Here is a 70,875-nt window from a genome sequence, read left to right on the forward strand (position 1 = left end):
TTAGAAGTTATATCTCCAACAAACGTGGTATATGTATTGAGCTATAGAGCAAATATTTTGAGTTCAGATCATGCACATGGATGTTTTTATCACAATTCACCTGTATCTTTTAGCTCAAACCTCCTGATCGAGTTACCAAATATATTTTTTAGGTAAAAATTTCCATACTCTATACTTCTTTGGCACAACTTCTGCATATCAAAGTCAACCCCATCTTCTGCTTTCTCATAGGCTGTTGTTGAATCCTACCGATTGGTATCACTTTCGTTTTTTCCCCTCATATACACGCTAAAGCGAACATTTTGCCAAAAGGACCTAGTCCTGATTAAATCTTGCATGAGTGGAGAACCAGTCAGGGCTTAGATGATTAATTAAGTAGGTTGTACTCTCACCTACCATGGATCAAACTCTACCTCTGTTCATTACGTGTCTTATGAAAGTGATATTTTTTTTATTAGTAGTTAATATATTCATCAATTACGAGACATCTAAGTGACTATGTTAATCTTTAAACTTTGTATATCTAATTTTTTAATATATATTATGTGAGTGTGTATATGTATACGTCTACAAATTGTATTGGTGTTTAAAAAAATCTTTCATGAATGAGAGAGCGTCCTTGGCACGATCCTACCCACAAAGAAACGGGGCCAGGCTGCGGATTTGATTGGACAAAGCCGATCGAAATGGGAGAGGCCAAGAAAAAACCAATTGCTTGAAAGGAACACACAAAAAGGACACGATTATGCTCTGATCGCCGTCCATGCGGCCTGAACGCCGTGGACACGACTATGCTCCTTTGCGTGTACGGAACAACGTTAGCAGGAGATAGCAGCGTGGCACTTAAGCACTAAGCCGCCTAGTTTAGTGCTGATCTAATTCAGCACGTACCAGATCTGTGTGGCCTTCAACCGTTCGTTCTTTCTTTCTTTCTTCATTTTGTAATTTTCGTTCGATCAAGTAAAAGGTTGAACATCCTGAGCAAAAAAAAAAAATTTAAAAAAAAGTGTAAAACTTGAATAATCTGTATAGAACCTAGCTAGTTTGTTATTGCTTCTATTTTAAGGCTGCTTCTCGTTTGATAAGATCTCAATCTATTTCACGCCAAACATGACCAAAATCCCATTTGATACTTAGATTTTGTTTTTCTATTTCTCACAAGAAAAATGGAACCATGAGTTAATAAGCTTTTCACCGGACACTTAACTAGACCCCAAACAGGTCACTGGTACTAAAAGACTTCTTAGAAAAATCTAAGTACATCCAGAAGTTTATGCCCCTCGTAGTTTCATTGAGGACAGAATTACAGAACTCTCAAGTGGAGCTATGCTAGCTGTCCTAAATAGGGACTTGGACTTGGCATGCCCCACAATGCATCCATATGTAGAAGTTGTCCAAACAAGCCACATTCGGTCGCCTAACAATCCAGCTGTGCAAGAAATGAATACCTGACAACATTTCTATATGCAGTTTTTGCACTGATGCACTCTGTTGATAGCATAGAGAGAGGGAGTTGATAGCACAGAGAGATCCATACAGAAATTGAACTCTGGTGGACCAATGCAAAAACACAAGAAAAAAGCTCCCAAATTTCAAATCCACATAAAATATTCCCCTCCAAATGACCAATGCAACCACTCTAGTCTTTGGGAGGAGCCACCATCTCCTCCTCTACCATTAACTCCTGAGCTCTAATTCTTGGAGTTGGTGACCAGCTTTAGAAATTTCTATTGTTAGTGGTGAATAGATTAAAGGTCTTTAGTTCAAACATCTTATTCTTATTTTAAACTAAAAACATATATTTGAACACTTTATTTTATCATACAAACTTTAAATTATATATGGATCTTGGAGTTTAAATTCTGCTAAACAGGATCAGAGTTCTTAACCCTGATTAGTTTTCTCCACTCCTAATTAAGTCCACTTCCTCCTAATCTCCCAGCTTAAGGCCTCGTTCGGTAACTAAGAAAAGAGGAGTGAGATGGGGAAAGAGAGAGAATTAAGATAGAAAGGTAAAAATGAGTAGATGACTAAAATTAAATTGGAAGTATTATTTTCTTTTCTCATCTCTCGTATCCTAAAATCCAAACGAAGGCTAAGAGTTTAGGGGCACACCCTTCTTCTCCCTCCTGCCCTGCCTCTCGGTTGCTTGCTACTGCTGCAGCACCGCCTCACGCCGTCAAGGCAGGTTCTTGGAGCCAAGAAGGGCTCAACGTGGGAGGGGCGGCATGTCTAACGCTGGCGGCGGGACCGGGCGCGGGCCGCGGCTGCCGCGGTGGACGCGGCAGGAGATACTGGTGCTCATCGAGGGGAAGCGGGTGGTGGAGAGGAGCGGGCGCGGGCGGGGCAGGGGAGGAGGAAGCGAAGGCGGCGCGGCGGCGGAGCCGACCAAGTGGGCGGCGGTGGCGGAGTACTGCCGGAGGCACGGCGTGGACCGCGGGCCCGTGCAGTGCCGGAAGCGGTGGAGCAACCTCGCCGGAGACTACAAGAAGATCAAGGAGTGGGAGCGCAGCTGCGGCTCAGTGCCAGGGAAAGAGATGTCGTTCTGGGCCATGCGCAACAACGCGCGCCGGGAGAGGCGGCTCCCGGGGTTCTTCGACCGGGAGGTGTACGACATACTCGAGGGGCGCGGCGCCGGCTGCCGTGGCACCAGCGGTAATGGGGCGGCGGCGCGCCTGGACTTGGAGCACGTGGAGGGAAAGGAGAAGGAGAAGACGGTGATCGACAGTGGCCGCGGGGCCGCGGCCGGCGAGTGCGGGCTGTTCTCGTCGTCTGAGGAGGGGGATGACGACGAAGACGAAGCGGCCACGCCAGGTCCGACGCCGACGCTGCCGCCGGCTCCGGCTCCGGCTCCGGCTCCTGCTGTGGTGGCTGTGCCCATCTCCGGTTAGCAAACTGTTGGATTCTTCCGTGGAACTATTTTCTTCTTTGATGCATGCCACAGTTGAGAGCTGTTTGTTTCACTGCTGTTTTTTTTTTTTTTTTTTACTCTTCACTACTGAATACAGCTGTAGTATTGTTTCACTGCTGTTTCTTGGCGATGGAAGAGATGAGCTTGTGTTTTGAGTTTTCTGTGTCATGAAGATGAGTTGAGCAGCTGCTTCTTTGTGGTTTCATGATAGAACTGTTCACACAAGAATTGCCGCCGTCTTCTTTTCGTTGTTCTTATCAACCCTGCTTTCCTGTTGCTATGTTACTGCTTTCATTGTTCAGATTTAGATGGAAATTCTTGAGTTTTTTTTCCTGCTAATGACACAAACCTCCGGTTATGCATAAATTTCCTCTTTTTTGTGGTTTCCCTTTTGCCACTTGGATTTACTTCGGACTTTGGGTTGCTACTTGGCTGATGTATATGGCTTTGCTTCTTGCTGTTTTTGTTGCAGAGAAGAAGACTGAAGTGCCCAGGCAGGAGAGCTCTGAGCAAGGTAGTGATTATCTGAATTTAACCTATTTTTTATGCGAAAGAAGAACTCTCTTTTTTTTCTGTAGTTCTCTGTTCACGTTTTCTCTATGGTCCCTTTTTCAGAATTTCTTCATACTCTGCAGAAATGTTTCACTGTCCCATTTATCTGATCAGCCAAAACGTATTACGGACAGAAAATATATATAAACGATGTGTCACTTCATACTGTTTTAAACCAGAGGGGCTGTAACTAACTTGTCATGAAAACGCTGCAGTCCAAGAAGAACGAAAGTTTGAGACTGCTCGTGTCGATTTATCATGCGTCCTAAGATTATGAAACACTAGTTTACCTTTCCTTTTTATGGATCAACAATCTAGTACTGTTTGAGAAGTTTTGAAAGTAATCCGAGACTGAGTTCAATTTTGTTTTACAAAAAGAAAAGCAATTACTTCTGAAACTGTAAAATCCTGCATGGCCTCAAAATTTACTAAGTTTGAGATGTTAAAGGTAATGTTTCAGTTTCAGGCAGTGCTGACTTAGGATCAATACCTAGAATTGTAAATAAGTTGACTGGGTTCCTTTTCTAGCTAATACCCAAGAACTGATGGTATCAGTTGCTACTTACAGAGTGATCTTTTTCTTGTATTACCTGTTACGAAGATAGGGAATCCTCGGTTGTTAAATCAGATGTGTAGACACGTGGAGGTTTGGCTGAGAAACATCTTTTCAAATCTTTGAAAGATTCTGAAAGGGTGGAGAGCAGTAAGCACTGTTCTTTTGCATACTTGAAAGTTTCAGGCACACTCAACGGCAGTAGAATGTACAGGCTAAAGCTTCAGGGGTTAAGGTTCACTTCATGAGAAGAAACAAAAAGTAATACCCTTTATTTCAGAAGAAAAGGGAAATGATGCTTGTTTGAGTTGAAGTTTGAAACCCCTTATTTTTATTACCCAATCATATGCTTAAACCAACATCAGTTAAACAAAGTTCAGGCCTAACCAGCCATGTTTCTGGACAGCAGGCACATCGAAAGGCAAGCAGCCAAAGCAAACTACGGAGGACTCACCAGTGCAGGGTGGACAGAAGAGACAACGCAGCAGTGACGACACTTCTGGAGGAACCACTGCTGACCTGCAGGGCCAGTTAATCGAGATCCTAGACAGGAGCAGCCATATGGTGGCGGCACAGCTGGAGGCGCAGAACATCAACAGCCAACTGGACAGGGAGCAGAGGAAGGACCAAGTGAGCAGCTTGCTTGGTGTGCTTGGCAAGGTGGCTGATGCCCTCTACAGAATAGCTGATAAGCTGTAGTCACCAAGCCCACAACTGTATGTCTCGAGCACAGTAAATAATTGCTGCAAAAACAGAAAAAAAAACAAGAGAATGGAAAAGCATTCCATTTATGAGAATGTACAGATTGTTTTTTCCCGTGGGATCTGTATGTGTACCCCATGGCTCCAAAATTATGTATTCTGCTGACTCTGGGATCTGCAGAAGAAAGGAAGTGTATATCTGGTGTACTGTAGGATCAATTGGTTTTCTCTAAATTGATTTCTGCATGCAACATGAACTGACAAAAGGATTCATATTATCTGACAATACAACTTTTGACACAAAAGGGAACAAAAAGATGGTTTCAGCATAGCCAACATTAAATTTTCTAACATCGACATACTTTGTGCCTCCCAGTATAAGCAACTATAGAACAATAGAGAAAATGGATAACACCATACTTAAAAATAGCACAGGTACATACATATCTCCTGATTTATATAAGGAAATATGAAAATTGTAAGTTCCTTAAAACAAACATCAACAAGAGACTCCTCTGGGATCATCAGTTTCACTCATTGTCATCAGTTCTACTCGACCTGTAACGACGGGAGCTCGCCTTTGAGTTTGTATGAATCGGCAGTGGTGACAATGCTTTATTCTCATCTTCATCCATCTCGCATTGATCAGTTTCATCAGAGCCTCCTGCCACCATACCAATTAAAGATGAGTTTGAATCACTGGTTTTTGGATCATCATCCACCGCCATGGCATCAACAGACTTCTTGCGAGGAATGAACATGACTGAACTTGGAATCTCAACAGGCACCTCAGGATGCATCTTGTTGGGATCTGATCTCCCTAACAGACCATGCAGGTCTGCAAGAGCTCTCCTGTTAGATTCATCATTGCCCTCTGGTGCATCCAGGGTGTACCGTGTGTACTTTGAAGGGTTCCTAACGTAGTCAGGAATCACAGGAGATTCAGAAGGAGTGGATGTGCTCTCCTTTTTTGCAACTACATCCATTGATTGGGGAACCATATGAGAATCTTCATTGTGTTCAAAAATCTCTGACTCTGGACAAACACTAGCATCGAACCTGACGCGTTTCCTTGGTTTTGAATCGCCTTGCTCCTCCTTCCTCTTCAATATAGGCTTTACATTGATGTCCTCCTCAGCTTTCCTTGCCTGCATTCCAACAGCAGGATACTCCTTGGCTTGAGAGGGATAGTGAGAGTCACCATCTTTAGCAGAATCATTGTCTTCTACGAGTCTTGCGGATGCTGCTCTGATATCCACCCGAGGATCCTTCGAGATGCGGTACACCTCTTCAATTGAATCATCAAGAAGGTCAGGGACTGTACTGTTGATGCTCATACTTATGCCATCATCCATTATATCCTTCATGTACACACGGTCTGCAGCATCCTCTCTACCAAAGGCCTCTCTATCATACTTGTCCTCCTCTTCCTGAAAAAAAAAACAACTCTTGATATATAACAACCCACCACAAATAATCCATAGGCCATAGAGATGATAGTTCCTAACGGCATATCACAAAGAAACATTCATGAATAATCCAGTTAAGTTACTTAAGGGTTTCATTGTCAAGTAAATGTTGCGTTGGATTTACAGTATCCAATTATTCGCTTCATCATTTACTACTATAACTTAATAGCCAGATGGAAATGGGACAAAAGGCTTTACAAGTAAATAATCTGCCATAAGAGTCTAGTGAGAACCGTTAATGTACACTGATCTGTATTCCCAGGGTCACCTGGATGCAAATACAGGACAACAGTGGGAGCGAAAATACCACACTACATGCAATGGCATGAACAGCAGAGAAGATGATTACTGTAACACTCTGATTTTCTCCACCTACTTATTCGTTTAAATCATGGCAAACCTTAGTTAGAGGAGCAACACATCCTAAAACTGAAATTTTGAACTATTTCTTTTTTAAGGGGAAGTTAAAATGTTCAATTAAGCACGCAACAGATTGAATCACAAAGTCAATTTGATCCTACATTACTTCACAGCCTAATTTCAACGAGCAGCCTACAACCAATGTGATACAATAATAACGACTTCCGGGGCACTACAAAGTATAACTGGCTAAACCAAATCCAAGGCGGAAGTTAATTTTCCTCACCTCGCGATCCAGAGTCGGGTCGAGGCCGATGGAAACCCTAACCCCCTCTTCCTCGTTCTCCTCCGCCGGCTTCAGCCTCACTTCATCCTCCCCGCACTGCTCGTCCTCGTCATCGTCGCCTTCCTCAAGATCATCCTGGTCGCCCTCGAAGTCCTGCCTGGGCCTGCGCCTCCGGCCACGGAGGCACCCGTTGGCGTCGTAGAACGCGGAGGCGCAGGGCGTGTCCGCGCGGTCGGCAGCGCCGGCGCGCTTCTCCTCCTCGTCGCGGGCCTCGGAGGGTTTCGCCCAGCGCTGGCGCTCGACGTCGCCCGCGGCGACGGACCAGGAGGCCACCGGAAAGGAGGAGCCCGGGACGGCGTCGAAGAGGCGCGACCCGAACAGCCGCTTCACCCGCGCCTCGAACGCCTCCTGACCACCGCCGCCGCCGCCTTCGGCCGCCATGGACGGCACGGCCGGCCTTCCTGAAGCTTCTCGAAGGTTCGGTTCAGCCGGGCTCGGTTCGCTACTGTGATTGCGGGTCGGAGGGTTTGGGTACTACTTGAAGACGGGAACGGGGAGGGAGGTGTCGGCCAGGCTTTGCATTCCGGAGGAATTTTTTTATATACATTTTATTTCTTTAATATTTTAAAAATACATGCTGTTCCAAAAAGTTGCATGTCTATCTTACGGTCCCCTGTTCAATGTTCTGGTCTTGAACAGGGCAGATTTTATAGACTCCAATGATCAGCAAATAAAATAATTAGAGAGACGAAGATCTTATTCGTTTATTGGATGAGATTACCTCAGTAACGTCTCCGTCGTTCATATGTTGAGGAGGCGAGATATTTTGGGTAAACCGGCATGGGCCGGCTCTGCCGACATCACTCATCATTTGTTTCCCACTGAGCCGAGATAAGAGGAGGGGAGGGGAGGAGAGGTGGAGATAGGGAAATTATACGGTGAAGCCCTGTTGGAAGAAAAAGGTATATTTTTCTAATTTATTTATAAACTCGGTACGATGGTCACTGTTGCTAGATTTTGATATACGTTAGATGTTAGATCTAGAATTTTTTTTACAAATTTAGTAAGATATTCACTAGACGTATGTTAGGATGTAGATCTAGTTTTAGAATTAGGGTTTGATGTAATTTAGCCATTAGATCATATTTATATGTATATTTTAACAATTATATGTAGTATTTAGACATATGTAAGGTGTTAAATATAGGTTTTAGATATAGTGTATCCATAACTGATATGGTAGATGTAGAATTTAAAGGTGTTTGATGTACAATCCAGAAATATTTTATTGCAACATAGATTACATGTTGTCCTATGTTTGTAATAAATTTATCATTGTAGATGCAGTTTTACATAATTATTTATGTTCAGTTGCAATAATGTTAGGATTTTTGTCGATGGTTGTCAAGTATTCGAATATGTGATAGTTTAGGATTCTTTACGAAGACAACGAAATGTTATATAGTTCGAAAGGGGTAGTATTGTCTATATTTCAGTCAATAGACAAAAGTATCTCCAGACTTATGCACATAAGTATCCGACACTTATATGCCTAGTTGATGCGAGGTTTCAAAATAGACATCGAGATTCAAGAGATGACCACTAACATTGTGGGCAACTGTTACAAAGAAGGTGTGTACTATGAGGTGTTCACGATCTGAGAAAATAAAGTGTAGAAGAGGTACCTGTAGAATGTTATGCACAGATGTTGGTCTCTTGTGTTGTTTGTGCAATGAAAGAATAAGGAGGCAGTTAGGGAGATACATGGTGGGGATACACAGAGGAGGAGGGTGCTAAGGAAGAGTATGAGGAGGATGTCGATTCGGATGGTGCACATTCACCAGATTATTCCAATGAACCTACTGGTGAGGTAGATGAGAGAGAACGAATCTATTCTCTAATTTAATAGATAGAGTGCGATGATCGTGAGACTAATGAATCCCATAAGTATGACATCTCGGATGATGAGGACGATACTCTGGTTCCTGTGGACTGAAATAATCCTAACTTTAACAACCTTATAGTGAATTAGGAGAATCAAGTGGCCTGAGAGTATACGTAGAATGAGGTGACTCAAGGTGCTATGTATCTTAACATTTAGGCCATGAAGGATGATGTGACTCAATGGACGACATTGCTTCGATGACAATTTTATGTTGTTTAAGTCAAGCAAAAAAGAATATGATGTTAAGTGTGCGAATGAGGGTTGTCTATGGCGGGTGCACGGTTTGAAGGGGAAGTGGGTTGACTATTGGGAGGTGTCGATTGTGGTCGAGCACACTTGCATGATGGACGAACTTGAGCCCAGCCACCGGAACAACACCTTATCCTTTGTCGCTAATGTAATGTACGTCTAGATTGTGAACAACTTAAACTACAAACCAAGGTTCATAATCAGGCAAACTGAGGAGGAGTACAAGTATACTATCAACTATAATAAGGTATGTAGGAAGAAGAGGAAGGCAATTGAGATGAGGTTCAGGAACTACTAAGCGTCGTATGAGAATCTACCACATTTAATGTGAACCATTGCTCAAATGAATCCGGTAACGTATTACAACATTGATAAATACCCATTGCTGTCCAAACCTGACAAGTATATCCTGAAGTGATGTTTCTTCGCAATAGAGGTATGTATCGAAGCTTTCCAGTATTATCAACCTATCTTTTGTATCGACGACACTTTCGTTACGGACAAGTTCATGGGATATATCCTAACTGCTATTAGGTCTATGGGAACAATCAAGTTTTACCATTGGCCTTCGCATGTGTGGAGGGTGAGAACAACAGAAATTGGTATTGGTTCTTATACAGTGTGAGGATGATAATTGTTTGTGCTAGGTCGAACGTATGTATTATATATAATCGGCATGCTAGGATGCTCGAGGCAATTTTGGATCTGCAAAATGGAATGGACGATGGCTTGATTGGATCTGTGTGGCTAGATCTACAGAGTAGGTGGTGTATAAGGCATTTGGGTGCAAATTTCTTCCACCAATTCAAGAACAAGAACCTCATGAACATGTTCAAGCGGTTTACATAAATATTTTCTTGCATCCAGCAATCTATCTTTTCATAAGGCATGCTTCGTTTAGCGATGGAGTACTATATGCTATTGTAACTTGTTGTAGAATGTGTACAAGTCGGTGTATATTGCCTTATGTACTATACCCATAGACAGGCAATGAATACTTACGATGACCTTTATTTGTGATATACTTTACTTTCTTCAATAAAATAGCTGGATTTTATCATTGTACTAATATATTTTTTTTCTAAGTCCAATATATTTTTTCTAAGTCTAATGCTTTTATAGGATTCCCTGCCTTCTATACAGAGGAAATAATAACTCATTGCTGAACTTTTATAGAATAAAATAATCACACCAAGCAACAACTTTCACAGAGAATCTCTGTCAAGTATCAATGCCACAACTTTTTCAGCTTTCACAATGAATCATATGCTCCAGCCCCTATGAAAGCCCATGCACTCAGCCCATGCACTATCCCACGGCCACTATAAATAATCTCACTCTCATCTATTGATATGTCACTCATTTCAGCTTTCTCAACTACAATATCTTTCTCAACTTCACCAAACCCACCCAAAAAAATTACCGATGTGTTTTTGTGGTGACCCTTGTAAGCTTCACAAATCCCAAGATATTTCCTACACATATGACATACACTTCTTTATGTGTACCAACTATCAGTACGACGAGCCTCAACATGGACTGTACGAGTACCCACCGGTATAGCAACATAGATCACTCATGTGGCACTTTCCATATGATTTCATGCACTGTTTTACTAATCTTCTATCTTCTTTAATTTGTCTAGTCTCCTCCACCTATCTGTGACTTTATAGAATGGCTCGATATGGAGCAAAATGAGCCCCAGAAGTGGTGGGTCGACACGAGCATGTCATGGAGGAAGGAAGCGTACGAACTCCGAAAATACGAGCAACAGCAGGAGGAACTACGACTAAAGTGTCAAGAGGAGGAGCTCATGAAGAAGACAGCGAATGAGCGTGTCGCGGCTAAAGCACATGAATCAGAGAGGGAAAGAAACCAGAAGAGGGTCTGTCGTGCTAAGGCATAGGGTCCCGAAGCCCTGCGAAAGGATAAATATCCTAGGTGCACTCAGTAGAGAGCATCTATTGTAACATGATATTTTTTATTCCCAGGTATATGTTAGGATTGGCAGCGGCACGCTATTAGGTTAGTCTTTAGACATACCATATATGTCAGCGTTTGTTGTCGTCATCTCTTTATGGTTATGATTCTTCCGCGCAACGACAATAAACTCTATATTTCATGTAATGTTTGTCAGCGTATGTAACCTTCATACTAAGTTCTATGATAATAGTGCTTTACAACTATAATTATTCGAAAAAATAGATTTTGTATCCTTCTAACATAACTTTACTAAAAAATTACCCATACAATTTTACATCAAAGAACTAAACAAATATCGACAAATTTACATCGAACCAAAATTTTCAAAACAATAAGCACTATTGACAACAATTTGCATAACTAACATTTCTCGCCGAATGAATGTACATTATTTTTCAAATTGCCGTATAAAAAAATTAAATTAAAAAATATATAAATTATATGCACATATCGCCCGTTTAACAGGTAAGATCAATTTCTCGACCGCTGAACAAGCGACATAATGGTCTTGATCGTTCAATGGACGAGAACAAGATCTTACCTACTGAACGGATAAGGTTTTCCTCTATCTGGTTATTTAATTCACTAATCATCGGGACCCAAAAGATCTTGCTCGCTCAACGGGTGAGACATTATTCTCGCCCGTTGAACGAGCATCAGTAAATTAGACCTGCGATTAAAACAATCGTGTATTCTTGATAATATTAAAGAAATAAAATATATAAAAGTTTTATTTCTGAGTCGGTAATGAAATGGGCCAGCTCGGACATTGGATTATGGGCTCCATGGGATAAATGGGCCGCACTTCAGGTGTCGGAATGGGCAATTTGGGCCGCACACGAGGGGAAAAAAAATAGAAACAAAAGAGAGCAACGATAGCCCCTGTTCGGATGACGTAACACTTCGGTGAAAACGGATCATACGAATGGATAATGCATTCGTCATATTTGTTTTCATTTTTTTTTATCAAATTCAGAATATAGATAACTTCAGAAACAAATATAGAGATGAATAGCCTTAAATACAACTACAGAATGAATACAAATCGAAACAAATACGATCATTGATATTTATTGGAATAAGAAAACCTCTTAAATTATTCATCAGATTTAGACAAAGATATCCAAACACTTAAGATTACAAATTCGACAATACTTAGATATTTAAAAGTAAAAATTTAACATATCATCACCATAAATTTCACTAAAAAGAAGAAGAAGAAAGCCATGCACAATTAATCTAGACACAACGGATAGATATAAGTCATACTATCGTACAATACCACACATCAATAAATTCCTCTAACAGACCCAGCATAACAAATTATAAGCAAACCGATGCAAAACATTATAATTCGTATCTAAATTAAAATTCGTTTGGTTATTTGAATCCGAACCAAAACATTATTCTAAATTGAGTGAATTGCATAAAACTATAAGTATTATATTATTTGTAACATAAAACTATAAATATTATTATGAATAGTAATATAAAACTACAAGTATTGTACACTAATTTTACACAAAACTCGATTTTAATTAGATTCACTTAAAAATAGTCTTATATTTCTGTAATAATCTTAGAACTTTTTTTTCACATGTTCCATAATCTATGTACAAGCCATTTTAATCAGACTCATCTGAAAAGTCGATGTAAAATTTAAACTAAAATTCTCAAAAGAAGCTACTTTTATAACTCGTAACAATTGTTAGGGTCTTAAATAAAATTAAAAAATATAAAAAAAATCACTAATATTTTTCTTATATGATTGACTAATTTCTAAAATTATTTTTAGCTCTAGGTTATATGGTGAAAAAAAATGACTTCCTAGAATATAATCAAAATCGGGTTTTATGTAAAATAAGTACACAATATTTGTAGTTTTATATTACTATTTATAACACTTATAGTTTTATGTTATAAATAACACAATACTTATAGTTTTATACCTTTCACTCTTCTAAATTTATATCTAAATTAAAAAAACTCTATTCGAATTCAAATCCGACCTCGCCTCCGCTTCTTATCTTCTGACGCCTGGCCCTCTCCTGACCCTGAGAGTGAACTCGTCTCCTTTTCCTCTCTCCTAGGGCTCGGCGAGACTTCCCCGCCCGCTCCGGTGCCCCCTCCTCTGCATCCGCCGCGTGGTGAGTCTCCGCGCGTAAGCTCTCTGGTTCATGAGAGATTGAAAGATTAAGTGTAAGTGAGCTAAATCCCTTCTTGAGCACTCGAGTTCATCGACAAAAAATTCGCAAAGCGTTTGTTACTCTTTGGATTTAATCCCCTAGGTGGCTAGGCGTAGCCAGTGAGCACCCAAGCTTGTATTGTGCCGTAGGAAGTTGGTTAAGGCTTTGATTTTGCTTTCGGAATGGGAGAAATCAAGAGTGAAAACTCAATCTCAAGTGTAATCGAGCTTGAAGAGGAAAATGGTTAAGAGAGATCTAGCTCAATTGTGACTGAGCCCCTCAACAAAGATGTAGGAACCTCTAGTGGAGGTGTCTGAACTTTGGAAAATAAATCGTTTGTTTTCTCTCTTGTTTTCTTGTTCTTGAGTTCTTGCTCAATATTTATACATATTTCTTGATCTACTAGCCTATGTGAAATTGATGTAGGTTCTTCGTGGATCTACTTGTAATCATTATTTGGAACACACGACTTTATTCGGTTTGAGCTAGAATTCCTTAGGCGCCCTTTAATTTTAGTTTCGAGTTCATTCTCTACCGAACCCGGAAGTTTTGGATTTAACATGGAAACTCCAGATTCTGTATAATCAGATTTAAACCTGGAACCTCCGGTGAACAGTGTTTTCACGATTTTCAACTAGAGTTTTTTTACATATCTTTTGCTAGTTTTGAATAATCTTTGTAACCATAGGATTGTAACTTTCACACTTATTTAGGGTGATTGTGCACTAGTTGTGTCTAGCATATTTAGGATTTTCACTTGTGAAAAATTCGTTAGTTTATTTTCCGCTGTAAGTTTAGGCCAATGGTAAAAGGGGATAAATTATTTTAAAAATACCTATTCACCCTCTCTAGCGATATCATTGTCCTTTCACACCGAAGCGGGCACATCACTGCGCCGTGTTGAGTGTCATCGCGTGGAGGCCGCTGGTTGGCAGGAGATGGGGTGGTCCGCCAAAGGATGGCTTCCTCACCGAAGGGTGAGGGTGGGCCACCTGCCATGCATTTCCTGCTTGGGCGGACCACCTTGGGGCAGGCTATCACAAGATGCTAGTAGAGGGGAGCATTGGTAGATGGGGTGCGACTGGTTTGGGCCAGCCATGGTCTGTCGTGGTAGCAGTTGGCCACCGCATCGGTAACACTTGAGGAAATAGGAGGATGGCCTTCATCCATAGAAAGTGCCGAAGAACGTTGGTATGATGGAAGGAGGTTTTTCGTGAAACATCCATCTTGGCTAACAAATTTCTTGTGATTCCCATAACACTTGTGGTCACCACCTTTTAGAGCTAAAGTCTTTTGAAACATCCTATTGATGAGCTCAAAGAATGGTTTCATGCCTTTGGTCTTCCCATACTCAACTTCACTCTCATCATCATACATGAAGTGCATCTCGTCAGATGAGAGTTGAAATTCATCATGGATCTTACCCTTGCTAGTGTCACGAATGTCAAAACCAAGCATATGTGCAAAGACATTATATTTGACCTCATACTTTGCTCCTTCTATTATCCAACTCATGGTCCTATCCTCATCATGCTCAAAGAAAACCGTGGCATAAAATTGTGCAATAACTTCAATACTCCAGTCATACCTGAAACCCATGATCTTCTTGATATTCTTGTTCTCACAAGCTGCAATGATGGAATTGAACTCTTGATTGTTCTTCTTGGCCATATATCCCAATTGATCCATTGCATATGAGTTATTGGATCTTTCTTTGGATAGATCACCGAAGTATAAAAGTCATGTTAGAACTAAGAATGAAATCTATAGTCAATGGCTTCCTTCTCATACTCATAGGGATCCTTTTCCCTATCCCTTTTGCAAAGCCCCGACTTGCCTTTATACTCAACTAGCTTTCTTCCAACGTCCAATTGATTTGACATGTAATGAGCAGGACACAGTTTCAAAGCTGCTATTGAAGTGCGCCCCAGCTGCTCAGAAGGAGCAACTTCTTCCTCAATCTCATCTCGTCTTCTTGATCCGGAGGCCACTGCCTTTCCTTTTCCTCTTCCCGCTCCCTTTTCTTTCCTGGGTGGCAAGGCACCACCACAAGCCACATTAGCCATTTGAGCCGACTCATCAATGCGGATACCACTTGATTGTGAAGCCCGAACCTTTCGAACGACTTTTTGAACTCCATACTGCACATGTTCACTTCCACTGCCTCCTCCATCTGAACCAAGCTGCTGCGATGGATCGTCCCTTTGAACTTGAGGATCATACCGAGCCTTTATTCTCCTTAGATAAGTTTGAGTATTAATCTTCTCACACCCCATCTTACATTGTCCTGAGAGACACAAGGATGGTATGATTAAGATAGACAAAAGATTGAACAAGATTTGGAAGAGAAGAACAAGATCTAGATGAACAGGGTCTAGACAACCCAGAACTTTCGGGTTGCCTAACTTAGGGCAAGAGTTTAGAGTATGAAAGATTTATCCAACGAATTTGCAAACCCTTTTGAGACAAGATTACATGACAAATAAGGAGCTAGTTCACCAAAGAAAATCGACTCAAAGGATCTACATTGAGAGATCGAGAAGAACGATCTTGAGATGTACCTTGGAGAGCAACCAACTATCCCGGAGACGATCTAGATGGTAGCTTAGAGTATCTGACTTAGGGATGGATAGTTTGGGTGAAGATCTTAAGGTTTTCAGGGAGGGAACCAAAGATTCAGAGGGGTACCTTTGGGAGAGAGAGAATGGTGGAGAGAAAAGGAACAAAGAGGGGTGGAGTCAAGGATTATGCTCAGGAAGGGGTTTAAAGACTCTAGAACTGATTTTGAGCTGAGATTTAATTTGAAACTTAAAGAGATTTGATAGTTGGACGAGTAAGAAGTTTTACTACTTGCGATTAGCCAACAACCAACAACACATAACAATGATCACAAGTAGCAAAATATAATTTAAATAAAAAAATCAAATCTTTTTTTGGAAAAATACCACTTAAAAGGAGATTTTTGCAAACTTCTAGTTATCAAAACTACTAAACTAAATCAATCAATTGAATAACATATCAAGACATGTTGCGAGAATCTAGGATATTTAGCTCACTTCTCAATTCACAAAACCTTTACTCGTCTAGTGGCTTTGGTGAGGATATTAATATGCTTGGTTTAAGTGTTGTACGGGATTGTTGGCTTTTTTTTACACTCTCATTATCACACAAAATTGGAATTTTGGTCATGTTGTAACCATAATCTCTTAGGGTCTGGCTCATCAAAATAGTTGAGCACAATAAGAACCTGTGGCAACATACTCGGCCTCGGTGATGGATAGAGCTACAGAGTTTTGTTTTTTTTTTTGGACTAAGAGACTAAGGATCTATCCAAGAATGGGTAAGTCCCCATGGTATTCTATGTATCCATTTTATAACCGACATAATCGGAATCTGAATAGTTGGTTAGGTCAAAGGTTGAACCTTTAGGATACTATAAGCCAAGGTAAGGGGTATGAACCAAATATAAAAAAAAAATCTCTTAACGACCATTAAATGACACTCTTTTGGAGTGACTTGAAATCTTGCACACATACACACACTAAGCATAATATCAAGCCTAGATGTACAAAGATAAAATAAAGATCTAATCATGAACCGATATACCTTTTGATCTACGACCTTTCCTTCTTCATTTAGCGAGATGTCAATTGGCTTGCATAAGAGTCTTGATAGGCTTGGCATCTCCATTTCAAACTTCTTGAGCATATCCTTGATGTACTTTATGAATTTCCCTTCGTAGAGTTGTTTGATTTGAAATCCAAGGAATAACTTCAACTCCCCCATCATTGACATCTCAAACCTCTTCATCGACATCTCAAACCTCTTCATCATAATTCTACTAAATTCTTCATAAAACTTTTTATTAGTAGAACCAAATATAATATCATCGACATATATTTAGCAAAAGATAAATCATTATCAATATTTTTAGTGAAGAGAGTAGAATCGGCGTTGCCAATTTCAGATCCTTTTTTAATGAGAAAATCCCTAAGGTATTCATACTATGCTCTAGGTGCTTGCTTAAGCCCATAGATAAAGTTTATACACATGATTGCAGAACTGGGGTCTTCAAATCTGGGTAGTTGCTCCACATACACCAATTTGTAAATTGATCTATTGAGAAATACATTGTTCACGTTCATTTGGTATAGCTTGAAATTATGGTGAGTAATATATACAAGTAATATATGAATTGATAAGTCTAGCTACGGGAGCATAAGTCTCACAAAAATCTAAACCTTCTATTTGTGCTAAGCCTTGAGCAACCAACTATGTCTTATTTCTTGCCGCGATCCCATTGTCATCTTGTTTGTTATGGAAGACCCATTTGGTGTCGATCATATTTTGATTTGGGTTTTCCATCAAGGATCAGATTTCATTCCTCTTGAGTTATTGAGCTCGTCTTGCATCACCATCATCCAATTCGGATCTCCAAGTGTGTCATCTACCTTCAAAGGTTCCAAAGAGGAAACAAAAGAGTAATATTCACAAAAGTTTACAATTCTAGAATGAGTGGTTACCTCCTTTGGTATATCACCAAGAATGTTGTTAACTGGTTGATCTCTTTAGATGCTTTGATGGACTCTTGGATGTGGCACTTGTGATTGAGTTTGCATGTCTCCCACTTTACCATCATCATCAAGGAAGTCGTTGGAGTCACAAGGAGCTTGATTTTGACTTTCGTCTTGATCTTGAGTTGTTGTAGGTGGCTCCACTTGAGTTGATAAAAAGAATTGATCTTGATTACTTTCGACCATTTACAACTATTGAGGCTCTTGAGGCTTGATTTTACATATTGCTATATGCTTAATCATATTGTTTGGAATTTCTTCATCACCTAAAATATTTTGTTCAACTTTCTCTACTTGAGAGCCATTATATTCATCAAATGTTACGTCATGTATAATTTCAACACAACCAGTGGTCTTGTTGAAATACGGTAGGTGTAGACATTTGATCTATAATCTAGCATAAAACCTTTATCAACCTTATGTGTAACTTAGAACTTTTGGCATTCTTATTTAGAATGAAACATTTACTTCTAAAAGCTTTAAAGCAAGACATATTGGGTTTGTTACCGGAAAGTAGCTCATATGCAATCTTCTTCAAGATTTGTGGAGGTATAATATGTTGATGGCATGGCAAGTGATGTTGACTGTCTCTACCTAAAATTACTCTGATATCTTGTACTCGTCAAGCATGGTCCTTGCCGACTCAATAAGAGTTCTTCATCTCGATAGCCCCATTTTGTTAATGAGAGTATGTTGCCGAGAATTCATGTTTGATGCCTTCTTCATTAAGAAAGTCTTCAACTTAAGTATTTTTTAATTCACTTCTGTTGTCGCTTCTCATCTTTTTTATCTTTACATTAAATTCATTTTGAGCTCTTCTTATAAATATATTGAATATGGCTTGTATTTCACTCTTATCATGCAAAAAGAATATCCAAGTGAAACAAGAAAATCATCAATAATAACTAAGCTATATTTGTTACCTCCAATGCTTATATGGACAATTGATCCAAACAAATTCATGTGAAAAATCTCCAATGGCTTTGTGGTCGTCATCATGTTCTTGGGGGGAGGGGGAGCTCCAACTTGCTTTCCCGCTTAACATGCACTGCAAATTCTATCTTTCTTAAGAGAAACATTTGTTAGTCCTACGATGTGCTCTCCCTTTAGAAGTTTAGACATATTCCTCATGCCAATATGAGCTAGTAGGCAGTGTCAGAGCCAACTCATACTAGACTTAGCAATCAAACAAGTCTTAGTCCTCACTTCATCCGTTGAAAAATCAACAAGATAAAGCTTGCACTTCAAACAACCAGTGAAAGCTATTGATGAGTCATCTCTTTTAAAGATGGTCACACTCTCGTTAGTAAAAAGATTGTAGCCTATCTCATAAGTTGTGACATGGATAACAAATTGTAGCTAAGAGATTTGACTAACAAAATATTAGAGATAGAATGGTCATTTGAGATAGCAATTTTACCTAAACCGATTACCTCTCATTTCCCATCATCACCAAATACAATATTTTCATGTGGTTCACTATTTTTTTCTAATGATAAGAACATGCTCTTCTCTCCGGTCACATGATTTGTGCATCCACTATCAAACACCCAACTTAATCCATTGAAGAAGTATGTCTACAAAACATATTAAGCTTTGTTTTAGGTATACAAATTTTTTTGGACCATTTCATATTAGTCAGAAGAACTTTTGATGCTCACACATTCTTTTTCACAGCGCGGCCCTTTGTGTAGGCACCAACATATAGAGCAGCCACTTTATCAAAGTGGTTCTTCTTCAAAATATAAGAGACATAAAATGTAGCTTGGGGTGCATGGTGTAACACCCTGAATTTTAGCATATAAAAATATAGCAAAATTCGCTCCAAATTAAAACTTTTCTAATTATTAAACCAGTATAAAATCAAGGATATATATATTTGATGTATATACTTGTATGTACATATTCAGATATATTATTTTGAGTTAAGTATTCCAGAAAGCATCAAGCTAATTTCTAAATTAATCATTGCATTGAATTGAGCATATGCATTTTGGTTTATTGTTCTTATGGTTCTTTGTGTGGCGATTCGAGTGTTGTATGCTTCTCAGTTCGAATCTATTCTAGTTCTTCTCGATAATTTCCTAATCCAAATCAATTCGTAAAGATCGATCTTCCAATCCAACTCAAATCTATAATTCAATTATTCAATTGAGTTATCCCCATTTAATTTTGTTCGACTCGAACTGAATGTCTCTCAAATTCGAATCTCAATATTTATTTTTATCAGCTCAAATACAAATTGAATTCAATTCCTTTGAATTCAAGCCTCTCTCAAATACCGAGGTTTTCAGTTCAAACCTTTCTCCTAATTCAAATACCCTTATTGAATTAATGCCAAACTCAGATTCAAATACTCCTATTTGAATTAGTATCAAATCCTATCTCAAATCCATATTCATCTAAATCCTAATCGAATTGCATTCAAATACAATTCGAATCATTCGAGTTATAGTCCAACTCCATTTCTCAATTCATTGATTTATCCAAATTCCATTTCCATTCCAAGTCATTCTTTTGAATCATCGCCGATTTTATATTCGAATGCATTCGTTTGGATCTTTGCAAATACAATTACAATTCATATACATACAAATTGTCACACATTTCAATTACAACACCATGCAATTCAAATACACAAATATCTCTCTCTCTCATCTCTCCTTCTCTCCAGCCCATACCCTGCTCTCCTTCCTTCTCCCATGCCTACTCTTCTCTCTCTCTCTGAGCACCGACCAAATCAGCAGCCCATGCTCTGCACCGGCCATCTCTCCCTGATCTCCACCGAGCAAGCCAAAAGCCAGTTGCTCTTCTCCTCTCAAGCTTCATCTGCAAGCCTCCACGCCATACAAACACACATACATGCATACATACACGCGAGAACAACACCCCAGCGGCAGCTCCCCTCTCTGCTCCTCTCTTCAGCAGCAGCAGCACCGCGTCGTCGCTCTGTCTCCCGCATGTGCACGCCATCCCGAGAGCTGCCACGACGCCAAGCCGCTCCAGCCCTTTGCGCCCTGGGCCGCAGCACCCCTGCACCGTCACGACCGCTATCGTGCGTGCGCCAGCCACTCGACCGTGCTCCAGTCGCCGTCGTATCGTGCCGTGCTCTCCTCCGCTGAGCCTCCAGCCGTGCCGTGCCACCCACGCGCCATCGACGTTCGTCACGGTGAGCCGCCTCCCTTTCGTTCGCTCTCCCTCTGCGTCGCCGCGCCACCGCTCCTCTGCGTGCGCTGCTCGGCCGCGCACGCCGTGCCGTGCTGTCGTCGCGCCGCCCAGCCCACCGGCTGCGCCGCCCTTGCACCGTTGGCCCGCGCGCGCCGTGGCTTGACGCCGAAGGCGCGCCGCAGCCCCTCCGCGTCGCCGCGCCGCTCGGCCGCCGTCCGCGCGCCGCGCCCAGTCGCCACCACGCCCGCGTGCACCGTCTCCCTCCCGGTGCGCCGTGCCGCCTCGGCCGCGCCTCCCGGTCGCCCCTCTTGCCGTCTCGCCGCCGAGCTCCCCATCTCGACCGGCCACCATCCCGCACTGCGCCGCCTTCAAGCCCCGGTCTCCTCTCCGGCCGGCTTCTCCTCTCTCCCCGGCCGCTCGCCGGCCGCCCCGCCCGGCCGACCACCTCCCTTCCGCCGGCGCCTCCTCCTCTCTCGCCGGCGCCGCCGCTCCTTCCGGCCCTCCGCGCTCGCCTCCCTCCGCCTCTCTCTGTTAGCCGCACGGGAAAAATCCCCAGCCGGAGCCAGCCGTGCCTTATCCTTCCCCCCTCCCACCTCTCTCACGCCGACACGTGGGCCCCAGTGGCCGGGCAAGCTCCCCGGTCCACACGTTCGGTCCACGGTGGACCGTACACCAAGCCACCCTTCCGGTCCACAACCACGAGCTGAGTTCACCAAACAGTCACCCCACCGGTCCATCAATCCTGTCCACCATGCACCCACCTCACAACCTCCCTCGGGTTCACAGATCCATAAACCCAGTTCGCGGAATAGTCTCTCTTTTTAATTTCCTGGAATTATCCTTTTCAGTAAATCTTCCGGTAGCCATATCTCCTCCAATTCAACTCCGATTTTGGCGATTCTTTCGTCGATATTCCTCTAAAATCATAATCTTCATCCATGCCAAATCTTGTAAATTTTGGAGTTCGTTTAGTTTTCTCGTTTGGTAATTATTTGTATTGCGACATTTAATCTAGATTTAGATATCGTCTTTTAATAAATAAAGTGAGTTAGATAATTTCATAAAGATGTTTAGCTTGTAATCATAGATTAGTCGCTTGTGATAACCTAGTTTAAGAAGGTTAATTCCTTTTCTTAATAAGAATAACTAAATGTTGTTTCAATTAAGTGCTTAAGAATAAATTGATATTTCATGTGGTATTTCATGTGATAGTTTATAGATTAAATCTTAGTTATAATTAAATGTAATAGGTTAACCAGTGTAGCTGTTAAATAAATAAATATCAATCATTAAAATATGATAGAATAATTTATCATTGGTAATTAATTAATTGAATAACCTTTTGATAATTAATTAATTAGATTCAAAGGATAGATTAACCTAATTAATTAATTGCTTGTATGCTTTTATGATAGCATTAGAGTATAAATTAATTAGTGTGGCAATTAAACAACACTGCGTAATTAAGGTTAGTTGCTAAGCGACCATGTTTTAGTGTTATAGATTGGAGTATTTAATCTCCACACTTAAGCAATTATAATTGTCTAGAGTTATACTTATGCATATATGTATACATGCTCACATACATATAGACATAAGTATTACACATATATTTATGCATGTACACGTGCACTCACCTACACGTAGAATCTCTAGTTGTCGTCCTTCGATAGTTAATCTAATAAGAGTTCATCTAATTAATCGTGATTTGTTCAGGTTTTCTCTTAAGTTGATAAAACAACTAGGTTAATAGCTTAGCCTAGCTTCGCTAGATTATTCTGTTATTCTCTGTGTATTAGTTTCGTATTGATTAGAGTTGTCGTTTGTCTTTTCATTGGGTTTAGCTTTCCTCATTTTCTTCGTCGTTCTTCTTCTGCTTTGGTATTTCATTTGGTTTTATTATGGTGTTCATTTGCTTAGTCGTTGCGCGCTTTTTGTCGTTAATCTGCGTAGACTCGAAGTCAAGGTTCTAAGCAAGAACGCGAGGAAGGAACTGAAGGAAAGATCCAACGATGAAGAAGAACCCTGGGAAACTCAAGAGACAAGATCAATCGTGAATTGGCCCTTCAAGAAGGCAAGTCCTATTTCCTTGATCATATTGAACCTATGTTTTCGAATAATATATATGATCAACTAAAATCAGACTTATTATCGCATGTGCTATATATTGCATTTCTTTCAAACTACTTGTAGTAGTTAACCCTATCAACACTGCCATGCCATACATGTTATCATCCAGAATACATATCACCCTAGGAATACCTGTTGTTACATATATTAACAATAGACGACACCTTGATATCTAGCATGCTTAGGATTGAATACATCTCCTCGGAGATGTCACTTTTAAAACACTTCTCTTCGGAGATCAATTTGCTGTTATCAATGATAACTCATGTACCATGATTCCTTGATGGTTGTGAATTCCGTGATTGTGGTGAAATCCTTGATGTCGTGTGGGACATGGAAGGTGATGTGTAAAAATGGGTGAAAACTGTTTTGGCGCGGGCAGGTAGAGTAGTCCTCCGGGGAGGATGCTCTTGGGGGCTTGAGTTACATGATGGTATTCATTGCCCGTGAAGATGCCTAGCCCAGCCGCTTAAGGACCGAGTCTTGCGCCGTCATGCTTAGACACCCCGTGCAACCATGCGTCCTGTATGGGCAGGACTTGATTTTCCTTCATTGGACTGAGTTGGGCATCATACCAGGAGGCTGAGAGCAACGAGCAGCCAGGGGTCTATCTGTCCCGCTGTTTGGAGGTTCAGGGACCGGCTTAGGCTTAAAAATGGAGGCTGACCTTCGGAACATGCAGCTCTGGAACTTGGCGTGTCTCGTGGAAAAGCCCGGCAGGAAAGGTGTTTGGAGAGTCTCGGTATGATTCGCTCCTCCGCTTGCAACGGTTGGAGGCTGAGCATATCATATGGGTAAAGCTGTACAACCTCTGCAGAGTGTAAACCTATTCGAATAGCCGTGTCCACGGTCATGGACATGCAAAGCATTGACCTCACTTGAATAGACTCCTGGTGCGTGTGTCTTGATGAGTGAGTGTGTGGACTAGATGTCCGTGTGATGTGGTTCCTGGCTCGATCCGCCAGAAGCTGTGTGGTATTAGAGGTACACCAGATGTGATAAAAGGGACTGCGAAGTGAGGTATAGCCCCTCCCAGGACTGAAAACCCCCAGATACAACTTGTTACCCTGGTTTTGGTTTTAAAACTATTTCGACAGCTTTGCTATCAGGTCACCTTCTAATACGTTGGGGACTTGAGGTGATACTCAGTACCAACAGAAGATGCCTGAACCGTTTTACTTCTAAACCGTTTTAAAAGCTTTGTTATCAGGTCACCTTCTAACGTGTTGGGGACTTGAGGTGATACTCAGTACCAACAGAAGATGCCTGCCTTTGTTTTCAAAAGCTTTGTTACATTTATTTCAAAAAGGTTAACAATGGAGAATATAACTGGATACCTGCATAAAACCTGCTTTACGCTTAAAACTATACCGTAAAGCCTTATCCTTGAAATATTCATTATGCATCTATCAACCCCTTTGAAGTAGTATAGGACTTGTTGAGTACCTTCCGTACTCAGTCTTGTTGCTTTCAGATTGTTGAGTTGGAGATCAACCTCAACCCAGATGAAGTCGAAGAGAAGAAGTCTAAGGTCGCGTCCGCACCCGAGTTGCCTGTGGCATTGGGTTGCATCGTCGTTTCGCTCCGCTGCGCTGTAGGCTCTTCTGCCTGGCTGGTCTGCTGTGGATTCTTGTCCATCATACCATCTTTTCTCTTTTCAGGTATTTATTTTACTTATTTGTATTCGAAGTATGTATTTGATATCATTCTGTTGAATTCTGTGCGTATCAGCTACTTGATCCAGGGACTGATACAGGAGGCACAGGGGAACCCGGGATCGGGGTCCTGACACATGGCCTATGGGTTTCTTGGTTTGTGTAGTGGAATCAACTTGCTTGACTCCTTTTTAATAAATTTAAGGCACTTCTTGCCATTTACCACCACATGCTCATTTGGTTTTTTTTATACATATTAAACTCAAGCCCTCTCTTTTGCTAGTTGTCTTTGACCTCCCTGGTCTTATATAGGGTATCTTTGGATTTGTATATCTTGATACACCCATACTTGATCAAGATATTTAACCTCTTATTTTTTTATAATGCTTGCAAAGATTGAGCACTAGTGGAACAAGCATTGATATCAACATTATAGTATCGAGAGCAACCTTGACTAGTGGAAGCATTATAGAGCAATGTTACATCATTAGAGGAGGAAGTGCTATTCCTAAGGGCATTAAATTACACTCGAGCTTTATGAGTTTTATCCAAACAATTGACATTCTCTTGAAGTATGACATTGCTACCCTCTAGACTAGTAATAGGTTCATTGGTCAATCTTAATTGTTTGGTTAACTCCTCAACATTTCTCTTCTCTTTAGCAAAGAGCTTCTCGAGTTCAAGATTTCTCTCATTTTTAAGGATGAGCAAATCCTCTTGCTTCTCGAGAATTTACTCTTAACTCTCTATTGATTCCATTAGTTCTTTTATTTTAGTCATGATATTTTTACTTAGACCTTTTAGCAACGATTAGCAACCACTATCACCATCGTTATTACTATTTAGAAGCTTGTGTTGTGATTTTACCTTACGTTCTTTTGCCATAAGACATTTGGGAGTGACATCGTCGTCGCTCATGTCACTAAAAAAGTAAGCTTATCAGTGGAGTGGAGTGGAGAGGATGGTGATAGTGGCGACGCCTTCGTCATCGGAGTCGAGGTCGAAGTTGGAGTCCCACTCCTCTCCTGATGTGGGCTTGACCTGAATAGACCTTCTTGTGAGTGTTCTACTTGTCCTTCTTATAAGGCTTTCTTTTCTTCTCTTTCTTATCCTTGTTCTTTTTCTTGTTAGGACACTCGACGATGAAATGACCAACCTCGCTAGTAAGTCCTCTTGGATGGTCTTCTTTTGGACTTGTCTTTCTGTACTTGCTATAACCACTATTTTTCATGAATTTTTTGAACCTACTTACAAAGAAAGCAATTTTTCATCATCAGAGCTATGTTCTTAACTTGAGCTCGATTCTTCACTTTGTTTGATCTTACTTGTCTTCCATGCAACATCTTTAGTCTTAGAGGTTGAGTTTTGCTTGACAAGGTTCTTTACTTCATTTGCTTCCTCCTATATGAGCTCATGAGCAAGAATTCTTTCAAGCACATCAATTGGAGTGAGTCTCTTATAATCTCTTTTTTCGCAGATAAGTGTTACCAATATATGATTCCTTAGTGCGAAAGCTCTCAATAATCTTCTTATTACTTTGTTTCAAAGAAATGTTCCAAATAAGGGTCTGAAATCCCTCGTTTTCTTAGTTTATTGGGAGATTTGGAAGAAACGCAACACAGGGATTTATCAAAAAGTGAAGGATCCATTGCTCCACATTGCATACCATATTAAGGGCTCGTTTGGCAGGGCTCCAAATTCTCTCAGAAACGTTTCGGTTCAGATTCTCCCTAGAAACGTTTCTCTGGTGAATCACCCTCAATTTTCTGAAAGCGTTTGGCAGGGATTCTGGATTCGGATTCTTGAAGAAAAATGACCTGAGTGATTATTGAAATAGGTGAAACACCATTTTGGGTGATGAGAAACGTTTCAAGTGATTCAAGGTGAAACGTTTCACGTTTTGATGCGTTTGGCAGAGATTCTAGAGAATCAACAGAGAATCTGAAACGTTTCTTGCAACCAAACAGAGCCTAAAGAAGAGGCTGGCCTCTGGTGCTTAGCTGGAGTGTGGCACCTATGTCGCCTTTTTAGAGGAGAGTAGATCTTTATCGTGTTTGGGCCTTTTTTCTCCTCTTTTATGTTCATAATTCTTTCTTCTTATATGATCCTGTTTGGTAGATCTCTGGCATCCAGCTCTACATCTACAGTTGCAGCGCAAGTTCTAAGCTGAAGTCCGCCCCCTTGTATGAATTGGGCCAAATGGGCTGCAACGTGGGTTGAAGCGAAAAGAAAAGGAGAGTGGTTGCAGAAAATAAGGAAAGCCCGTTGGAATGACGTAAGACCAACTCGTCGCCTTATCTCCAGACCTCTCCCACTTTCGCGAGAGCTACCAACCATTCCTCCCCGTCTCCTAGGGTTCGCTCGCCTCGCCGGCGCAGGGGCGAGACGACGCCTCCGCCCACTCCGCCGCTTCCCGCGGGTAATCTCTCTGACCCTCCCCCCTCTCCCAGTCCCAGTCCCGTCGCGCGGTCTGTTTGTTTCGGTGGTGGTGGTGGGGGGGGGGGCGTCTCTTGGAATCAGTCCCCGTGGTACGTACGCGGGTGAACCCTGGGCTGGCCGCGCGGCGCATCTGCGGGCGCCTTTTCCAGTGGGTAGCCGCTGATAAGCTGCCGCGGCGTGGCTTTTGATATGCGTCGCCTAGGCTAGATGTTGCCCCTTTGAGGTGCTGCTGTGGATAATAGGATTTAGGTTGCGCCTTGTCGGTTGAACCGGCAACCTTACCGATGGATTTTGTTTTGTTCAAGTTATTATAGCTTAAAACTGATGGAGGGTAGTCAAATCGTTGTTCCATGATGAAGCGTGCGCCCCTGTATCAGCCCAGGAGGGCCGTTGAATCTGTTTTAGAGAATGTAATCTATTATATGCCTACAACAGTTTCAATTTGGGGTTGTCAGGTGTGGTTGCTAACTTGCTATGATATGTGATGGTTTCTCAATTATCATCAAATTCAAGTTTAGTCTCAAACTCATTACTGCTGTGGGAAGTAGTTGGCTTAACTGCATCTAGCTACATCCTGTGACATTTATAATTTACGTGGTTCCGTTCACAAATTTGCAGGGCTTGATAGTTACAGAGGCTCGGGATTGTCTTTGGCTAGTACAATATGGAGGGGGCTCTAGTTCAGTCTGCAATCATCCCGACCGCATACAGGAGCAGCTCTCGTCGGTTCCGCGTGGGCGCAAGGGCTAAAACAAATGCTACAATGGTGCGCAATATGCCGACACGGACCCTTACTCTTGGCGGCTTCCAAGGTCTGCGGCAGACAAATTTTCTGGACACGAGGTCCGTGATCAAGCGTGACTTTGGATCCATCGTAGCAAGTCAGATTGCACGGCCACGAGGGTCGGCGTCAAGAGGGGTGGTTCGGGCCATGTTTGAACGCTTCACTGAAAAAGCAATCAAGGTGATTATGCTTGCGCAGGAGGAGGCCAGACGTCTAGGCCACAACTTTGTTGGGACAGAACAAATTTTACTGGGCCTTATTGGTGAGGGCACTGGAATTGCAGCGAAGGTTCTCAAGTCTATGGGAATCAATCTTAAGGATGCCCGAGTGGAAGTTGAGAAGATCATTGGACGTGGTAGTGGGTTTGTGGCTGTTGAAATCCCATTCACGCCTCGTGCAAAGCGTGTATTGGAACTGTCACTTGAAGAAGCCCGCCAGCTAGGTATTACCTTCACATATCCACAATTTTTGCTAGTTTCTTGTTGTAATCTGGTGTCATTTACTTCGTTTGGTTGCTATGCCTTCGCCTATCACTTTCTCCATGCTTACTACTGTCTCCGGTCTTTGTTGGCACACCTAAATTTAGTTGAATCACTGTAAACTAGTTTTTCTTTTCCTGGTATGGTATCCTTTTCGCACTTTCTCATTTGTGCTGGACATGCAAAATGCTTAGTGTATGAAGGACTGGTCCTGACCTTTCGGGGGCCCTGGGGCGAGACAAAAATGGAGGCCCTATATTCAATAACAACGCCTTTTGTTTTTACCACAAAGTTGATGTTTAGTGCATCATGAGAACACATAAACTAAATGAAAATTTTAAAATTTTATCACCTTTACAAAATCAGTGCAAAACTATAGTAGAGTCGAATCAACTAAAGGAAATCTTACTAATCATCATGAACAGGTCGAATAAAGTTGTAACCCTAATCCACTTCTGTTGAACCCTCTCTCAACTAGTTAATCCTTATCGACATCTTTAGAACCAAAAGAAATCAAAAGTTACAAGGTCTTGTGTCTAATTTCTAGTGCTGATGCTACTTTGCAGTGGTATTTAACAGTGAAGCAAAGAAGGGAAAACCTAGAAAACGTACAGTGTATAAAATGCTTATATGCACACTTTTCAAGCAAATCTGTTGCAAGTTGATGGAATTAGAGGTGGTTGGCTCTTCATCACGGCTGCGAAGAGCGGCCTTTTTTTCCTTTTAAGGTGGGCAAAGATTGACACAAGTTTGGTTCGCTGCCACACTTTGCCAGACTTTCTCTGGCAGTTGTTTGGTCGCTGCCACAGTTTTGGCGTGCCATAGTTTTTCAGCTTTTGACCCCACCTGTCATAGACTAATTTCTTTGCAAAACTTTGCCTAAGGTGTGGCGAGCAATTTGTTCACCACACCTTAGGCATGATTTTGCCAAAGATGCGGTAATCGATGGTAGTGAACCAAACATGCCCTATGGGAAACAAGAGGAGCGTAGGCTCCAACATAGTTCCGTGAGAAGAAGAGCGAGGCACCGATGTGTTGTTTTCTGATTAGTGGTGGAATCTGAGGAATGAGACTAGGGTTCCAAAATTCGTTGAAAACCGGTCGAAATTGGCGATATTCAGTCAATTCGGTCTGCACCGCATTCTGAATTCGATCGGGTTTTGAATTTGAATTCAAAAAATAAAAAATAAAAAAATCACAAATTTTTTAAAAATACTAGAGATAATTCTAAGACCTTCTATGTTTTTTTTTTCAAAAGTAATGTCATTTGCATCATATTTCATGGAGAGGAAGTTTGAAAAAAAATGCTGAAATGGGCCATATGAACAGGATGATTTGCCCCATCACGTTAAGGAAAAGTTTAACATGCAAACACATATTTTTCTTGCGTAGGGTGTATCTTAAGAGGATCTTTAAATTTTGTTTCACTTGATTTAGAGTTTTATTAATTTCTCCATGTTTTTTACAAAGTCCAGAAGCATAAAGTGAACATTTTAAGAAACAACATTGTAATTAACTTTTTCATGTCTATCATTATTTTTCCTACATAAAGCATAGTATAAGTAAACTAACAAAAGTGGTTTCACTAATTTTGGAGGTGTGATGGGTTAGTTATGAATTAATCTAGTTGCAACATATTTTCACTAATTTTGCATGTTAAAATAACTATTTCATGAGTTCATGTATTTTTAAAAGACATAGGTTCTTGTAAGAAGACAAACAAAATTGGTTTCATTATTTTTGGATTAGCAAAGAATTAACTATGCATTTAACTAGGTTTAGCGAAAACATTTTCTCACAAAAATATTCAACTTTTTTATTAGTATAAATACTTTTATCATGTAGATCATGTTACAAGGAAACAAACAAAATTTGTTTCACTTGATTTGAAGCTCAGATGAATTATTTATTGATTTTACAAGGTTGAGCTATTTTTTTTGTTTTTCTGTTGAACTTCACTGGAATTCGAGAAATGCGCTTGACAAATCGGGAAATTTGACTAGTTTTCGACAAATTCGTTCAAAATGCGGAAAATTTGGCTAGTAAATCGGAGAATTCACTCGGTTTTTGGTGGAATTTGATCGGTTTTCGATTACTCGATTCAGTCAGTTTTTGTCTCCGATTTACAAATTTGACCAAGTAAATTTGTTCGAATTATTGCCAAATTTCGACCGAATTTTCTGGTTTTAGCGAATATCGTAAAATCGCTGGATCCCGGTTTTCAGGTGCCAAACAGTTTTGTAAACCTTTAATGAGACTTAACAGCCTGTGCTCCTAGAATCTTAGTTAACAATGTGGACTTGTATGGTCTCGGCTTTGAAAATTAGTGAGCTGGGAAAAATATTTGGCTGGCAGATGGCCCAGATACAAGCTATCCATGTATAGGACAGGCATATATGCATAGATGGGCTGGGCCCCCTTTACTTCTAGGAGCCCAGGGTGTTTGCCTCTGCTGCCCTGCCCCAGGGCCCGGCCTGACTCCTGAGTCTATGCTTGTTGAGAATGACGCATGATTGCATTTTGTGAATTGATCACTAACATGTATTGATATGTTTGAATCTGTCTAATTACTGATTCAGAATCCTACCAAGTTAAAGGGGCGACCACTATATCATGTGAGATTTGTGTAGAAAGCGGGCACCTTCATACTAAAATTTTAGTAGACACAGTAATGCCCTTTTGGTATATTACATTGCACTATAAGGTGCACATGTAAAAAGATAACTATTTGATCGTTCTTGAAGATGATTCTGAAATTTTTGTTATTTTTGAGCTCAGGTGAAACCTTGAGATCACATCAGATTTTCTTGTCCTTAGTACCAAAGACAGGGCCTGCTGCTTGGCTAGCCTTTTATTTCTGTTTATTTTCGAGTTTGAAATTTGTGCTGCTTTGCAAAAATGTGTGCATAATCTTTTCACTAATTTTCTGTAATGTTCATTCCTCAGGGCATAACTATATAGGATCTGAGCACTTACTCCTGGGTCTACTTCGTGAGGGTGAAGGTGTGGCGGCCCGTGTGCTTGAAAGCCTTGGTGCTGATCCAAACAACATCCGTACCCAGGCAATTCTCTTTTATTGTTGTTTTTTCTTAGCCAAATTATTATGTCAATTTATGCAGGATGTGATGTTTGACATGATGTGCAGGTAATAAGAATGGTTGGTGAAAGCACGGAAGCTGTCGGTGCTGGAGTTGGTGGGGGAAGCAGTGGCCAGAAGATGCCCACACTTGAAGAATATGGTACTAATTTGACAAAACTAGCAGAAGAGGTATGTCCTCTTTCCCCTTTGCACTTTTGTATAAGTAACTAGCAAAGACAAAAATAGTCTCACCATCTTTTTTTCTGCAGGGCAAATTGGATCCAGTTGTTGGTAGACAGGATCAAATTGAGCGTGTGACTCAGATTTTGGGCCGGCGGACAAAGAACAACCCCTGCCTGATTGGAGAGCCTGGTGTTGGCAAGACCGCTATTGCTGAGGGGCTTGCTCAACGTATTTCCAATGGGGATGTTCCAGAAACAATTGAAGGAAAGAAGGTTAGTTTAGACCGTCCTGTCACCTGTGTATTACAAATGTTTTTCTTTTTTCTTTTTATCTACTCTTGTGTAGATGAGTATCATTGCTATTCCATTGCTTCCAAGGTTTCCCCCGTTGTAGCTGAACTCATTTAATTCATTTTCAAAGGTAGCTTGTAATGAAGAAAATACCCCCTTTGCTGGGAAACTTTGTATGCAGCATGCCCAGGTTTATTTTGCGAATTTAATTTGCAACTATGGGCTGATGCCATTAGTGTGATTGCTGGGATCAGTACTGAGCTATTGATTTCTGATATCATCAAAGAAACTAAATTTATTTTCAAATTATAATCAGGGGTAGATCATGTCTTCCTAATTATCCTCATTTGTCTTCTGCCATTCTCTGATTAGGAATTAGGATTAGTGTGATTACTGGGATCAGTGTTGATGTCTGATTTTACCAGATGTAGGTGAAAAAGGAATTTATTTTCAAATTATGATCAGGGGTAAATCATGTGTTCGTAATTATCCTCATATTGTTCTGGAAAACTGACCAGTACTTCTTCCACTCTGGTTAGGTTATTACTCTTGACATGGGGCTCCTTGTTGCTGGTACAAAATACCGTGGAGAGTTTGAAGAAAGACTGAAGAAACTTATGGAGGAAATTAAGCAAAATGAGGACATTATTCTCTTTATTGATGAGGTGCACACATTGATCGGAGCTGGTGCAGCAGAAGGTGCAATTGATGCTGCTAATATTTTGAAACCAGCTCTTGCAAGAGGTGAACTCCAGGTATAGTTTGACTTTGCATTCTGTTGCTTCCAGCATGGAGAAAGTCCCAAGGACGTCATCTAGACTCCAGAATTTAGTTACTGCCCCTTATCCGCCCCACTTCTAATGTAGTACTCTCTTTAGTGCATTGGTGCCACAACACTGGATGAGTATAGGAAGCATATAGAGAAAGATCCTGCACTGGAGAGAAGGTTTCAACCAGTTAAGGTTCCTGAGCCGACTGTTGATGAAACAATACAGATCTTAAGAGGTCTTCGTGAGAGATATGAACTCCATCATAAGCTACGATATACCGATGATGCTTTAATTGCCGCCGCACAGTTGTCATATCAGTATATCAGGTTTGCAATGAATCATATGTTTAAGTAGCGCGTTATATATTTGCTGTAACTTTTACCTTTTTAAGTAGTCAGTCGGACTTGAAAGGTGTTGCTGACATAAAGTAGGAACACATGATTTGGTTCTTCATCATCAAATTGTTGATCACATTGCCCTGACAATTGTTAGGTTCATTGTGTGCGAGTGTTCCCTTCACTCCAGTTTTTTTTGCTAAAAAATGTGTACAAATGTCCAAAGTTGCATGATACTTGTTGTTTCACCCTTAATTCACGTGAGATGCATGGTGTCTAGGATCACTCCTAGAAGCAAAATGTTAATTCCAGTTATCTATTTTGAGATTTTCAGCAACTTCTGTTTGCCACCTTCTAGGTTCCACTTTTGATTCCTGGGCTAGCAAAGGGATATATGATTATAGCTGAACACAAAAGGAAATATAGTTTAGTCTGTTGAAAAAAAAACTATATTCTTCTCATAGAAATTTATATGAGGTTTACTTTGGCAATTAAGGCAATCATTGATTGTAATTTAACAAACTTTTATTGTTGTTGTTGATTCTTAAGTGACCGTTTCCTGCCTGACAAAGCTATTGACTTGATTGATGAAGCTGGATCCCGTGTTAGGCTGAGGCATGCCCAGGTACTAACTATGAATTCTTCAGACCCCAGACAATGTACTTCGTTGCATTGAGTCTTGTCTGAGTGTGATACCTTGATGTTACAGCTCCCTGATGAAGCCAAGGAGCTGGACAAAGAGCTCCGGCAGATAACCAAACAGAAGAACGAGGCTGTACGCAGCCAAGATTTTGAGAAGGTATGTTCAGAGTTTTAAAAAAAATCTCTTTATATAAAAAGGTTGCTAATGGCCTGCTTATTAAAGACGTGTCTTGCTTGGAAAGTTATAAATTGATCTGACCTTTCACTTTGCATTGGAAAATGCTCTGAATTCTATACAAAGGTTTCTAATGCAATCGGGATTTTTCTTGATCTTGAACCAATTCTACAGTCTGCAAAATATCTTCCATGTTATCTTATTATTACCATTGTTGTTTTTTGACAGGCTGGAGAATTAAGAGATCGGGAAATGGAGCTGAAGGCCCAAATTACAGCAATTATTGACAAAAGCAAGGAAATGATAAAAGCAGAGACTGAATCCGGTGAAGTTGGTCCTCTTGTCACAGAGGCAGACATTCAGCATATTGTCTCCTCTTGGACTGGAATACCTGTGGAGAAAGTCTCATCTGATGAGTCTGACCGCCTCCTTAAGATGGAGGAGACATTACATACACGTATAATTGGCCAGGATGAGGCAGTCAAAGCTATTAGCCGTGCTATCCGCCGTGCTCGTGTTGGCCTCAAGAATCCAAATCGACCAATTGCTAGCTTCATATTCTCTGGACCAACTGGTGTTGGCAAATCAGAATTAGCAAAGGCTCTGGCTGCCTACTACTTTGGGTCAGAGGAAGCCATGATCAGGCTTGACATGAGTGAGTTCATGGAGAGACATACGGTCTCCAAACTCATCGGATCACCTCCAGGTTATGTTGGTTACACTGAGGGAGGCCAACTGACGGAAGCAGTTCGTCGCCGCCCATACACGGTTGTTCTCTTTGATGAGATCGAAAAGGCACATCCAGATGTCTTCAACATGATGCTTCAGATCTTAGAAGATGGGAGGCTAACTGACAGCAAGGGCCGGACAGTTGATTTCAAGAACACACTGTTAATCATGACGTCGAATGTCGGAAGCAGTGTCATCGAGAAGGGAGGCCGCAAGATCGGATTCGACCTTGACTATGACGAGAAAGACACCAGTTACAACAGGATCAAGAGCCTGGTGACTGAGGAGTTGAAGCAGTACTTCCGGCCAGAGTTCTTGAACAGATTGGATGAAATGATTGTGTTCCGGCAGCTGACAAAGTTGGAGGTGAAGGAGATTGCTGATATTATGCTGAAAGAAGTGTTTAACAGGCTCAAGGCAAAGGACATTGATCTCCAGGTTACAGAGAGGTTCCGTGATAGGGTTGTTGATGAAGGTTACAATCCGAGCTATGGGGCCAGGCCTCTGCGACGTGCTATTATGAGGCTTTTGGAAGACAGTCTGGCTGAGAAGATGCTGGCTGGTGAGGTCAAAGAAGGCGATTCTGCTATTGTTGATGTGGATTCGGAAGGCAAGGTGATAGTCCTGAACGGTGGGAGTGGTGTTGCTGAGCCACTGGAACCTGCTCTCAGCGTCTAGGTGAGGCTGAAACCCTCGGTCTGGACTTTAGCATTCTTCACATCGCAGCGGGGATCCTCTTGAGTCATGATTATACAACACTAAAACTAGATAGGCATCGCTCACTCTTCCGTTCGGTGCTTCCTCTTTCCTTGATTGATTTCTTCCCATTGGAACTGAGGCAGTAGAAATGCTGTGGAAATGAATAGACAGACATATAAAGTGTATGCTTGATCGGTTGATTCAGCATTGCAGCAAGATATGTCTATCGCTGCGCTGTTGTACTTAACCTCCCAATCATGTACGAATATAAACTTCCAAGTCACAGATAACATTGCTGGATAATGCTACACAATGCTGGTTGTTCACAACGTTTACTCGACGATCGTAAACTTGGATACCTTTCTTTAACTAGTAGAGTAGTTTGTAACTATAGTCGTTATAGTGAATTGGTGATTGGCGTGCTGTTCTGATGTCCTGGGTGATCTGTTTTTCATTCATTGAAATGTACTGTGCGTGGTGGGTTCTTTTCTCCTCCATTTCCAATTCAGGTAACTATGTTTCTACCGTGCAACCGTCCACTACAGTGTGACACTGGCATGTGTAAAAAACATTCTCCCATAAAACATCGAATATTTTGCCAATTCCTTTCCAGGAAGGGGTTTACGAGTATTTCCAAAGCATCTCCACATCTGACAATACAATCTCCTCCCTTTCAAAGATTAGCAACTATACATGTTACACATGTGAAACTAATCTAGTATATCACATTTTGAAGAAAGTATAAAAACAAATAATAAAAAACTGAATTAATTTTTAGAATGTATGGAATATAAATATTAAATGTTTAAATATAGAAGGTAAATAATGAATGATCGATAGTATCTTTGAAAGGAAAATATGATTTAATTTTGTAGAGTAAACGTGTAATCAATTTAGGTGGACAGTGGAGATCGTTTGAATTTGTCATGATTAGGGTCGGATGAAAAGCTCGAAGCTCGCGAGTTAGCTCAACTCATACCAAGCTCGGCTCGACTTGTTCCAATATCTAATGAGCCGAGTAATGGTTTTAGCTCGTTTAAATAACAAACTAGCTCGCGAGCAAAACGAGTCAGTACCATTGTCTGCTTCATATCACTCACTTCTACTATGGTCATCAGTTTGCTTATTAGTTATCTTTATCTTTAATAGAGAGGCTTCTTAACAACTTACTTGGCATTCTATTTGTTAGCTCATCGTTATGATGCTATTATTATTATTTTTCTTCTTTCATTGATCATTTCTTTAGGCTATGCATGTAGACTGATGTATAAAAAACATTATTTTTTTTAGAAGAATATTTTGTTCCAGTAGCATAACATATATAGGTGAATCTGTTTGCTATTGTGCTGCATGTGAGTTTAAAAAACTTTCAGAAGAGATTTAGCTTACAACAATTATACCTCTGATTAAACTATGCAAAAAAATACTATACTTATAGATATCATTGCTATTGTTATATGATTTTATCGAATTTTTTTTATAAATATTTATATTCTTTTCATTCTAAGTAACAAGCTGCTAAAAAAAAGCAACGAGCTGCGCTGAGTCGAGTTGCCTTTTTTTTCTCATTATATTAAACGAGTCAAACGAGCTGAACCTAATCGAACCGAGCTAGCTCGTTATTTAGCCGTGTTAACTAATAAATTATATAGGAGTATAGAGATATCGTATCCGATTGCCACACATGCAAAGCCGCGCTAGCTGCATGCATTCAGTGATACAAGTGTACAGCATACACGAACAGGATGTCCGTCGATGCCAAGCGGCGCTAGCTTCATCACTCGAACGACTCCGGCAGCGGCCGGCCGGCGAGGAACGCCCTGAAGAGCCCCAGCGACCGCTCCGGCTGCGAGAATGGCACCTCGTGCGACGCGCCCCGCACGGTCGCGAAGGACAGCGCGCCGCCGCCGAACACCTGCGTCCACCCGCCGACCTGCTTCCCTTGGAACCACGCCCGGTACGGCGCCGTCGTGTTGAGCCGGAGCCTGCCTGCGAGCCGGCGCACCAGCGTCCGGCTGCCCGTCAGCGGGATCACCGAGTCCTGGTCGCCGCTGCAATAATGCACAGAAGAAACAGCAGATTTTGCAGCGTCAAGTTCTACTTGTCAACTTGTGCATTGCATGAACTGGAATGGAAATTCTGCACTATCGACGTAGCTGACAATCTGTTCTTCAGGTGATCACCTGTAAACAAGTACGGGAATGCCGGACTTCACGAGCGCGCCGACGATGTTGATGGTGGGGATCTGGAGGTCCAGTTGCTTGTACTCGAGAACACTGCTCAATTGGACCAAACATTGCGCTATATTAATCTTGCAGAGGTAATGCAGGTTGAAATAGAGTAACCGGAGAGCAAGTTCAGATAGAGTATTCTTCACCTGCTGCAGACCGTCCACCTCTGCACGCCGTTGAGCCGCGCGTGCATGGCCTCCTGCACGTCCTTCCGGTTCAGGTAGCTCATCGTCTCGTCCAACACGCACACGTCCAGCTCCCTGCTCGCCTGCCGCATGATGAACACAGTCACTCAGGAGTAGTCAGGGGCATGATGATACTCCTCCTTAAACGCAGCGAATGCTGCAATCCTGATTACCTGTGGAGTGAGGATTTTGGACTGCACCAGGACTGAAGAGATGCAGACGTCCAGGGTGACGTCGTACTTGTCGACGAACCTGCTGGTCTCCCTGGTCACCTGGCTCATTACCCTGTCACAGGCTGTGCTCAGGGAGCCGTGGTAGTACTCAGTGACATACCGTGAGTAGTTGCAGACCGTGGTGAAGATTTCGTAAGTCGAATCCGATATCAGGCCATGGGACCAGAAGAACTCAGCCCTCGAGTTGAAATCGGTAGAGAATTCGAGGACTGGATTACCCAGCTATCGCCGCGATGACGAAAAATGTAATAAGTACACTTTGGCTAGTTCCCTGAAACTATAACTGAATTGAGGTTTTGATAAATACTATAGTTTGGTAAGCTTGTCAGTAATTGCTTACAGCAATGCCTTTTAGATTGAACAGCTTCTCCTTCTTGTTGAACTCAACCATGCGCTGCGCTAATTGTGGAACATAGTGGCCTGAAACAATATCATGATAGTCACAAAATGAAAGGATAAATTCAGAATTGAAGCAACTACATGATGCTAGTGGAGAGAATAGCTTTACCAGCATAACTCTCTCCTGTAATGTACAAGTCCCTGCCCTTGTACTGTGGGAACTTGGCAAACCAGCCTTGCAAGAACTTCAAATTGTCTCTGGCTTCAGAAATTCAAAACCCCAACATAGAGAATTAGCTTGCAAGTTAATTCTACAGCAAATATGACATATAATTTGGCAAACATAAACTCACCTGTCATGCTGTCACCAACACCCTCATAGAAGGAAGGATCAGTGGAGTAGGAGAAGCCAACCCCTGCAGGGCTCTCCAAATACAGCATGTTGGCCTCTGAAAACAACGAACAGATACCAAAAATGAATTTAAGGCATCTTAGTCATCCGAACCTTTTTTTTTTCACCACAAAAAGGACCAACAGAAAAGGCAACATTGCACACCCAAAAGTTTGCTTTGTTGTAGTTACAACTAACTGCAAGAAACGCTCACCTTTGTTCCAGCTATACTCATTCCTGACTAGCACATTGCCACTAGTCCTGAATGGCCCATTCTCTGAGAATGCCCCCACTCCCACAGATGAACAGCCAGGCCCTACATTCACATGTATGGGTTTCAGAAGTTCAGAACCTCTCCCCGAGAAAAATATCGCATTAGTATCAGAACGCAAAACCCCAAAGAGAGTGGAAATTTGGTTCCATCCTATTCCCTCCCTGAAAGAGCTCAAGAATTGCTAGGAGGCCTTTGCTCTTCCTCATTGCAAAATTTCCATTTCACAGGATCAACTAACTCCTAAAAAACCATGGGGAAAAAAAAAATCCGAATTCTTTATTTTTGTTGGGGACTTGGGAAGCTGGGAGTAAGAGGTAAGCGCGTTAAAATATTTGGTCCCAGGTGCATTCACAAAGAAAATTGATCCCCATTTGTCACCAGGCCTTCTCAAATTATTCGTGGACGCTTGAACTCCCCAATGGGCAACAATGCACCTGCATGCACAGTGACAAAGCTCCTCAGCCGACAAGCTAAGTTTACCTCCGTTGAGCCAGAGCACGAGCGGCTTGGCGGCCGGATCCGCCTCCGCCTCGGCGAAGTAGTAGAGGAGCGACCGCTTCCTCGCGGCGTCCACCGTGACGTAGCCGGAGTACTGCGCGAAGCCCACCGGCGGCTGCCCCGGCAGGCCGCCGATCCTGTCCCCCGCCGCCGTCTCCGCGGAGGCGCAGCCATCGCCGAGCATTAGCACGAACACCACCGCTGCCGCGACGGCGGCCACCCTGCGCCCCTGCATGTTCTTGGCTCTTGCGGGGAGAGAGAGAGAGAGAGAGAGAGAGAGGGGAGAGCAGGGGGGTGAGTGAATGCTGCAGGGTGGTGGCTGTTGGATTTAATGGACACGTGACGTACTGGTTTGACGTGAAAAACCTTTCAATACACTTTAAACAAATCATGAAAGGCAATATTAACTACTCTATCCGTCCTAAAATATAATGTATTAGAATTTAAATTTTATAATATATATATTTTAATTATTAATTTATTTTATAATATATTATCAATTTCTACAAAATTAATATCGTATTAAAAGATCTATAAAATACATAGTTTATTTTATATTTTTTAACTTAATTATTTAAGGATAAATCTTTAGTTTATTTTTTAAATTTTTTGTAAATCTAATAACTAAAAATACAAAACTTGTATCCTAGGTACATGAATACATGGTAAAATAAATAGGTCTGACACGTGAACCATACTTCATGTTAGTCGCAAAAATAAAGATGATGCTTAGTGTTTGTTTGGCACTAATTTATACTGTAAATTTTGAGTTGACTGATGTGAGATATGGAATTTAAGCCATTAAAAGGAAAGAAATGGCGGTATTGCTTAGTGCCTCGTGCTCATGTCAGTTTCCATTATTCCATATGCCTTGCCTTGTGTAAATACATGGTTTCATCGAAAAGTTACTTTTAGACTAGTAAACAGTGATATTGAGAAAAATGGTAGGTGCACTCCAAGGTAAACATGTTTGTAGTGCGTCGCAACAAGCTGGTGTTACAAATGAAAATCATTCGGTTTAAACCCATTTCAAAATGTTAGGAATGCATTGGGAGCTAAAACTATAAGGTCCAAAGCAGACTGCTCCACGAATCCTTAAAACTTATTGTGCCATTTGGACTAAACATTTAGATCCTTCAATTTTGTATAGGTGAATCTCAAGAGACATGCCTACAAACATGTGAAGACTTTATTTTGATCCACAACATGACTTTATTATTGATTTGATATGATGAACACAAAGTCAAACATTATAAGTCGCATTGATACAAAATGTCATATGATATATAATTAGCATTTAGATACAGTTTGGACCATGACTCGTTAATACAACTACATGAGTTTAAATATGCTATTGCAGTTTACTTTGGTACTCTATAATATAAGAAGAATATTGCAGCAAACTGTAAACTCAACTCGAGGCGGTGAAGAATCGATCCAGTTTCCCTTAGGAAAGCTCAAGTGCCGAGTTTCACACACATAATTCGAAAAATATTCTCTGCACCCCTGCTGCACAGCATGAGTTCTGCAGCACCTGATGGATTCTCTCCACATGTACGAGGCACCCATCTTAAAGACACAGCCAAACCAGCCGAGGCTGCCACCGCTGAAGCCGGAGTCGCTTCCAGACCATCTAAGATCTTTCCCAACGGTTTTCTTCTCACTTCAAAATCCCTTTACGGAAGGATTTTCTTCCCAGATTCGTTCCATTCAGATTTTTGCACTCCAACAGCATTCTCTTCTCTTTTTATTTTCCCAACAGACTTCTAATATTCTATCATTCTTCGTAAATATCACCACCTTGCACGATACGGTGCACCGTGGTACTTGTACGCCGTACATGTTATTTTGGGGGACTAGAATGATCGCTGCGCATGGAACCCAATTTATTTCCACGTTGAAACTGTAAGCAAACGCTCAATGCCAGTACAGTTTCGCCCTTATCGTCATGGACAAGAATCTTGACCTGGTAGGCAGGAAGCACATGGGAGCTAGCTTCGTGGTCACGAGTCTTCCCATGGAAGGAATTGTACACGTGCCTGACTCCTTGCAGGGGAAGCTAGCCACTGGTTGCTTCCAGGAGAAGACTGGAGTCCCTATAAAAAGGGCTGGACTCCATACTTGAGAGGCACAATTGCCTTCGTATTTGACATCTACACAATGAGCTCATCAGAGTCTGAAGGTATGCTAATGTTCTCATCGGACTCGAGCGACGAAGAGGACGAATTGCTGCTGATGCTTGCCATCGAGTAGGAACATGCTGCATCCTAGGGTCGGAGCCGACAGCGTGGCTCCGTCCCTGGCCATGCGGTCATAGATCGTGGGCACCGAGAATGTGCTGCTAGGCTTTTCAGGGACTACTTTGCCGATAACTCAGTGTATGGTGATACATTGTTCCGTCGTAGGTAGACCATATTCGCTATGCAACACATATGCAAGTTGCGATCCATACTAACGATTGTTCACCCTATCAAGTTTCGGATGAGTCATCCATTGTTCTTGAGAATTGCCGCTGCTGTGGAGCACCATGGCCCATGGTTTTGGTAGAAGAGGGATGCAACCAGGAAGCTCGGCCTAAGCCCCCTACAAAAAATGACTACGGCCATCCGGCAACTAGCGTACGGAGTCAGTTCAGACACAGTGGATGCGTATGTTCGGATAAGGGGTAGCACAACGATGCTGGCCATGAGGAAGTTTGTCCACGCTATTGTCTTACTTTTTTCTGATGAATACCTCCGTGCTCCCACTGCAGAAGATACCGCTCAATTCTTGGCCGAAGGCGAGCGGAGAGGGTTCCCCTGGATGCTTGGGAGCATCGACTACATGCATTGGGTATGGAAGAACTGTCCGAAAGCGTGGCATGGCGCATATACCGGGCATACTCGCAAGCCATCCATAGATTTGGAGACGGTTGCGTCGTATGATCTATGGATATGGCATGCTTTCTTTGGAATGCCTGGTAGTCTAAACGATATAAATATTTTGCACCGTTCTAACATTTTCAGCAGGCTCACCGATGGGACTACGCCCTTTGTCTCATATACCGTTAACGGTAACAGGTATGACATGAGGTACTACCTAGGGGACGGAATTTACCCCAAATGGGCGACCATAGTGAAGCCAATTTCAGCACCAAGAGGAAACAAGAGAGTGCATTTCTCTGCCATGCAAGCAGCAGTTCGGAAAGATGTGGAACGTGCATTTAGTGTCCTGCAGTCGAGGTTTGCCATAATTCGCGGACCAGTAAGAGTTTGGGACCAAAGCAAGCTGCAGAACATAATGACTACATGTGTCATAATGAACAACATGATCATTGAGGATGGAAAGGGAGGTGCCGCTTCGAAGGAGGTGTTCAACTATATGGGTGAGAAAGCGACAGTGTGTCGAGATCCAGACCAAGCAATCCTCCAGTATGTCGAAGTCACTGAAGCCATCAGGAACCGAGCATTGCACCACCAATTGCGTGATGACCTGGTGCCTTTTTTGTCTTCATGGAGCACAGTAGATCTGTGAGAGCACATCTGGAGTCGTTTCGTGATCCATCGTGAAGTTGTGTGTCATTTATGTTGTTTTATTTTCCCCGAAGTTATCGTTTGTATCGTTGTATGTAGCATATATTGTATCGTTTTTGTTTACCATGTGTTGTGAGTCCTTGTGAGTCATGTTTGTAATTGTTGATCAATGAAACTCCGGTGCATTTGATAACTCATGATTTGCAAGCGATGAAAGTCCAGGCAATCCATGAAGACTCAACATCTACCATAGAGGAAAGTCCAGTGCATTTCATAGCTCGTGCTAAAACAACCTACAACCGAGCTTCTTCAAGTAGGATAGGATGTAGCGCCACATATTGTTCACATTGCACAAACATTACGGAAACAAAGTCTGGCAGGACATCAAAGTCCCAGGACATCAAATCATCGCCAACACAACAACACCAAATAGCAAAGAACAGAAACACGACCGCCTACAGGGTCTGCCCTCTACGACCTTCCACCTTGCCAGTATATCTTCCTGCCTCTTCCTATAATACTCTCGAAGGGGACCACTCACAGTGTCCAAGTTGACCTTCATTATACGCTCGTCTTGATCATTTACTCATACAGATGCCTGCAAGTGTATTACCGAAATCTGCTCCTTCTTCAACTCCACCATAACCTTCTTTGCTTCGCTAAGGTCAGCTAGGTGCCTTTCATACATCCTACCAGACACGGTAGCCAACGATGCAGTAGAAGGTGATTTGCGCGCACGGGCCGCTTTTGCTGTGTCCCGTCCAATAGGCCAAGGAAGCTCCGTCGATGCGTGCGAGGCCGCGTCATTCGCCACTTCATTGCATGCAGCTTGGCTGGATTGTGCATCCACCACATCTTGCATCTTTTGCGCCTTTGCGGACTCGTGGGCGTACCATTTCGGGTGGTCGACAAGCATGACCCAGCAGTGCGTGTATACAAAAGGCTTCCCCTCAATGCCCTTATATGCCGTGCATGCTCGAGCCATCTGCCAAAACAAGGAATGAGGTACATGTTACCAGGTGTTCCAAGTTTATACAATACAAAGGTCAGCAGGATAGTATGAGTTTACCTTATCACACTCGTTGGTCCCGCTACGATTGAGCTACTCAACCTTCCTCACATGCACCGCGAACTTGCTAACCGCATCCGTGATGAGCTTCATGTGGTTGATTAAAGCCTTATCGGACCTAGTCATCTTGGTTGGCTTCCTATATGTGTTGAAGTACTTGGCGATCCTTCCCCAATACATCTCCTTCGACTGATTTGTACCAACCACAGGATCCTGGCTAACGTTTAACCATGCCGACATGAGCAGCTCATCCTCTTCGTCTATCCACTTTGTTCGGTCAGTCTTTGGCTCCGCCTTCTTCTTCTTCTTGGATGTTACCTTCTTCCTACCCTTCTCCTCACTGGCCAAGCTGAATTGCCCCATCTCCTCATGCGGAATAGGACTGTCCGAAACATCAAACTATGACATGTCCGATGGCGGTGCCGTAGCTGAGTGACCCTGGCCCCCCATCTCCTGCCTCGGCCAAGTCATCCTATCAAACCATCCTGAAGCATACTCTCGTAAAATGGATACATAGTGTCCCTTCAAATCATTTACAACAGACATCAATAGTTTTGGAAATTAAAACCAAAAGCGTAGAACAAAACATCTGCAACATCATTTAAGCGAAGTGATACTGCATGGCACACAACACCTCATATTTCTTGCTGGGAAATATGAACTACAGAAGTGCCACCAAAACAGTGATACAAAAGTGCAATTCACTGTCAAGTCCTAACCAATTACTTCATCTTACTCACTATAAGACTAGTTCATACAGCTGATTAGAATAGTTGAGGTTTTCAGTACATGACAAAATCATAACCAATGCCCAGTTGAGGTTTTCATCACATGACAACATCATAACCAATGCCCAGTTCATAGTTGAAACAGTGCAGGAAGCTTCTTAGTTCATACATTGAAAACTAAAGCAGCTCATACAGCGCAAACCGACAACATTAACAAATAAAAGCATACAAGCATGAGCAACAATATTATGAACTAAGAACCTGGTCTCAACTAATCGACACCCTTTCACACCACATGTCCACTCCCAAGAAAGCAAATAGGCACATCTCCACTAAAATTAAGTCACACTTCTAAAACAAATCACTCAACCCGATTACAGCCCCCAGGAATGATCTGATTATTTGACACGACATCCTCTGTATTGCAACACATAACCTCATCCGTGCTCCATTTAGAAAGAAGGACACCGTCAGCGTCATTATTCATGGACCCCATGCTTCGTCTTCAACCGCCAAGCTGCTACTGTCCGGCAAATTAATAGGGTTGGCCACGACCGTATCGCGCAGTGCATCCTCCACTTGGAAAGCAAGCTGCCCCAAATCCGCCGCAATGGCGTTGACCTCTAGCAGTGCCATGTTCAGGTCCACAGCGGCCGGGGTGCTATTGAGACTCAAGTTTTCATTCACAACCTTCTTCAACGCAACAGCAGCCTCCTGTACATGGTCTTGCATCATCGACACAAGCGTGGCAAGCGCTACAGTGTCATCTACAACATGGAGCAGGGGATTCCATGAGCATGCAAGCCAAGTGACCCTACTTGCCGAGGTCATCGTCGCATGGTGGCGACGTCCACCCAGCCGCCCTAGGCCGACCAACCATTCCCTACCCAAGCCGAATGCCAAATCCATGACGAAGGCGACGCCAGCGCAACCCTCACCTCCCCACCCCTCCCCCACCCTCACCCCCCACCGCCGCCAGCACACGGGCTCCCCTAACCCGCACGAAAGGTCGCCCCCTCACCTTTCATCAGATCCATGTTTCCTTGTCCACACGCTCAGATCCGCAAGAGTTTGCTGAGAAAGTCGTACCTCTCGTCACCTGTAGTCGTCGCCAGCGCGTCGCCTCAGGGCAAGTCCCCACTTCCCTCCACGCACGCTGGATCTATCCTCCAGGAGCTAGAAGCCCTTGCCGCCTCCGCCACCCCCGTCCCGCGCTGTGCCGCCGCTGCCCCTCATCTCCACGAGGCCAACATCCGGACTCTTCCTCACTCCAGGTCTGCGCGAAGGGAAAGGAGAGAGGTTCCCACGGGTGAGGGAACCTCTCTCCTTTCTCATCCCGCGCCGTGCTGCGACGGGAATGCATTAGACGGTGATTTTCATTCCCGTTGAGGTTGTTTTCCCATCGCAAAGGGAATGCCGCCCAGGAGGGGAAGCCATTGGGGTTGGTCTAATCCACCTCGCGACACTCCTGGTCTCAACTCCCTTCCCCATCTGCTTGGCGGCTATTCTGATGACGAGAGCTCCAGGTGTGAACAAAAATCACTGAACAATAGACATATCATGACCCAAAGTTCATCTGGTGTGACATAAAATGAGAAATCAGGGTACGTTGAACTTTTCATGACCCAAGATTGGTTCTTATTTTTTCATCATGTACCACTTATTGCTTGTGGATGTCATGAAATTTTCTTGGATATCCCCAAAAGCCATTTTGATGATGAAAAGAAATAGAGTTTAACCAGTACTATACTGAGCATAAACCAATAAAATCTATGCAATCTTCTCCAAATACTAATGCCAATTTCCTGCTTGGTTGGCTCAACAGCAGCAACAACTTGCCCACCACCATCGACAAATATGCCCAATGCCGCTGCATGGGCCCCGCTGCTAAGCGACTGGTCCTGCTTGCCCTGCCACAAGCGGAGCAAGTAGATCTCAGCCTAATAACATTGAAAAAACACGTGCTCGCGCGCGTCAAGAAGTTGCACTGATTTTGATGGGGTCTGTAGGTGTATAAAATAGGGGATTTCTTTTTTAGGGTCCACACCAGCTAATATTAGTTTGAGAAGATTTTTTAGATTACGATTTCACCCCGTGACTAGTTTGCATCTTTGCGATCAGGATCCTTACCACATAAGAAGATCTCGCGACCAGCCTTCGCTGATCATGGGACAGGTACTCACCAAACCAGTATATTCCAATTAAATGTTTTTCACTCAAGCGTTTTTCCTTCCTTATGCACTCCTCCCCAGCGAACAAGTCATGGCTGGCATAGAGATGGCTACCCCATCCCGTAGCATTAAACGCTACGAGATGGGCGCAGATGTGCCAAGCTGCTTCACAGGCGTACGTGCGAGACTGATGATGGGACAGGGCAAACCGGTTGATCAGGATGAGGTAGTGTGAAGGTGTCCAGCAGATGGACGGGCTCAGCAGCTTCATCAGGGCAAAAGGGGCACATGTGTTGCCCATTATAATAGCATAAGGGTAGAAGGTTAAGAGGGGATGGGCTGATTACTTTTGGGTCTATTTGTAAGTTCTCCTTCTCTTGTATATAAAGAGGATAACAAGTCTAGCATGAAGGGGGGAACTCATCTATAACTAGTTCAAAAGCACTGATAACAAAATACATAAGACATATGACGATTATCCTTCGGGGGCCTAAACTTGGATAACCCATGTGTTTTTTGAGTTCATCACAAACACACGCACATCGCAAGTGTTGTTCACGCGTCCTTGACCGGTACACGCTGGAATCATGTTCAAGGACTAACTCTCAACAGTTGACACATCAAGTAGAGGGCGCATTTCTTTGTTTCAGTAAGTGTTTGAGATTAGATTGGGCTACTGTCGGTGTATCAAGAACCGGGGGTCCCTGAGTCCCGAGGCTAGGCCAGCCATCCGCCACCTGGCGCCATCCCGCGAAGTCCCTCCTGTAGGATGAGAAAAACTCAAGTCCCGGGAGAAGGTGCCCGGGGCCACAGTCCGTGGTTCCCGAGCACCCCAGTTTCTCGATGATCCGTATAGTCTAAGTACCGGGAAGAAAGTGCTCAGGGAGGTGCTCGGTCACCCCCGAGCACCCTATTCCCCCGACGATCAGAAGAGATAAGTTCCGGGAGAGAGTGCTCGGGGACTGCGTGCAGCAGCTCCCGAGCGCTCGGTTCCCCGAGGGTCCTTATGAAAGTGCTCGGGAGAGAGTGCTCGGGGCTGCACGTGGCAGCCCCCGAGCTCTCGGTTCCTCGAAAGATCTGTACAAGAGTGCTCGGGAGAGAGTGCTCGAGGTTGCACGTGGCAGCCCCTGAGCGCTCGGTTCCCCGAAGATTCAAGCAAGAGTGCTCGGGAGAGAGTGCTCGGGGAGGTAAACAGTACCCCCGAGCACTCGGTTCCCCGACGACCCAGAAAGACCCCCCGAGGGACCCGCCGATGAGGTGTCAATCAGTCAGAGGTCTGAGGCCGCATTTAATAAGCGTGCGTGGCCTGACATCCCCAACTGCTCCTGCCACGGTGTCAGTTTCTGCCATGTTTTGGCAGAGAGGCGTGAGGCTATTAATTGCACGGGTCCCGTCCCGTATAATCCGGCGTGTCTCGGGATAACATCGCAAGGATCAAGGCGTTCCGTCTGCCGCCCTGCTGTGGCAGAGGAACAAGACAGGGCGGGCACGCCGGGTTTGCTCTGCGGCTGCCCAGTGGGCCCTCTCCACGGCGCCCGTTGCTAGGGCGTTTATGGTGATAGGTGACCGGGCATGCGACGCATTTTCCATCCCCCGGTCACTTTACCCAGAAGAAATGATTACGCCTTTCCCAGTCACGGCGTCTTGGAACTTGTGCCCCCCTCCTTCCCGTTCAGGGCATGTCGTAGCCGGCGGGTGCTTAAAAGAGCCGGCAGCACAGAAGAGAAGAAGGGACCGAACGAGCCATCGATAGACAACCGAAAGAGGGCAACAATCCAAGCATCGAACACAGAAGCATCAAGAACCGAACCATAGACCAACCCAAGGCACAGTCCCTGCCCAAGAACAAGGAGCATGAAGCTCTTAGTTAGACAAATATTCTTGTAATCAGCAACATCCTTGAGGGACTTCCTCAGGGCAGTTATTACATCCATACAGGAGTAGGGTATTACGCCCCCGTGCGGCCCGAACTTGTCTAAATTCCGGTGCATTTACTTCTCTTTGCACTAGATCATCACCCCCACCACCGGCTGTTGCATTCATGTCTCATTCATTTCTCCGACAAACTTATTCAGGATCATCCCCCGGTCGAATCTCTAAAAAGGGGTCTCTCGGGATCCTGCGACAAGAGTTAATCCTCCGACAGCTACCCATGGCTGGATCCACGGCAACCACTGAGTCTGGTTCCGAGGATCCCTGTAACCGTGAGATGTTTGTCATAGGATATGACCCAGATGAGTCGTGTGTGCTCTAGGTATGGGACACCGAACCGGAGTCCGAAGACTCTGAGGCTCAACGGGAAGTTTGCATGACAGTTCATGCAACAGGGGGAGCAGCTGACAGGAACGATCACGTCCTAAGAGGGGGGGGGGTGAATTAGGACACTTAAAAAATAATGGCTCCAAAAACTTTACAAAATAAATCTATCTCAATTTCTATCTAAATGTGCTATAGGTTTATCTAGTGTGTTTACTCTACCATTCAAGAAGGTTGTAACCTACTCTAGCAAGGTAACTTGCAAGTATGTAAATGAGAAAACGTAAATAAAATTGAGAGACAAAATCGGCACAAGAGATTTTTATCTCATCATATTGGTGGTACACAAGCCACCCCTAGACCACGTTGAAACTTTACAAAGGATACACTCTCGGTCGTCAAGTCTCTTTCGGTCACGGTTCTTGAGATAACAAGTCACCAAGACAAGGCCTCAAGCACGATAAGCCACCAAGCCATCAAAGAGAGATCTCACTGCTAACCTCTCTTCTGATCACTTGTGCACCGTTTTCACTTCGGAGATTTAATCACAAAGATAAGGGCATCCACGTCCCCGTACAATCTTTTTACCGCCGCTGCACACCAAGTCGGAGGGTCAACAAGTTACCAATGAGTCAGCAAGACTCCAAGGCACCGGCGTACCTCTCGGTACATAGTTGGATCACTTCTTGATCCACTCTCTAGGTTGCAGCACCTAGTAACACTTCTCTCTGGGCCTATAAGCACTAATCACTCTCTAATGGTGTGCTTAATCATCTTGGATAAACACTTTTAGCACTTTGATGGTTTGGATATCTTCTCAAGTATATATGAGATTCTCTAGACTCCAGCACCTTCAAATGAACGAGTGGATGGGTATATATAGCCTCAACCCTATGGACTAGTCATCGCTCCAACAACATAACTTTACCATGAGCACCGGTTGATCTGGTGTAGACAGGTACAAGCACCAGACCATCAGTTGTGTACAACCGCAGAATTTAGTCGTTAGAACTCACTCAGAACCATTTCTGAACACCGGATTGCCTGGTGTATACTTCATCTCCATCACCAAACTATCTGGTGTGTATACTTGAGCCTGACCGAGCTAACTTCTTCACTGTTCAACTGTCCAGCGTATGGATCTTCTGATTACCGAACCTTCCAGTGTATAGCTTCATCTTCTTTGAGTCCAGAAAAACACTCTGGTGTGCACTGTCTTTTCATCACCAAACCTTCCGGTGTATTGATCATCAGTCTTCGACAGTTTAGAGAGCTTCTGTTAAATGCTCCAGTGTACATTGATTCTGATCATCGGACCTTCCGGGGAGTACAATATCATTTTAGCTCAATTTTTCATCCTTCTAGAAAATAATCTGGTGTGTGCACTTATGGTATCACCGGACTATCCGGTGTAGTCATTTTCCCTAGAACTTCTCCAATTCAATCAAATTTTGTCCCGATTTCAGTGGCTTCATGTATTGTATCCTTGAGACCTACTAACATATATTTTTAATAAATATATTAATCACAATGACTATATTGTCATTAATTACCAAAGTCACAATTATGGCCTAATAGGAGTTAAAATCTCCCCCTTTTTGATGATTGATGACAACACAACCAAAATAAGTGTCAAATAATAAATGATACAAATTGTAGAGAGCACAAAGTCTTACCATATTGCTTGGATGCATGTCTTTACCACTTAGTCCCCTTCTGTTGTGGCTCCCACTTCCTCCATTTCCACTATCTCCCTTGATCAACCCATGCAAGAGCTTCTCCACTTCATGCTTTTGATATCAAATGTAGGTGAGTCCCCATTTGTCAATCTTGGCATCTTGCTTGTTCTCCACTCTTGTTCTCCACTAGGCATGCCTCTTGGTTTGGTCGTCAAACTTATTTCCCTTTGTCAACAATCTCAAAAAAGGTTACAAACACATGTTGAACTCGAGGAACAGTGTTAGAGCACATGGGAGAGAGCTTCATAAATCATGATGCATATGAAATGATACCGATTTAATAGATATACCAATTATAAGGATAAGAGGCATTGATATCAATTGAAAAAGACAAACGAGAATCATAATTCATGAACTCACATGATATAATCTAGATTCCCCTTATATGTGTGCATATATATAATGAGACCCACGTATGAATACCACTTGCAGGAATATAGCAATATATGCATATCTAGATAATAAGTAGAGGTCGGAAGTTTAAGTTATATCACCATGAAGGTAGCTTAAATATAGAAATGAATTGACAATGATACAAATTGATGTAAGCATTGCATACCTCCGAGGACTTGTTGATCACTTCATGAGACTACAAAAGATATTACTTGAAACACATGTTACTCTCAAAATCACAACCCATAGGATATACTCCCTCTAAATATGTGTATACAAGTATTGAATACTTGTTGGAGATATGCACTTGTTATTGATAAAAGTGAGGAGGGTACCCTATAGATTGGTTCATGACACATAAATGATACTAATTGTAAAACTAGTGCTATGTAAGGAACTACAACTAATAATCCATGTATGTTGCTCATAAGAATGAGAGAAACATAAACAACCTACCATATCAAAAATCTACACTAGGCATTGCAATAAATTGAATTGAGAGTATGCAATCCTAGACATGATACGTGAATTCATCAATTTAGAGGATTTAGCATCTAATACATTTGCCTTGTTTACCTTTAGATGATAATTTGGGTATATGATGATTATGATCTTCATTAATACGTCTAATCTTATATACTTAGCTTATTTGCTTGAACCTACACTTTATCTTGTGAACTAAGTCTTCAAATCCCCATTTTGCTTCTTTGAAACCCAAACCGATTGAGGCACCTTTATGTTGGTGATGACTTCCTTGGCACCTAAATGAGTTAGTTCAACCCATGTTACTTTCTCCCGACCATGTGTGCAACCACTTTACCATTGTTCTTCTTCTTAAGCTTATAGTGGTTACTTTTGGTCTTAGTCTTGTAGTTAGGCTTGGTGTAGATGTTAAAGGTCTTGTTAGAGTGGTTCATGATCTTCTTCTTATCATTGATCTCCTTTTTGACTTGCTTGCATTGGAAGGACTTGTGATCTTCTTGATAGTACTTAAAACATGTCACGGTGGATCCCTTCGTAAGCTTCTTCACCATGGTAGCATGGTTATCTTGAAGAGGTTGGACATGGTTCTTGCTCATTAATATTGTCAAGTCCTTCTTAAGCTTCTCCACTTCTTCCTTGAGCTCATCATTCTTTTGTGCAATGAGGTTGTTAGGTGCTTCTACAACATTCTCAATACAAATCTCATTGCAAATGGATGAGCTAGATAAATCAATTAAATCCTTATAAGAAATGGAAGCATCAACCTTAGGTTTGAAATTAAAGAGAGGTAGATTACTTTAAAAGGACCTTAGTTTGAGATTCAATGCACTTAAATTTAGCTTTAAGCTCTTCATGCTCCTTGTTTAGCAAATTGAATTTGCTAAATGATTATTCATAATTAGAAATAAAGGTAGCATGAATATCATTGAGGGCATTGAATATATTAACTTCTATAGATTATTTCTTAAGGGCCATTTATTGCTCATTGATCAAATAAAAGAGTTCTTCTTGAGAGGGGGAATCCTCATCGGATTCATCATCACTTGCATCGTTATCCATACCTTTGGTCATAAGGCACTTGTAAGATAACTAGCGTGATGATGACTTGCATGATGATGACCATGAGGAAGAGCTTCTCTTGGAGGGGTGGATGGTGAGACTTTCATCACTTAAGCTTGACTCTTTATTTTTACTCACCCATTTTTCTATGCTTATGAATGCTTTGGCTTTTCTCCTTGTCTTTATCTTATTCTTAGTCTTCTTCTATTTTTTTATATGATTAATTATTTTGACCAAGTCGTTCAAGAAGATTGGATGATCAATCTTTGCATTGATCATCTTGATGTTCTTCTCCACTTGTGAGAAGAGCTTGACCATCTTTGGATCAATTTCTTCGTCACTTGATGTGCTTTGATCATTTTCTTCATCACTCTCATCATCATCATCATCATCATCATCATCATCATCTTCTCTTGATCTTGACTCTTGCTCTTGTCTCCTCATCCTTGCCTTCATATGTTAATATTGAGCTTGCTTACTTATGAGAACAAGATTCTTGGTGTCGGATCAGGAAGAAGCTTCCACCCCTATGTTTATAGTCATTTCATGGGTGATGATCTTGCCGAGTACTTGACTTGGAGTCATATTTTTTATGTCATTGTTGTCGTAGATGATAGAGATAATTAGCTGGTACTTTGGAAGAAGAACTTGAAGTATTCTTATCACCACTGGATCATCTCGAATTTGCGTCAAACCTAGCTCATTGATCTCATTGATAAGAATATTCAAACGTGAGTACATGTCATTAGCACTTTTATAGGCAAATTATTTGATGCTATTGAGCTTAATAATATGCACGTGATATTTCTTATTGTGAACATCTTTTGTGCCTTCATGTATTTCAATGAGATTAGTCCAAATATCATGTGCATTAGTGAGAGAATATACTCTATTAATTTGCATCAACATATAAAGATGATAAAAGGATACTCTTTGCTAATGCATCAAATTGCCTCTCCTTATTTTTGAGGTGTTTTCCTATTCCTTCTTTGGTGACTCTCCAAACATCTAGACATTTCGCTTGCAAATAACATGTCATTAGAATTTGTCATCGGAGAAAATTAGTGTCATCGAAATGTAAAGTGCTATGGGGATCCATCCCAACCCCGGATGTTACAACTCTAGACGGTTAAACCTATCAAGAGCATGAGGTTCTCATACCAATTGTGAGGAATGGTGACATCCTAAGAGGATGGTGAATTAGGACACTTAAAGAATAACGTCTTATTAGTTAAATATTTTAGCTACAATTTTTTTGTCTGTATCATAACTTTGTGAAGTGGACTACAATTATCTTTTTACTAATGAGGGTATGATCGTCTCTAGAAGGAAAAACTCATCAATAGTATTTACTGGTCGTTTGAAGGGCAATCTTTATCTTATTGATTTTTCAATAGATTAAGTGATGCCTAAGACTTGTTTGATTGCTAAGTCTAGCATGTGTTGGCTATGGCACCACCGACTAGCCCATGTTGGCATGAGAAATTTTTCTAAACTTGTAAAGGCGATCACATCTTAGGACTAACAAATGTTTCTTTTGAGAAAAATAGAATTTGTAGTGCATATCAAGCGGAAAAACAAGTTGGAGCTCCTCACCCTGTCAAGAATGTGATAACGACCAGAAAGCCATTGGAGCTTCTTTACATGGATTTGTTTGGACTAATCGTCTACATAAGCATTAACGGTAACAAATATGGCTTAGTTATTGTTGATAGTTTTTCTCTCTTCACTTGGGTGTTCTTTTTGCATGATAAGAGTGCAATTCACATTCAAGAAATTTGTGAGAAAGGCCCAAAATGAATTTGATGTGAAGATCAAAAGGGTGGGAAGTGACAACAGAAGTGAATTCAAGAATACACAAGTTGAAGAGTTTCTTGATGAAAAAGGAATCAAGCATGAATTCTCGGCACCCTACTCTCCTCAACAAAATAGGGTTGTCGAGAGGAAGAATAGGACTCTCATAGAGTCGGCAAGAACCATCCTTGATGAGTACAAGATATCGAATCAATTTTGGACGGAGGCCATGAACACTGCATGTCATGTATCAACCGGTCATATCTCCACAAGATTTTGAAAAAAGACCACCTACGAGCTTCTAACCGGTAACAAGCCCAATATATCTTATTTTATAGTTTTTGGTAGTAAGTGCTTTATTCTAAATGAGAAACCCAAAAATTCTAAATTTGTACCAAAGGTTGATGAAGGCTTGTTGCTTGGATATGGATCAAATGCCTACGCATACCGTGTTTTCAACAAAACCAGCGGTTGTGTTGAAATCACACATGATGTGACATTTGATGAAACTAATGACTCTCAAGTGGAGAAAGTTGATCAAAATATTGTAGGTATCGAATAACCTCCATGTGAAGCAATCAAGAAGCTAGCCATTGGTGAAGTAAGGCCTAAGGAAACTCAAGATCAAAAGGATGCTGAAGAAAATGGTGAAATACCTTCAGTTGTGGTAAAATACAGAGGTTCTGCAAGATTATGCGGAGACTCCAGACCAATCTGAGAATAATCCGTAGAAATGTGTGGAGAGTCCACACATTGCCAAAAAAGTGGGAAAACAAATGTAAATGCACAAGATCGAGGTCAAGATGAAGTTTGTGATGACTCAAATAACTTCTTTGATGATGAAGGAGGCATTCAAGCTCAATCTCAAGTGCCACATCCAAGAGTTCACCAAAGCATCCAAACATATCACCCGGTTGATAACATTCTTAGTGATATACAAAAGGGGATAACTACTCGTTCAATAATTACAAACTTTTATGAATATTACTCCTTTGTTTCTTCTTTGGAACCTTTAAAGGTACAAGACACACTTAGAGATCCGAATTGGGTGATAGCTATGCAAGAAGAATTAAACAACTTCAAAAGAAATGAAGTATGGTCCCTAGTGGAAAGACCCATGCAAAATGTTATAGGAACCAAGTGGGTCTTCCGCAATAAGCAAGATAAAAATGGGATCGTGACAAGGAACAAGGCACGATGGATTGCTCAAGGCTTCACATAATAGAAGGTTTGGATTTTGGTGAGACTTATGCTCCCGTAGCTAGGCTTGAGTCAATTCGTATATTACTTACCTATGCTACTCACCATGATTTCAAGCTATACCAAATGAATGTGAAGAGCGATTTTCTAAATGGGTCAATCTCCGAATTGGTGTATATGGAGCAACCACCCAGATTTGAAGATCTCAAGTGTCTTAACCATGTATACAAACTCCATAAGACGCTCTATGGGTTTAAGCAACCATCTAAAGCATGATATGAATGCCTTAGGGATTTTTTTTATTAAAAAGGGTTTTCAAATAGGCAAAATTGATTCTACTCTCTTCACTAAAAATATTGATAATGATTCATTTGTTTGCAAATATATGTCGATAATATTATATTTGGTTCTACTAATAAAAATTTTATGAAGAGTTTAGTAGGATTATAACGAAGAGGTTTGAGATATCGATGCTGGTAGAGTTGAAGTTCTTCCTAGAATTTTAAATCAAACAACTTAAGAAAGAGACATTCTTATGTCAAACTAAGTACATCAAGGATAAGCTCAATAAATTTGACATGGAGAATGCCAAGCCAATCAAGACTCTTATGCAAGCAAATGCACATCTCGATCTCGATGAAGAAGGCAAGGCTGTGGACCAAAATGTGTATGGCTCCATAATTGATTCTTTACTTTATCTTTGTGCATCTAGGTCTAATATAATCTTTAGTGTGTGCAAGATTTCAAGTCGCTCTAAAAGAGTGTCATTTTATAGCTGTTAAAAGAATTCTTATATATTTGGTTCATACCCCTTACCTTGGCTTATGGTATCATAAAGGTTCAACCTTTGACCTTATCGGCTATTTGGATTCCGATTATGCTAGTTGCAAAGTAGATAGAAAGAGTACCTTAGTGACTCACCAATTCTTGGGTAGTTCATTTGTCTCTTAGTCCTCAAAGAAACAAAATTTCGTAACCCTATCCACCGCTGAGGCCGAGTATGTTGCAATAGGTGCTTGTTGTGCTCAACTACTTTGGATGAAGCAAACCTTGAGAGACTATGGTTATAACATGACCAAAGTTCCACTTTTGTGTGATAATGAGAGTGCAATAAAAATAGCGAACAATCACGTGTAACACTCAATAACTAAACATATAGACATCCGACACCATTTCTTGAGAGACCCCTTAACCGAAGGGGTTATTGATATTCGTCATGTGAGAACCAAAAAATAACTAGCCAGTATTCTCACCAAGCAACTAGGCGGGCGAAGTTTCTGTGAGTTGAGAAGGGAGCTAAATATCCTAGATTCTCGTAACGTGGCTTGACTTGTTGCATACAATTGCTTGTTGTAGATTTCTAGCTTTTATAGATAGGAGTTTCTAAAAAGGTAGCCTTAGAGTTGTGCTTTTTAATAAAAATTTGGATCTTTGATCACATCATGTCACTTGTGATTATAGTTTTGATTAGTCGATTGCTGGCTAATCATAAGTGGTATGACCTCTGATGTGCATCAAAACACATCTCTCTTAATTCCTTGTAATCTATCTCTTACTTCCTATTGGACAAAGTGCAGAGAGTCCGCAAAATTCTATGAAGACTTCGCTTAATTCTGCAAAGACTCCACAGTTTGATGGTTTTTCACTCCTTTTAACCTACCTGTTGGGTTAAAACTTCTCTCCCCCCCCCCCCAATAGTCATTCAATCTTCTCCAAGGTGCCTCCCTCTCATGCTCTCACTCTCTTCCCAAGTTCTTCCACTCAAATCTCAATATCCGGTGATTTGAAATCCCAATCTTTAGAGACTCCACATATGCATCAAGACCAGATCTCCTAGTGCGGATTCTCCGTAAAGTTCAACGAATAGACCTCAAATTCACCTCTTTTCTCTCTCTCTCTCAAGGTACAAATCAATTTTTTGCCTGATCTCCTCATTGGATTCTCTAGAGTGATATTCCTTTGGTAGATATCCTTCTTAGGTGTCTATGATTCCATATATCTAGTGGCATTTGTATCCCTCGGTGAAATCTTTCAAAAGTGCTTTAGGGTTTGGTATGTGATCTGCGGAGAGTCTGCATATGTGCGGAGACTCCGCACATTTGTAGAGGGCACGTAAATTTTTACTGAGACTCCGCAGCCTACAGAACAAAGTATAAACCTTGCTTTCATTCCTTAATCTTGTTCCAACCTATAGCTTATGCGCCCTCTTTATCTTTTAGTCATGATGAAACATCCAGATCCAAGGAATCTGGCAACACAAGCTCGCACCTAGCGCCACCATGATCCTTGAGCTCAACATTATGGACCTCCTCCCTTCGATTAGTCGTATGAAGACATTGTCACTTTTAGGATAGGAGAATAGCTAGGTGAAGGCGGTAGTTCTCGCACAATGAGAGGTCGTGTTAAAATTGCCATAAGAAAGCAAACGGTCAAGCGAGGTGGAAGAAGCGACAGTCAAGGTATTCACATTGAAGAGCCTCATTATGGTGATGATGTTGCTACTGTTGTTGCTAGAAGAGCTAGTGGTCACAAGACCCAAGTAGAAAGAGATGAAGAATGGTTGGGAAAGCGGATTGATCAAAGGTTGCGTCTGCATACTCCTCCACATATTGATCTCAACTTTGGAAGAGATCAAGTGGCTTACAATGAATTTCCTACGATGCACACTCCCCAAGTTGATGAACCTTATGATCCTCGACTAGCAAAAAGCTACAAGAATCAAAGACTAGTGGTCCAGAAGGAAAGGAAAAATGATCCATACTTGTGGCCAAGAGATGAGTCTTTGGATGGACAGTTTTAGTGTCAATTTCATTTTGATTTCTATCTATCTGTCATCCACCAAAGCAAGATCAAGCCCATTATCCCTATGCAATATGTCGATTAGAAATACATGGAAGATGCCAATGGTCCCATATTTGATGAAGTCATCGATGCTTGCATGGAGAAAGGAATAAAAGATGTCATGGTTTTCAAGTATAATTAGAATAAAGAAATCATTGCTCAATTCTATGCCTCATTCTTTTTCAATGTCCGCAAGGACGAGATTCATTGGACAAAACTTGGAATTTACTATTGCATAGACTATATGACTTTTTCTCATCTTCTTGCTCTTGTATCACAGGACCATGAACATGGTACAATTTTTGTTGAGAAGAAGATCAAGGAATATGACTTGGGTGAAATTTATGAGGATCCTAGAATGGTCGATGTCTCCACTCATGGTTTGAAGCCATATTATCACTATCTAAATCTTCTTTTTTGCCAAAACATCAATCCAAAGAAGGGACATGGGACTAATCTCCATGGCATTTCAAGGAACATTCTTCTTAGAATGGCACTGGGTAGAAGACCCTTTAGTGTTAGTGATTTCATTTGGGTCGAGCTTTGTGACACCATGGATGATGCAAGAAAAAGTCTTTCATATGCTCCGTACATCATATATATCATTGAGAAAGTTAGAAAGATATATTTTCTAAAGGATTGCATTCACGAGTCCTATCGTGTGAAAAAAAAGACATCATCTAGGCTATCTCGTGTTGCAAGCTCATCCCGTGCAATCCCACCTCTATCTCGTGCATCTTCCTCTTCGCATTCTCGTGGTGGTGGCTCTTATGGTCGTGGCAAGTACATCAAGAATGAGCTTCGATCAATCTTCACTATGTGTAAGTACAATGCCACAAAAGTAAATGAGCTAAGAAGAGAAATAAAGGAAATCAAGGGACCTTTTAGATCTTCCTACTTCCCATCATCAAGAAGTGCTCGATTTTGGTGATTCGTTTGCCATGTGGAAGGCAGCAGATCCAAAAAAGGAAGAATAAGAGGTTCCTCCTCTAGCTCCCTCTCTCATCATACTCGTTCTGCTTATGGTGAGATAGAAAAGAAGAAAGCGAACAAGAGGGCGAGTATCAAGAAGATGGTGATAATAATGATGGCGATAAGTGTAACACCTTGGTTTTAGAATTTGCAACTTTTTAAATTTTTTGAAGATTATTAAACAACTTCACCAGTAGAATATATTAAAACCTATTTTCATAAATAATCAATCAATATAAGTCTTTTTTGTGTGCATTGCATGCTAAGTTTTGCTAAGAGCTAGTTAAATGCATACGTCAGGAAGGACAATCCAACAGTCAAGCTACTGGTGCTTGGTGTCTTGCGAGCACGTTTGGATGCCTCCGCGATAGACGGACAATCCGCCAGTCTCTTCCCCCCTTGCATCGGCACTTGGCCGGCGGCAGCCTGACCACTCTCGGTCTGGTCAGGGTGCGCCTGGATAGAACGAGACTGGTCTGGGCGTGCCTGGTCAGAGCGAGTCTAGTCGGGGCGATGCTGGTCGACCCTCTGCTGACCGGCACCACTCATAAAACCGTCGCCCTCGGTCGCTACCTGACTCTGAGAAGTCTGGTCACCTCCTCGACTAGCTGGGCCGATATCGTGACCAGATGGGTGGCTGGTTGGAGCGGCGTTGGGAGGCGGAGAATGCATGCTGGTAGCAAGGTCAACTTCCCAAGTTGTTTTCGTGATCTCGTCGATTATCATACGCAAGACGTCGACCTCGGGAAGACCCTACGGTGATGCAAACCTTGAAACCCTGACCCAGGAAAAGGCTTGAAGATGAAAGTTCTGAGAAAAGGCCAAACATACCAATTTGAACCAAGCCCTCTCCGACAGGGAGAGATCACACAATGGAGGAGAGCCTCGCGGGGGGCCATCCTTCCTCGGGGGCTGCCGCCATGAGGAATTTGACCCGCAACTCGATGGCCTCGTCAAAGAGATCTGGATACGAGGGATACTTAAGACACCACACGAATAAACAAAGAGCACTATGGAAACGGTTACGATATTACCTAAAGAACTCTTCCTGGTGACATCGTCGCTGCCGGTGTACATATATGTCGAATGTGCTCTTTTCTGCAAAGGGCACAACCGGCGCTTGATGACATCACAAACAAAATCTGATCCTGTCAGCCTAGCGTTCGCAAGGTTCTAGACCCGGGTTGCGAGGCTCAATAGCTCCGGAGTGGTCACGGGGGAGTTCCCCCAGCTCTCGAAGACCTGTGTCGGTCTGTTATGCACAAGGATGTGGTCCAAGGAATCCTCCGTCTTGAGGTAAAACCATTCTTCCCTCCAGCCCGACCACAATGAATTAAGGCCCATCTCAAGGTAGTAGCCCATGATGCCATTGCAAAGGCGAAATCTGCAGTTCCCAGTGACTGGCACGATCTGCAACCTAGCTTGTAAAAATACCTGAAGAGATCGAGGGATGGCTCGACCCCAATGAAGTTCTCGCACATGCGAGCAAAGATGCTCATCATGACGATGGAATTGGGATTGAGGTAGAGGTGGCAAATATCATAGAAGGAGATGACAATGGTGAATAATTCGAAAAAGGACGGCATAAGGCCAGCCAAAAAGAAAGAGGCAAATATCACAATCTCCCCTTATGGGGAGCAAGCACATCCTCCCCCGGATGGTACCCCGAAGAAAGGCAGCGAGGGAGTAGACAATTGTCGTACATCTGCTTCAGCTTCACCGCAGTGCACCTGGACTTGAAAAAATCTAGCTCTTTACCAGTGCGCGGTGCCATTTGAAGGTGGTAGGGGTAGCTGCGGGGATACGAGTGGAGATGGAGATGATCGACTCAAGCACAAGGGCTTGGAGGCTGGGGGGTGGCGAAAGACTTCGTGGGAAAGTTTTTGGTTTCCAATTTATAGAGCCAAAATGATATCCCAACCGCCGCGTGGAGCTCAGGCATCTCGAAATTCGAAAGGCCACGCTTTGGGGGCTGAAATTCCCTCAGGTCCGATGAAAATCAATGTCCCTCTCCCACTATGTTTCTCTCTCTTTGTGGAAGTTTAAAACCTCCTCTCGAGATGCAGTTTTATAGGCCCACTACAAAAGTGGACTGCGTTGATGGCTACTTTCAAGGTGAACTCATGTTGACCTGGGACCTAGATTGTATGACTAGGTCCACCTGCGACCACACAATAAACCGCTCAGACCACCACATTTACATGAGGATCTTGGGGGCTACTGTTGGTTTATAGAATAGGGGGTCCTCGTTCCGAGAGCCACAACCAACCAATACTAGTTAGCAGAAGATTTTTTTTTTCTGGATCACGATCCCACCGAGTGACTAGTTCGCGCCTTCACGACCAGGACCCTTACCACATAAGGAGATCTCGCGACCAGCCTTCGCTGGTCGCGGGACAGGTACTCACAAATCAGTCCATTCTTATTAAATGCTTTCCACTCAAGTATTTTTTCTTTCCTAGACACTCCTCCCACGGACAGGTCGTGGCCGGTGCAGATGTGTCATGCGCCATCCCGTAGCAGACGCGTGAGCATGTCAGGCTGCTTCATAAGCACCCGTGCGAGACCGATGATGGGTCAGGGCAGACTGGCTGGCCGGGGTGAGATAAGCGTGGAGATGTCCAATAGATGGGATGGGCTTGACAACTTCATCAGGGCAAAAAGGGCACATGCGCCGCCCATTATAATAGCCTAAGGGTGAAAGGTTTAGAGGGGATGGGTCGATTGCTTTTGGGTCCATTTGTAAGTTCTCCTTCTCTTGTATATAAAGAGGAGAATGAGCCTAGCATGAAGAGGGAACTCATCTGTAGCCAGTTCAAAAACACTGATAACAAAATACACAAAACGTAGGGTTGTTATCCTTCGAAAGATCTAAACCTAAATAACCCCTGTATTCTTGAATTCATCACAAACACACGCACACCACAAATGTTATCTACCTATCGATCCATACACCTCGGAATCACTATTAGAGACTAACCCGTTGATACGGTCAAGAAGTGGGGGAAGCATGTAACTCACTTGCATGGCTCGAGGCGTGCGGGGAGGCAGCTGCGGAGGGCAGGTTGTTGTGCGTGGTGAGCAGTAGGTTTTGGTGGATCAAGAGCCCATTGTTGTTCACACATGACGTCCCCGCCGCCTACACCGTTGCCAGAGCAGAAGCATCACCCTGCCTCGGCCCCTGGGCGGACGACGGCGGCAAAGATGCAGGTGAGATGGGAAAGGGAGTTGAGGCCAGAGGCGCCGCGAGGTGGATTAGATCGTCTGAGAAGCAGCGCCGGCTCATACTCCATGGCTCGATCGGCTCTAGAGGTGGCAGCCTCAGCTGGTTTGGCTGTCTTTGAGATGGGTTCCTAGGACATGTGGAGGGAATCAAGCAGGTGCTGCAGAACTCATGCTACGCAGCAGGGGTGCAGAGAATTTTTTCCATATATAATTCATGTGAAACCCCCGATAAGAAATAAACTATATATTCATCGTAGTTGCGCTCAAAGGCTTTTAGATGCATGTGAAAAAGAAGAGAAAAGAGGATATCATTCCCTTCTTCAAACTACTACCTCCGTTTTTATTTATTTGTCACGGGCTATTTATTGTAGCAATTTTGACCTTACATTTTTAAAAAAAAATTATGAATACTTAAATACATAATACTAATGATATACATTTTACAACAAATCTAATGATACGAAAGTTTTAGATATCTATAATTTTCTGTAAAAAAATGTAAGTCAAAATTGATACAGGAAAAAAAACTGATGTCAAGTAAATAAAAACGAATGTGGTATAATATAACATACTAGGTCCGTTTACTTTGTTTGACTTATATAATATACTAGATAGGGAGGTGCGCTCCGCCACACCGTTCATGCTTGGTCCGTTGGTGTGCGTAGGTTTTTAGAGCTTTTAAAGCATGCGACTGCTTGGCAAAGTTAGATAGTATGGTGTCGAAATTTCTTAGGGCATTAACCAAAACTCTGCACTCCGTATGCACCATAGAAATTGTATCGCAGACTGCCTGTATGCACCTAGAATAAAATAAGAAAAGGAATTGTCGAGATAGATAGTATAAGAGAACTTGCAAGGCAAGAGATAAATATTCCAGGAAACAATTTGGAGGGATGGTAAGCCATGGATAGCTTTTACAGTGATTCGGGTGGGCAATCCAGCAGTAAAAAAAAATGCTATGCAAACACCATTCTAATCTAAAGGTTAAAAAAAAAAGAGGGATGCCAAATGGTGGCTGTTTGATAGCAAATGCAGGTGAGCAATAGCACTTTGTTGCATGAACAGTTACCGAACCCCTGTTCTTGCAGATCTTACATAATTCAATTAGTATCTGGCTATCAGGTATATATAGCTGGAAACACTGATACACCAGTCTCCGGAAAATTCACCATGAAATCCTTTACATGATTGCATTAAGTGAGCTGTCATGATAGCATCGGTAGGTTCAGCGTCTACAGTAGATCCAATGGTACGCACCCAGTACTGACCAAAAGAAGAAGGAGGAGGTTCGATTAGAAAGCAGGAGCAAAAACAATAGCTTATACATTTTAAGTAAAGACAAATGAATCATGATCCATGATCCAGGTTTGGTAAAAAACAAAACAAAACTGAAGACATACTGCAAAGGCTGCATTCACATACATAAGCTGTCAAGGGCGTCGGGGTTTAGGGTAGCTGGACCTCGGCTACGTAACTCGTAGCCTCGATCGGTAATGGCGTGGGGCAGGTTCCCTTGCCGCCCTATGGTGAAGGGGGGAGATTAGGAAGAAGAAGGGAGATTGGAGAGTAAATTGTTATTCCTTAATCCCAACCGAGTGCGTTACACTGGATAAAAAGGCTCACTAACAACTTGTAGATGGAAATCTCCTAAATTCTAGGCTTGACTGAAGCCTGGTTGAGATTGGAAACCTGCATGGCTGCTGACTGCATGCGCAGCGCGCTCCTGGCCGCGTCCCTTGCGCGGGTCCGACGCTGGTACTGCTTGCCCCACATGACATCTCTCCCCCCCTCGATGAGCAGCTCGTCCTCGAGCTGGAAAGACGGGTAGAGGTCGATGAAGCTATCGACGTCCTCCCAAGTTGCTGATGCCGCAGGTTCTCCCTTCCAGTGGATGAGCACCTGGCGGACACCCCGGGCTAGACGGGCGCGTGTAGCACGCTCTGGTTCCGGCACAGCAGCGCCGTTGTGGGTAGCTGTCAGGGGCAGTGTTGCTGCCGGCGGGGTACCGACGAACTTCTTCAGGAGGCCCACATGGAAGACGTTGTGGAGGCGGGCGCGCGGTGGAAGGTCGAGGCGGTAGGCGGCGTCGTTGATGACCTCGATGACGCGGTACGGCCCATAGAAGCGAGGCTTGAGCTTCCCCTTCGATGGTACCTGGAGGGAGGGCGGGGCGCGGTGGCGAAGGCGAAGCCACACCCAGTCGCCAACAGCATAGCGGACCTCACGGTGGTTCTTGTCATAGTGGCGCTTGTAGATTGCCTGCACTTGCTCGAGGCGGTAGCGGACGTCGGTGAGGAGTTCATCCCTGTCCGCCATGCTTTTGGCCACCGCCGCCACGCGCGTCTCACCGGGCTCATAGGAGCGGATGGAAGGGGGGTCACGGCCGTAGACGATCTTGAACGGCGTGTCCTTGAGGGCGGACTGGTAGGCGGTGTTGTAGACGTATTCCGCCCATGGCAACCAGCGCAGCCACTGGCGAGGACGATCTCCGGTGAGGCAGCGGAGGTACATGACGATGACCTTGTTGGCGGCCTCCGTCTGGCCGTCTGATTGTGGATGGAAAGCCGATGTCATGTGCAGCTTCGCGCCCGTTAGGCGCATGAGTTCCCGCCAAAAAATGGAGGTGAACACCGGGTCCCTGTCCGAGACCATGGACTGGGGCACGCCATGGAGGCGCACAATCTCGGCGAAGAAGGCCTGCGCCACCAATTCCGCCGAATATGGGTGAGCTAGCGGGATGAAGTGGCAGTACTTACTGAACCGATCAACCACCGTGAGGATGACCGACTTTCCGCCCACGCGTGGAAAAGCTTCGATGAAATCGAGCCCGATATCAGTCCACACCGACGTAGGCACGGGCAGTGGCATGAGCAGCCCCGCCGGGTGGAGGTGCTCCGACTTGTATCGCTGGCATGTCGCACAAGCGCGGATGTAGTCCAGGACCACCGTGCGAAGGTTCGGCGAGTGGAAGTCGCGGCGCAGCCGATGCAGAGTACGCTGCACCCCTTCATGGCCGTCATCATGAATGGCGGCGAGCAACTCGTGGAGTAGCGGCGAGGCCGTCGGAATGTAGAGGCGGCCGTCGAACGCCACCAAGCCGTCGATGAGGGACCACGGGGCCGCACGCTGGTTGGCCGCGAGCTCGTCCCGGAGCGCCACCAGCGCCGGCTCCGTGTCGTGGGCGAGTCGAAGACGGTCGATGAAGTCGAAACGGGGTCCCGAGATGGCAAGTACCGAAGCCTCCTCCGTGTCGCGGCGTGACAAGGCATCGGCCACCGTGTTCGAGCTGCCCGCCTTGTACTCGACGGAGAAGTTGAAGCCGAGGAGCTTGCCCACCCAGTGGTGCTAGGGGATCGTGGCCAGACGCTGATCCAACAAAAATTTAAGGCTGAAATGATCTGTCCTTACCAGGAAGCGGCATCCCCAGAGGTATGGCCTCCAGTGGTGGATCGCGTGCACGAGCCCGATCAACTTCCGTTCATATGCCGCCAGAGAACGGTGGCGCGGAGCCACAGGACGGCTGAAGAAGGCGATGGGGTGCTGGCCCTGCAGCAGGACGACCCCGAAACCGTAGGACGAGGCGTCGCACTCGACGATGAACGGCTGGGTGAAGTCCGGCAAGGCGAGCACCGGTGCGGAGGTGATGGCCGTCTTCAGCGCTTGGAAAGCGCTCGTGGCCGTTTCAGTCCACGTGAAGCCGTCTTTGCGGAGGAGGGCCGTCAGGGGCGCGGCGATCGTGCCGTAGTCCTTGACAAATTTGCGGTAGTACCCGGCCAGACCGAGAAACCCGCAGACCGCGCGTGCCGAGCGTGGTTGGGGCCAGTCGGAGACGGCCTGAACTTTGGCCGGGTCCATGGCCACGCCAGCTGAGGATATAATGTGGCCGAGGTAGGCGATGGAAGCGACGCCGAACGCGCACTTGGACCGCTTGACGAAGAGGCGGTGCTGCTGGAGGTCAGTGAGCACCGTGCGTACGTGGCGGAGATGATCAGCCCACGAGTCGCTGAAGATCAAGATGTCGTCGAAGAAGACGAGCACGAAGCAGCGAAGGAACGGCCGCAGCACATCATTCATGAGCGCCTGGAAGGTGGCCGGGGCGTTACACAACCCGAACGGCATGACCAGGAACTCGTAGAGGCCGTCATGTGTCCAGAACGCTGTCTTGGCCACGTCGGCGGGGTTCATGCGGACCTGGTGGTAGCCCGAGCACAGGTCCAACTTCGTGAAGAAGCGGGCGCCATGCAATTCATCGATGAGTTCGTTGACCACCGGAATGGGAAACGCGTCCTTGATGGTGATGGCGTTGAGGGCGCGGTAGTCGATGCAGAAGCGCCACATGCCATCGGCTTTCTTGACCAGCAAAACCGGCGATGAGAATGCCGAAGAGCTGTGCCGGATCAGCCCCTGAGACAGCATGGTGGAGCATTGGCGCTCCAGCTCGTCTTTGTGGGAGGCGGGGTAGCGATAGGGCCGCACGGCCACCGGCGCCGACCCCGGGACCAGGTTGATGCAGTGGTCCCTGGAGCGGGGCGGTGGCATGTCGTGCGGTTCGGTGAAGACGGTGGCGAACTCGTCGAGCAGGGCCGTCATGAGCTCGTCGCCAGAGCATGCATGTAGGGCTGGGCTGGCCGAACCTGCGATGCCACGCCAGCAGACCCTGTGATCCCTGCGCCAGAAAGACATGGTGAGGTCGCTGAAATTCCACAGGATGGGGCCGAGGGATGCCAGCCACTGCATGCCAAGCACGACGTCGAAGCCCGCCAGAGGCAGGGCGCAGAAATCCGCCTGGAAGTCTTCGTCCCCAATCATGAAGGAGGTGCCGCGGTATATGCCTGGGCACGACACTCGCTCTCCGTTGGCCACCGTGACCAGCATCTTGCCCCGGGGAAGGAGCTGGAGAGTGGTGCGGCCCGCTGCCTCCTCAGAGATGAAGTTGTGGGTGGAGCCCGAATCGAGGAGTGCGAGGAGAGAGACGCCCCCCATCTGCAGATGCACCTGCATCGTCTCGCTGGTGCGGACGCCGGCGATGGCGTGCAGGGAGATTTGTGGCTCGGGCTCATCGGCCTCCGCGGGCTCGGTGTCGTCATCGTCATCGGCGACGGCCAAGTCCAGGAGGAATATGCGTTGGCAGACTCGGTTGTGCCCGCGCCCAAATTTTTCGTTGCAGTTGAAGCAGAGGCCCAGGCAGCGACGCTCCTCCATTTCTGCCTGGGAGAGGCGTTTCACCGGCCGCCCCTCCACAGAAACCGTTGCCGGTGTAGTGGTCGCTGGGGGTGTCGGTGCAAGCGCCAGGCGAGCCGGGGGTGTCGGAAGAAGACCCCGGGTCTAGTGGCGCAGCGGCGCGGGAGCAGGGGCGATGGCGGCGGCACACTGGTCGCGCAACTCCAGCTTGCGGGCGAGGCTCATGGCGACGGCGAGGGACTGCGGGTTGTGGATCTCAACGTCGAGGCTGAGCGGCGGCTGCAGGCCTGCTGTGAAAATCTGCACACGCTGCGCCTCTGTAAGTGCACCCGCCCGTGGAAGGAGAGCCTCAAAACGGTCCTGGTACTCGACGATGGAGCCGGTGCGCTTGCAGGCCATGAGTTCGCCTAGGGGGTTGGAGCGTAGGGGTGGTCCGAACCGGAGGTGGAGAAGCTCGGTGAAGCGGCGCCACGGCGGTGTGCCCTCTTCTTGCTGGGCCTGGATGAACCACATCTGGGCGCTACCCTCCAGGTTGTAGGAGGCCATCCATACTTTCTCCTCCTCCGCGATCCGCTGCTGATGGAAGTAGGAGTCACAGCGATTGATGAACGCGAGGGGATCGGATTTTCCGTCAAACTTGGGGAAGTCCATCTTCTGGAAACGGGGAGGCCGGTCGTTGTGGTGCTCGCTGGTGACCGGGCTCTTCGTTCCGGGCGCTGATGAGACGGGGCGTTGAGCCTCCAGCAGCCGGATGGCGTTAGCATTGCCCTCGACCGTGGCCTGCAGGGATTGGACGATCTCGGCCAAAGACCTGATGAGGGCCTCGAGATCGGCTGGTTCAGAACTCGGCATGGTGGACGGCACAGAGACAGCGGGCGACGGCGTTGTTGCGGTGGTGATTGGCGGCGGGGTGGGAGACGAGGATCGCCTGGAACGTGATACCAGGTTGTCAAGGGCGTCGGGGTTTAGGGTAGCTGGACCTCGGCTACGTAACTCGTAGCCTCGATCGGTAATGGCGTGGGGCAGGTTCCCTTGCCGCCCTATGGTGAAGGGGGGAGATTAGGAAGAAGAAGGGAGATTGGAGAGTGAATTGTTATTCCTTAATCCCAACCGAGTGCGTTACACTGGATAAAAAGGCTCACTAACAACTTGTAGATGGAAATCTCCTAAATTGTAGGCTTGACTGAAGCCTGGTTGAGATTGGAAACCTGCATGGCTGCTGACTGCATGCGCGGCGCGCTCCTGGCCACGTCCCTTGCGCGGGTCAGACGCTGGTACTGCTTGCCCCACATGACATAAGCCACTAAGAAAATATAAGAAAAATAAGAAGCTCGTGTACTGGGATAGACATATGTAATGAAGAAAAATAGATGGCAGGCACATATAGTAAATTGGTGAGGACATCACTTTTTCTATGTAACAGCCTATTCGATAGCAACCATCAAGCGATCTACTATCCATTCACTGCTCCAGACAGGTGAATACTTTCTAATTAGCATCGGGAGTTTATAATGCGGTGAGGCATGAAATGAGCGAATTGAAGGAAACGCATATGAGAAAATGGGAAAGCAGGAAGCAAAACGACTGCAAAATCAGTACCTATTGATTGGATTTCACAAAGATTCCTGCTCTAGAATAAACTAAATACAGAAGAAACTAATTGAATACTACCAATGAGAGCAAGCCAAACATTCCTGCAAAATCAGTACTTGATGGTGAGCTGGTTAATTGGTGATCCATGTACCAATGAGAGCAAGGCACATACAGTAAATTGGTGATCCATGTACTATTAACGCTTAGCTCCAGGAAACTCAGGCTAACCATTTTCTTGCATACCGAGCAAAGCTGAGTTTAAGTTCGGGTAATGGCAGTGCCTTTGACGCCGTATCCTACGTGAAGGTATTATTTTGGAGCTCTCTGTCTTGTGCTGGTTGGGACTAACGGTGAGATAAGGTTCGGGTTTAGGTTGATGACGAGGCTTCTGCTTTTTTGAGCTTCGCTTCTTACTTTATGAGGCGTGGCTAATAGACTTAGGTTGATCATATTGGTGTGGAGTTAAAGTTGTTTTGTCATTAGGGTGCGATGAAACTAATGGCACGCATTACGTTATTTTTTGAGATTGTTTTACTGGTAGCTGTGTACGTAGAGTACAATAATATTAAGGTATATGCTAAGGTCCGTCATGAGAAGTCAGGGTAAAAATTCAAAATTAGACAATATACATGAGCCTATTTACTGAAATAGGCAATATATTATCGTATTTACAAATTTAATATCTGTATTCGGTGCATTATTTACCGAAAATGGATTTTTGGTACACTGTACGTCGAAAAACGCATATTTGACATACCGTTTGCCGAATACGATTGATATTCGACACACGGTGTGCTGAATATGGGTTTTGCCTGTCGTGCGATCACGTCAACTCATGCACGGCAGGCAAAGGCCATATTTGGTATACGGTGTGTCAAATATGGGTTACAGTGCCATATTCGGCACACGGTGTGCCGAATATGACCGGGCCTATAATTTTTCGACGTATGGTGTATTGAAATTCCATTTTCGGTAAATGATATTCCGAATACGAATGCTAAAATTTTAAATACGATAACATATTATCTATTTCAGCTAATACGCTCATGTATGTTATTTGATTTTGGAGTTTTGCCGAGAAGTCAGAGCTTTTATGTCGCTATCGCGATGAGATTAGTAACGATAACTTGTATCGGGCTCCGTCATCTATATATAGGTTGTTAGTTTGTTTTATCGGTGTGT

At 43.6% G+C, this 70,875-nt stretch overlaps 5 protein-coding genes across 6 annotated transcripts; 2 read left to right on the forward strand and 3 right to left on the reverse strand.

Annotated features, from left to right (window-relative positions):
- The first annotated feature begins 2,059 nt into the window (after positions 1 to 2,059).
- Positions 2,060 to 4,913, forward strand: LOC133924126 (trihelix transcription factor ASR3-like). 2 transcript variants are annotated; one of them, XM_062369529.1, is made up of 3 exons: positions 2,060 to 2,886; positions 3,384 to 3,425; positions 4,423 to 4,913. In XM_062369529.1, exons 1-3 carry the CDS (start codon positions 2,229 to 2,231, stop codon positions 4,713 to 4,715), a joined length of 993 nt encoding a protein of 330 aa, XP_062225513.1. In that variant the 5' UTR covers positions 2,060 to 2,228; the 3' UTR covers positions 4,716 to 4,913. The 2 variants fall into 2 exon arrangements, with proteins under 2 accessions (XP_062225513.1, XP_062225514.1); XM_062369530.1 differs by having other exon boundaries at positions 2,061 to 2,886; positions 4,426 to 4,913.
- Positions 4,914 to 4,975: 62 nt separating this feature from the next.
- Positions 4,976 to 7,411, reverse strand: LOC133924125 (uncharacterized). The gene is made up of 2 exons (XM_062369528.1): positions 6,833 to 7,411; positions 4,976 to 6,147 (listed from the first exon to the last, which is right to left on the reverse strand). The coding sequence occupies exons 1-2, from the start codon at positions 7,271 to 7,273 to the stop codon at positions 5,248 to 5,250; spliced, it is 1,341 nt and encodes a 446-aa protein (XP_062225512.1). The 5' UTR covers positions 7,274 to 7,411; the 3' UTR covers positions 4,976 to 5,247.
- Positions 7,412 to 26,977: 19,566 nt separating this feature from the next.
- Positions 26,978 to 35,661, forward strand: LOC133924127 (chaperone protein ClpC1, chloroplastic). The gene is made up of 10 exons (XM_062369531.1): positions 26,978 to 27,141; positions 27,780 to 28,387; positions 31,371 to 31,486; positions 31,570 to 31,692; positions 31,773 to 31,958; positions 32,516 to 32,731; positions 32,855 to 33,072; positions 33,631 to 33,706; positions 33,791 to 33,880; positions 34,127 to 35,661. Exons 2-10 carry the CDS (start codon positions 27,826 to 27,828, stop codon positions 35,303 to 35,305), a joined length of 2,766 nt encoding a protein of 921 aa, XP_062225515.1. The 5' UTR covers positions 26,978 to 27,141; positions 27,780 to 27,825; the 3' UTR covers positions 35,306 to 35,661.
- A 1,270-nt stretch (positions 35,662 to 36,931) lies between these two features.
- On the reverse strand, positions 36,932 to 39,739 carry LOC133924128 (serine carboxypeptidase-like 45). The gene is made up of 9 exons (XM_062369532.1): positions 39,460 to 39,739; positions 38,920 to 39,021; positions 38,668 to 38,763; positions 38,484 to 38,576; positions 38,316 to 38,395; positions 37,916 to 38,197; positions 37,704 to 37,825; positions 37,510 to 37,602; positions 36,932 to 37,377 (listed from the first exon to the last, which is right to left on the reverse strand). The coding sequence occupies exons 1-9, from the start codon at positions 39,710 to 39,712 to the stop codon at positions 37,104 to 37,106; spliced, it is 1,395 nt and encodes a 464-aa protein (XP_062225516.1). The 5' UTR covers positions 39,713 to 39,739; the 3' UTR covers positions 36,932 to 37,103.
- Positions 39,740 to 43,575: 3,836 nt separating this feature from the next.
- LOC133925445 (uncharacterized) lies at positions 43,576 to 44,421 on the reverse strand. Its single transcript, XM_062371373.1, has 2 exons — positions 44,131 to 44,421; positions 43,576 to 43,974 (listed from the first exon to the last, which is right to left on the reverse strand). Exons 1-2 carry the CDS (start codon positions 44,419 to 44,421, stop codon positions 43,576 to 43,578), a joined length of 690 nt encoding a protein of 229 aa, XP_062227357.1.
- Positions 44,422 to 70,875: the final 26,454 nt, after the last annotated feature.

The sequence above is a fragment of the Phragmites australis genome, chromosome 7 (genome assembly GCF_958298935.1).
Source record: "Phragmites australis chromosome 7, lpPhrAust1.1, whole genome shotgun sequence".
Classification (NCBI taxonomy): Eukaryota; Viridiplantae; Streptophyta; class Magnoliopsida; order Poales; family Poaceae; genus Phragmites; species Phragmites australis.

What these genes read in the sequence shown, in the direction of transcription:
- LOC133924126 (XM_062369529.1), top strand. Translation starts at nt 2,229, where the DNA reads ATGTCTAACGCTGGCGGCGGGACCGGGCGCGGGCCGCGGCTGCCGCGG. An exon ending in GGTGGCTGTGCCCATCTCCG is followed by an intron (nt 2,887 to 3,383) that starts GTTAGCAAACTG and finishes TTTTTGTTGCAG; the next exon opens with AGAAGAAGACTGAAGTGCCC. An exon ending in GCAGGAGAGCTCTGAGCAAG is followed by an intron (nt 3,426 to 4,422) that starts GTAGTGATTATC and finishes GTTTCTGGACAG; the next exon opens with CAGGCACATCGAAAGGCAAG.
- LOC133924125 (XM_062369528.1), bottom strand. Translation starts at nt 7,273, where the DNA reads ATGGCGGCCGAAGGCGGCGGCGGCGGTGGTCAGGAGGCGTTCGAGGCG. An exon ending in ACCCGACTCTGGATCGCGAG is followed by an intron (nt 6,148 to 6,832) that starts GTGAGGAAAATT and finishes TTTTTTTTTCAG; the next exon opens with GAAGAGGAGGACAAGTATGA.
- LOC133924127 (XM_062369531.1), top strand. Translation starts at nt 27,826, where the DNA reads ATGGAGGGGGCTCTAGTTCAGTCTGCAATCATCCCGACCGCATACAGG. An exon ending in TTGTCATATCAGTATATCAG is followed by an intron (nt 33,073 to 33,630) that starts GTTTGCAATGAA and finishes TTGATTCTTAAG; the next exon opens with TGACCGTTTCCTGCCTGACA. An exon ending in TTAGGCTGAGGCATGCCCAG is followed by an intron (nt 33,707 to 33,790) that starts GTACTAACTATG and finishes TTGATGTTACAG; the next exon opens with CTCCCTGATGAAGCCAAGGA.
- LOC133924128 (XM_062369532.1), bottom strand. Translation starts at nt 39,712, where the DNA reads ATGCAGGGGCGCAGGGTGGCCGCCGTCGCGGCAGCGGTGGTGTTCGTG. An exon ending in TGAGTATAGCTGGAACAAAG is followed by an intron (nt 38,764 to 38,919) that starts GTGAGCGTTTCT and finishes CGTTGTTTTCAG; the next exon opens with AGGCCAACATGCTGTATTTG. An exon ending in AGGTGGACGGTCTGCAGCAG is followed by an intron (nt 37,603 to 37,703) that starts GTGAAGAATACT and finishes CCAATTGAGCAG; the next exon opens with TGTTCTCGAGTACAAGCAAC.
- LOC133925445 (XM_062371373.1), bottom strand. Translation starts at nt 44,421, where the DNA reads ATGGGGCAATTCAGCTTGGCCAGTGAGGAGAAGGGTAGGAAGAAGGTA. An exon ending in TGAAGCTCATCACGGATGCG is followed by an intron (nt 43,975 to 44,130) that starts GTTAGCAAGTTC and finishes TTGTTTTGGCAG; the next exon opens with ATGGCTCGAGCATGCACGGC.